The 67,253-nt window shown below is 49.7% G+C and overlaps 2 protein-coding genes across 3 annotated transcripts; both read right to left on the bottom strand.

The window, feature by feature from the left end:
• Window positions 1-6,562: 6,562 nt before the first annotated feature.
• On the bottom strand, window positions 6,563-19,618 carry E2f2 (E2F transcription factor 2). Of its 2 annotated transcripts, none has more exons than XM_036180063.1 (5): window positions 19,238-19,618; window positions 18,359-18,517; window positions 16,301-16,415; window positions 14,828-15,020; window positions 6,563-8,158 (listed from the first exon to the last, which is right to left on the bottom strand). In XM_036180063.1, exons 1-5 carry the CDS (start codon window positions 19,531-19,533, stop codon window positions 7,896-7,898), a joined length of 1,026 nt encoding a protein of 341 aa, XP_036035956.1. In that variant the 5' UTR covers window positions 19,534-19,618; the 3' UTR covers window positions 6,563-7,895. The 2 variants fall into 2 exon arrangements, with proteins under 2 accessions (XP_036035956.1, XP_036035957.1); XM_036180064.1 differs by having other exon boundaries at window positions 18,359-18,515; window positions 19,244-19,302.
• Window positions 19,619-52,908: 33,290 nt separating this feature from the next.
• Id3 (inhibitor of DNA binding 3, HLH protein) lies at window positions 52,909-54,490 on the bottom strand. The gene is made up of 3 exons (XM_036178829.1): window positions 54,116-54,490; window positions 53,910-53,992; window positions 52,909-53,415 (listed from the first exon to the last, which is right to left on the bottom strand). Exons 1-2 carry the CDS (start codon window positions 54,413-54,415, stop codon window positions 53,933-53,935), a joined length of 360 nt encoding a protein of 119 aa, XP_036034722.1. The 5' UTR covers window positions 54,416-54,490; the 3' UTR covers window positions 52,909-53,415; window positions 53,910-53,932.
• Window positions 54,491-67,253: the final 12,763 nt, after the last annotated feature.

Here is a 67,253-nt window from a genome sequence, read left to right as displayed (position 1 = left end):
GATGTTTCAGATGAGTTCGCTAACATGCACAGCGTGAGAACATGTGCTGTGCAAAGCACGAATGCTGTGTTCAGAACCAAGGCTGCCTTGGAGTCCCACAATGCATCCCTGGCAGCCTTGGCCAGAAACACCTCAGATTTTGGTATATTTGGTTTTAAATTCCCTTTTGGTCATTATGCATTCAGAAACCTCCTGCTGTTGCCCCACCCCCTCTTGTGTGACCCCTCCACTCAGTTATGGCATTCCATAGAGAGTCTGTCTACTGTGGTTTAAATGAACGTGCCAACCTATAAACTGTGTGGTTGAATTGGAACCAGCTGTAAGCAGCACAAACAGAAGCACTATGGCTTTCCTCAGCACCTAACGGATGCAGGCACACAGTAGGTATGCAGAAAATGTCTCTGGACTTGGTGTGATGGTACATACCTGGGATCCCAGCTATTCTGCAGCCTGAGGCAGGAGGATTACAAATTCAAAGCCAGCATGGGCAATTTTAGCAAGACTGAAAACAGTGTGGTAAAGGGGGGTGCCTGGGACTGTAGGCTAGTGCTCGAATGCTTGATTAGTGTGTGTGGGACCCTGGGTTTGAGCCTATATTCCGAAATTTAAAAAAAAAAAAAAAAGTCGCCGGACAGTGGTGGCACATGCCTTTAATCCCACCACTCAGGAGGATCTCTGTGAGTTCCAGGCCAGCCTGATCTACACAGAGAAACCCTGTCTTAAAAAAACAAAAGAAAGAAGAAACTAGCCTGTGAGATAAAGGAGTGGCTCTCCCTCCCTGTTTTCATTAGAGACTGGCCTGCAGAGCTTGAACTCACGACCCTCCTCCTCCACCTTCCCAGGGCTGGGATTATAGGCGTAAACCACCTCACCCAGCCTGGTGGGTTTTTTGTTTTTGTTTTTTGTTTTTTTTCTGGTTCAGTATCTTACATTTACATAGACAACCTTAACAAAAAAAGTCCTCCTGCTGAGCCCTGTGCACCCTCTCCTCTGGGGTCTTCCAGGCTTCATTGAACCCCAGCTTCAGGTACCTAAGGGCTCCACTGCTGACACGCCTGTCAGGCTGTGGCCACCCAGCAATCAGGAAGCAAAAACTGAAAGCAGGTGCACATTGTGGACCAGGAAGGAGACTTCTAACCCCACCCTGACACGGCCTAGATGCTGCATCCATAAATGTTCAATAAATGAACGACCCTTGCTCAAAAGAGCAAAAGGGCTAATTTCGCAGGTCTTGGCAAGCTTTTTTTTTTTTTCTTTTCTTTTGTCATGGGGGAAGGTGACTCAGTGGAACCCAGGGTCCTGTACTTGCACAGGCCCTACCACTGAACTATACCCCAGCCCAATTCATCCACTCATTTATTCATTCACTCCATGGGAAAGGCTTTGAATTTTCCAGTAAACGTGCTGATGAACTCATCTCCATCCCAACCCTACGGCTATGACGTCGTTTTCTTATTTTGCAAGGCTGTATTTAGTTGGTTAATTTTTATTTTATGATTTTGTCACAATGCTTAGAAGAACTGACCTGTAATTTGTGTCCTCCTTGATGGGCTGTACACCTTTTACACCTACTTAAGACATGCAGTTTGGGGGTTTTCAACATACTCAGAGTTCTAGGCATGAGCCGGGCAGTCGTGGCGCACACCTTTAATCCCAGCACTAGGGAGGTAGATGCAGGTGGATCTCTGTGAGTTTGAGACCAGCCTGAGTTCTGGGACAACCAAGGTTACACAGAGAAACCCTGGAGAGAAAGAGAGAGGGAGAGAGAGAGATGTCTCATCTCAGGTGATTCTAGCTTGTGTTGAGCTGGCAAAACTATCACAGAATTACAAAGCCATATCCACCAATCCAGGGCGCCTATATTACCCTCCCCCCTGTTCCCATGAGTTTTCTCTCTCTTCCAGTACTTAACCTTTAATCTGCTTTCTGTCTGTGTAGGCCTACCTGTTTCTGAATACTTTATATAAATGAGATTACATAACTTATGTCTGGCTTCTTTCTGTTATGTGGGCATAAATCTGTTCACCAGCTGTAATCACCTGAGCTGTTCCATTTTTGGGTTCTCACGACTGATAGTACCATGAACATTTATGCATTTGATCACACTTCCTTATTGTCTTGGGTCGCTATCCAGTTATTGGATTGCATAGTGATTCTGTGTTTAACTGTTGAGGAACTTTTTCCTAAAGTGGATGGCTGCTCTGTTTCATAACCCACTGGTGGCCTGGAGACTCCCAGCTCCTCCACTCCCTTCACAGCACGTGTTCTTTAGGTCATGGAGTTGTTTTTGTACGTGGGAGTGTTGAGACACCTTATAGATTTGATTTGCATTTCCCTGATGGCTAGTGACATTAAAAATCTTTTATTTACATATTGGCCTTTTAAAAAAATGTATACTGCCAGGCAGTGGTGGCTCATGCCTTCAATCCCAGCACTCAGGAGGCAGAGGCGGGTGGATCTCTGAGTTCAAGGCCAGCCTGGTCCACAGAGCAAGTTCCAGGACTACACAGAGAAATCCTGTCTTGAAAAACAAACAACAGAATCTATACCTTCCTTGAAAAATAGTTATTCAGATTCTTTGTGTTTATTTTATTTATTTGTGATTTTTTTTTTTTTTTTTTTTTTTTTTTTTTTTTTTTTTTGAGACAGGGTCTCACTGTGTAGCTTTGCTGGCCTGGAATTACTCAGGTAGATCAGGCTAGCCACGGACTCATTCACAGAGATCTGCTTGCCTCTGCTTCCCAAGTGATGGGACTAAAAGTGTGCACTACCAGGACTGGCTCTGAGTTGGCTTTTTATTAAAGGTATATGAATTCATTTTCTTAAGATTATGTGGTAACTAGAGAGATGACTTAGCAGTTAAGATCACTTGCTGCTCTTCCAGAGGACCCAGGCACAATTCCAAGCACCAACATGGCACCTCACAACTGTCTCTAACTCCAGTACCAGGGGATCCAATGACCTCAGTATATCCTGCCTGCATATGCTACACAGACAGACATACATGTAGGCAAAATACACACATATGTAAAAAAAAAAAATTTAAGATTATTTTATGTGTATGAGTGTTTTGCCTGCATGTATGGGCATCATATGTGTCCAGGGAGGTCAGAATAGGGCCATGTAGGTGCTAGGAATTGAACCTGGGTCCTCTGCAAGAGCAGCCAGGGCTCTTAACCTCTGAGCCATCTCTCCAGCCCCGAGTTCATTTTCTTTTCTGAATACAACTCCTTAGATATAAAATGTGTAAATAGTTTCTCCCATTTTACAAGATGTCTTTTCACAGCTGGGTGGTGGCACATGACTTTAATCCAACATTTGGGAGGCAGAGGCAGGTGTATCTTTGAGGCCAGCCTGGTCTACTAAGTGAGTTCCAGGACAGCCAGAGCTACACAGAGAAACTCTGCCTTGAAAAAACACATACAGAAACAAAAAGATGTCTTCTCACTTTACCAATGATGTCCTGGTTTGTTTGTTTAATTTTGGTTTAATTTTTCAACATCTTTCTTGTAACTCAGGCTGGCCTTAAGCTTGCTAGGTAGTTGAGGCTCGTCTTGAACCCCTGTCTTCTCTACCTCCCAAATGCTGGGATTCAGGTATACACTGTCACACCTGACTTTGATGATGCCCTTTCCAACACAATTTTAAAAATTCTTGGGGCTAGAGAGCTGGTTCAGTGGGTATGATTGCGTTAGGAGCAAGCACAAATATCTGTGTGGTGGACTGAATGAAAACAGCCCCCAGGAGTGGCACTATTGGGAGGCGTGGCCTTGTTGGAGGAAGTGTGTCACTGGGGGCGGGCTTTGAGGTTTCAGATGCTCAGGCCTGGCCCAGTGTCACTCTCTCTTCCTGTTGCCTGCCAACCCAGATGTGCAACTTTCAGCTACCTCTCTCTCCAGCACCAGGTTTGCCTGCATGCTGCCAAGCTTCCCACCATGATGATAATGGACTAAACCTCTGAACTGTAAGCCAGCGCCCACCAAAAATGTTTTCCTTTATAGAGTTGCTATGGTCATGGTGTCCCTTCACAGCAATGGAAACCCAAAGAACTGAGTCCATATTAAAACAAACAAACAAAAAACCAAGCATGGCAGTGAGCACCTGTAACCCCCGTGCTTGGACAGGTAGGTATAAGAGGTTGCTGAGGCTGGCTGGCCAGTCAACTCAGCTGTAAAATAGGCAGTTCTTGGCTCAGTGAGACCTTCTGCAGGGAATAAGGAGAGTGGCAGAGGAAGACGCCTGAAATTGCCCTTTGTGCCTGCACCCATGTATGATCTGAGGACCATGCTTTGAGATGTAGAGGATGTCATGGATGAGGTTATAAACAGGGAGGCACCACCCTGTGTGGGGTAGGGGAGGCAGGCAGGTCACACTGCAGAGGTTGGCACTGCCAACTCCAGGCATGGGAACAGCAATGCAGGGAAAGGACACTTGGGGGCAAGGCACATCAGCTGGGCAAAGGTAGTCCTCATCCCCAACCAAGGAACCAGATCCTCAGTCAGTAATAAGTGCCATTCAGGAAGCACAATGGGGCTGAGGTATAGCTCAATGGTTGGTATGTGCTTAACATGAATGAGGTCCTGGGTGGGATCCCCAAGTAGTTCAGTGGTTGGGTATGTGCTTAACATGTATGAGGTCCTGGGTGGGATCCCCAGGGCTGCAAAAAGAAAGACATCAGGACAAAGCTTTCCAGAGCGGTCACTGTTTAATGCCCAATTATCACAACAGAAAGAAACTCGCTGGTGTTGAAGGCAGGACTTTGGGTGAAACCAGGAGGTAGGTGACCCACATGGAGTCCCAGCTCAGGGACCCCAGACCCCCCCAGGCATCCTCAAAACAAACACCTGTAAGACTTCATCTCTCCCAGCAGCCAGAGGCTGGCCAGACTTGTGGCCACGATGGTCCCTACAGGGCCTTGTGGGAGAAGAGGGTACCTAGGTGAGGTGGGGCCTCTGGGCACAATGACAGAAACCAAGAAACTGATTCTAATCAAGCCCAAGGGCTTCCGATGCTCTAAAGCTACACAACACCCGATGACGGCCGGCTAAGCAAACTCTCTACCATGCTAACCTGTGCAGAAGGGAGGCTGAGAACACACAGGGAGGGAAACCAAGTCACACCCCCTCAAAGTTCATAAACTCCCACTCCTCATGGACATACCAGCTGGCTGTGTCTTCACAGAGGAGGGACTGACTCATCCTAACACCTTCATTGGTGCCTTTCCAACCCTATTTACAAGTTTAATTCTGCTAAGTGCTCTGGGGTCCCCACCATGCTTGATGTCGCTGGGGACACAAATGACTTGGGGGCGCTGGTGGGGCTGGGAAGCCTCCCTGAATAAAAGGATCCACCTCAGAAAGAGACTGGAATCCTTCCCACCATAGCATGATCATCCCCATGGGGCCTAAAAGAAATACCACTCAGGCCGGGCAGTGGTGGCACAAGCCTTTAATCCCAGCACTCGGGGGTCAGAGGCAAGTGAATCTCTGTGAGTTTGAGGCTAGCCTGGGCTACAGAGTGAGTACCAGGACAGCCAAGGCTACACAGAGAAACCCTGTCTCAAAAAAACAAAAACAACAAAACAAAACAAAAGCCCACTCAAACCAGTGTTCCAAATGGGGTACACCCCATTCTTTTAAAGCATTTTACGGAACTTGGGAGGCTCAAGTATCATTGGCAAGAAAGAGGCTTGAGCTTATTTCCCATGCCAGCCTGGGGCTTCTCCTAGGAGGTCTAGCCCCTTGACCAAGCAGGGTTGAAAAAGAGGCGGCCAGGGCAGCAAGAGGCAGCTGCTGGGAAGGCCTCCATCCATCCCTGGGCTGGGCCTTTGGCAAATGAACTTGAATTCTGGATTATTAACCTCACTCCAGACAGGAACTACAGCCCTCTTCCCCTAAACCTTAGCTCTCCATGCAGAGGCTAAGGCATGGGGGTCCGGCATCTCCGTTCTTGGAGTTGGCACATAGCTAAACGGCAGAGATTGGAGAACAGCGATGCTGCCTCCCGTCTCGGGAGCATCACACTAGAGTCCAGGTAGCGCCCTCATCACGCAAGGGTCACCTGTGGGTCTAGAGCATGGTGGGCTTCCATGTGGTCCGATAAGCCCCTATGTTTGGATGCGGGTGCGTCCATCCTGCAGCACAGGCCACAGATAGCTGCAGACACAGCCCAACACAAGCTTGTAAACGTCCTTAAAACATGAGTTGTTTGATTTTTTTTTTTTTTGGTAGCTTAACTGTGCAGTTCTTGAGGGTGAACTTTACAGATGACAATGTCACATCACAATGTCAAAACGTTAGACACTTGATGTAAAAGTATGCAAACTCCAAGTGGGGCAGCTGTGAGACACTGACCACTCCTCGGAGGGAACTAACTTGGGGGCCCAAGAAGTTGAGCTAAGAATAAGACAAAGTATCCCCAAATGGACATCAATTCATATTAGCCCAACATCTAAACTTCAAATGCCAGTCAGCCAGCTAGGAGCAACCTGGCATAGCCAACTTCATCTTTTAAATCAATTTAATGCTACAAACTTACAAAAAAAAAAAAAAAAAGTGCTGTCCTGCTGAGCTCCTGAGAAACTGGAGCTCCCTGAAGATGGGTGGAGGATCTCTTTCCCCGGGGTGTACCATATATTCTCCAGAACACATGGCCTTGGTTCAGCCCAGCATCCTCCATCCCAGGAAGGGCAAGGGAGACTAGGAGACTCCTGTCCCCATCAGGACCACAGGGACCCTGGATGGTCAGCCTATGGGGAAATAAGCCCAAGGCTCTTCCCAGATCCCCACACCATCTCCTCATGAGCTGCTGAGATCTACTCTGCAGTGAAGAGCATCCCACCCTCTGCCCCATCATCCCTTCAGCATTCCAGTGGGGAAAAGGTACAAACCTGTCCCCAAGCTCCTGTCACTTGGGACCTTGGAAGTGGAGGGAGGGCTTGGGAAGGCTGGTCCTTAAGGAATCCCCCCCCCCCCCCTTCAACAACTGTGACCAGGAAACCAAAAAAAGTCTCCCAGGGAAGCACAGGGTGCTTCTGGTCTTCTTCCTCATACTTGTCTCTCCTCCTCCACCTCCCAGGTCTCTGACCAGGACAAGGCAGAGGCTCTGATTTGGGTAATCTCCAGTATGCATGACACCTGCCTCCTGATTTTCCCAGGGGCTCTTCTGGCCTAATTCCTGAAGGCCTATGTTTACATTTTGAGGCTCAGGAGAGATAAGAGATCCAACAGGAAGGGAATCTTCTTGGCTGCCTGCTCCTGTACCTCAATGCTACCTCCCCCAACATAGCTCCTGGAACCTTCTCTGGGATGGAAGAGATGGAGAATCCTAAGCTGACGCCGTGGCTGGGCCCTGCACTTTACTAGAATTACAAGCCTAAGTGCAATTAACATTCAAGCAAACTGGATAGTCTCCTCGAGAGCCAGGTACCACTGTGGAAGGATGGCCAAGGAGTTGGCCCTGGGCCCCTGGAAATCCAGATGTTCCCTTAGACAGTGGGCATGGGAGGGCCTGTCTGAGGAGAAACTAGAACAAATCTCCCTGCTAAAACTCAGGGCGCACAAACAAACAAACAAACCTGAAATAAATACAAAAATAAGTGCTTCTTGAAAAAGCCAGGGTCCAACTGCCCCTCAGCAGGAGGCGGCAGACCCTCTCCCTGAACACGGCCACCTGCGCCTGTTGTCCTTCATGAAGGGGTCAGAGCTCAGAAGAGGAGGACCAGGGCCTAGCCCCTGACACACTCCTCACTCATGTCCTCCGAGTCTCCCTAGCTGGCCTCCACCGGAAGGAAGGCTGGAACAGCGCCACTTGCACACAAGGGATGACACCTAGTGGCCAGTGTCCCCCATAAGGGCAGAGAGCCTGTTAATCTGTCTGTGAGGAGGTAGGACTCTTCAATTACTCAACAGGTCCCCAAGGTCATAGGAGTCAAAGAGGTCGCTGATGCCCTCGCCCTCATCCATGCCCCACAGGTATTCGTCCTGGTCCAAGGGTGGGGAGAAGTTGATCAGAGGGGAGCTGGCGGCCAGGACTGGGGACAGGAACTGGTCCTCAGTCTGTTGCAGAAGTGGGAGCGACAGTTCCAGCATGTTGTCAGTGGTTTCCAAGGGGACGAGGGTTGCTGCTGGTGGTGGCGGGACCGGCTGGGGCATCAGCACTGGTTTTGGAGACAAACAGACAAGAGTCATGTCTGGCCCTGAGCACAGGAGTAGTCTTCCAGCTCTCTGGCTGGCCCCTCCTCCATCTCTCCACTCGATGGCATGGCGATGCCCTGTCTCTTCAGTCACTGAAGTCTCATTTTTCATTCTCTCCTCCCCTCCACTGCGTGCAGAGGTCTGCTCCCAAAACCTATCCTAGGCTTCTGTACCCAGCCTACCCTGCTACATTAAAGGGCTGCTGCTGAAGCCATTTGCTCGTTCCTGAATTTCCAGCTTCCCTGACCCTCTACATCATCACGGTACATGACACCCCAAGAACTCCAATCTTTAACAAGCATCCACTTGGCCAGGCAGTGGTGGTGCACACCTTTAATCTCAGCACTCAGGAGGCAGAGCCAGGTGGATCTCTGTTAGTTCGAGGCCAGCCTGGTCTACAGAGCGAGATCCAGGACAGGCACCAAAACTAACTACACAGAGAAACTCTGTCTTGAAAGAAAGAAAGAAAAAAAAAGCATCCTCCTGGGCCAGTCCTGGCTAAGGAAATGGCTCAGTGTGCTGTGTTTGCAGAGGACCTGAGTTTGGTTCTCAGTGTCTGCATCTGGTGGCTCATAAAGGGTAGCTCCAGATCCAGGAGATCCGATCCCTTCCTCTGACCTCTGTGGGCACTTGTAGTCATACACACATGCCCTCATACAAGTAATGAAAAATAAAATAGGGGCTGGAGAGATGGCTCAGAGGTTAAGAGCACTGGCTGCTCTTTCAGAGGTCCTGAGTTCAATTCCCATCAACCACATGGTGGCTCACAACCATCTGTAATGAGATCTGGTGCCCTCTTCTGGCCTGCAGGGATATATGTAGGCAGAACATTGTATACATAATAAATAAGAAAGAAAAAAAATAAAATAAATCTTTTTTTTAAGCATTGCCTCTCCCACCCCCAAGGGACAGAAAAAATGGGTCTGGGAGAGTGGGATGTCCGTGTGCAGAGGATGAAGTTGGACCCTTATATCATTTCCAAAAATTAGCTCAAAGTGGACTAAAGACCAAATGTAAAAATCTCTATTAAATTCTTTTTTAAATTTACTGGGGTTGGGGATTTAGCTAGGCAAGTGCAAGGCCCTGGGTTCGGTCCTCAGCTCTGAAAAAAAAATTTATTTATTTTTATTTTATGTGCATTGGTGTTTTGCCATGAGTGTTGGGTCCCCTGGAACTGGAATTACAGACAGTTGTGAGCTGCCATATGGTTGCTGGGAATTGAACCCGATCCTCCGGAAGAGCAGTCAGTGCTCTTAACCACTGAGCCATCTCTCCAGCCCCATCAATCTATTAAATTCTTACAGAAAAACCTAGAACAAAAGTTTCATACCAAGTATGGTGGCTTCTACATCTAATTCTAGCCCTTGAGAGGCAAGGGCAGAAGCATCATAAGTTTGAAACTTGTGTGAACTACACAGTGAGATCCTCAAACAAAACAACAAACAAGGGTTGAGGTGACCACTTAGTGGCTAAGACAGTTTGTACCGAAAGCAGGAGGACCGTAGTTCAAATCTCCAGCACCCCCGTAAAGGCTGGCATGGCTGTGAGTGCTCATAACCCCAGAACTAGAAGACAGAGACAAGTGGATCCTGAGAGCTCACGGGCCAGCCAGTCTAGCCAAATAATATCAAGCTTCAGATTCAGTGACTCAGTCTCAAATAAAGGATGTCCTGCTCTGGCCTCTGCGTGTGTATGCACAGTTACACATGCATGTGCATGGAACACACACACACATCAATTACAACTACCACCATCACCAAAGCTTGGGACTGGAGACATAGCTCAGCAATAGAGTATTTGTCTGGAGTGCATAGGACCCAGCTTCCATCCCCAGCACTTGGCAATCTTAACACACTGCTGAGATCACAGTAAGGAGCCTGGCGATGGAAGAAGAATGTGGCGGCAAACCCCAGCCTGCTTCTTATCAGCTGTGGACTCAGGGCCCCAGCTTTCCCAGGAGGCCTGTGGAAGCTGTGGGGTAGGGTGAGCCTTGCTCTCCTCCCTCTGCGGGTCATGGCAAGGCTGGAGCCATCCTTTGTAACATTGATTGCTCCATCTACTCTGAACAGCTCCAAACCACACCTGACCCTGCACAGGTGGGTGCTCTGTTCATATTAGCTGTGAATAAAAACCACAAACTGGGGGTGTCACCCCCTGGGAATGGGCCCTGCAACATTCATGAGAGTTTGTGTGTGTGTGTGTGTGTGTGTGTGTGTGTGAAAAGTAGTACTAGGAACAGAAGTCAGGCCCTTGCATGTGCGAGGAAAGCACTCTACCACTGAGCTACATCCTTACCCTTCTCTATACCGGTTATTTAGAGACAGGGTCTGAATAAGTTGCCTACGCTGTCCTTGAACTCACTGTAGTCCAGGCCAGCCTCCCAAGAAGTGGCGATTACAGGCTGTTGCCACTAGACCAGATATCTCTTGAGCCTGGTCTTACTAGATGCCAAGGTTGGCCCTGAATTTCTGGCTTCAAACCCTCCCCCTGCCTCACCCAGTCTCCCACACCTGGGACTATGGGCTCCAACCCAAGCCTCACAATTTCAGATCCTGTATCTCAGAATGCCAGAGCCTGGACAGGTAATAAAAGCAACTCTTAATTCAAGTTCCTTCTATCACGAGGAAAATGAGATCACAAAGGGTTAGCAATTCCTCTGGAGATGCCAGAACCTTAAATCCCAAGACTGTTACACTCTCCACTCTGGGCCTGGCCTCTGGCACTCACACCTCAGAAATGATTCTACTGTGGGGCTGGAGAGATGGCTCACCAGTTAAGAACACTTACTGCCCTTGAAGGTGACCCAAGTTTGGTTCCTGGCACCCACAAGAGGGCTCACGGCCGTCTATAATTCCAGTTCCAGGGATCTGGTGCCCTCTTCTGACCTCTGCCGAGCACTGCATATATGTGGTGATATGTATACACATCGAGGTAAACACACAATTAAAATAAAAATTTTAAAAAAATCTTTAAAAAGAACCACAAACAAAAACCTCTACTTCAAGCTGGAACATGGAGCCCATGTTCGCATCTTTGTGAGTGAGTGTGCATGTAAGTGTGTAATGTACACCTTCAGAACAACTTCCATTTCCTCCCTTCATTGGCCATCAAGTAGCAAGGAAACTGACTCCACCCTTGCCTGCCCTGGGTACTGGAGAGAGAACCCAGAGCCTCAGTGGCTAGGCCAGTACTCTATCCCTGAGCTCCACCCCAGCCTCAGGGCTTGAGGTCTTATACTAGAGAGCTGATGTGAAGCTTTTGCCACTGTCTCCATGAAAGGTCTCGGAGGATGGCTAATGCGCAGGTGTAACTTTGGAGAGCTGTGTACATGTTGACAGCTGAGCAAAGAGGGTAGAGTAACAGGAGGGATGACAGGGCGGGGCACAGGTCTGGCATGAAAGATAGGGGACTGGGGAGGTGCCCAAAGGGACAGATGGCTGGCACACAGAGAAGCTCTGATCCCTGAATGACACACACAGAAGGGAGCCCCAGAGAAGAGCTTGGAGTCTGGGCTCTTGTCCAGCTCTACCATTAACTTGCTGAGAGATCTGAAAGAAGCCACTTGGACTCTCTGACCATTAATCATGTAGAATGAGATCAATGTCAAGAAACTTCTACAAAGGGCTGGACAGTATTTTAGGTTTTGTGGGACACATGTGGCCTCTGTAACACAGTTGCCCTCTACCCAACACTTTCATTTATTTATTTGTTCATTCTTTTTATTTTATTTTATTTTATTTATTCTAGAGACAGGGTTTCTCTGTGTAGTTTTGGTGCTTGTCCTGGATCTTGCTCTGTAGACCAGGCTGGCCTCGAACTCACAGAGATCCGCCTGGCTCTGCCTCCCGAGTGCTGGGATTAAAGGCGTGCGCCACCACCGCCTGGCTCCTTCATTCATTTATTTTTTAGATTTACTCATTTTATGCGTAGGAGCTTTTTTCCTGCATGCATGTATGGCGCCATGTCACACAGTGCCAGCAGCAGTCAGAAGAGGGCGTCAAAGCACCTACAACTGGAGTTACAGAGTCACCACGTGGGTGCTGGGACTGGAACTCATGTCCTCTGTAAGAACAGCAAATGCTGCTAACAGCTGAGCCATCTCTCTAGTCCCCTCCCCAACTCTTGAAAAATGTAAAAACCAAGGCAGTGGGGTCCAACTTGTGATGGGGTGTTTGCCTAGCATGCAAAGTCCTGGGTTCAGTTCCCAGCGCAACCACTAAAGACAAAGAAAAACCGAAGTTCAAAGCCATGAGCTGGTTGGCCATAGGAAACCAAGCCAGTTTTGACCCATAAGGCTGGAGTGCGTCAACCTTTGTGTTAGAGAAACAGAAGCAGCCTATGTCCTGTAGAGAGAGCACCACACCTGGCCTTTCCCGCCAGGCCCATCCCTGCTCTGTCTTTCTTTAGACACTAGGGTTTCCAAGATGGCTCACTGAGACAAGGTGCTTACAGCAGAACCTAGTGACCTGAGTTCAATCCCAGGACCCACATAATGGAAGGAGAAAGACAATGCCTACAAGCTGTGAGTGGTGCATGCGCCACCACCAATAAACAAGTATAACAAAAATCCAACAAAAGCTGACTAGGGTTCTACTTAAGGAAATCCTGATCCAAAAACACAAAGGTGGAATGTGACCCTGATGAAATCTGTTCACGTGACCCAGGGCAGAATCCCAGTAGAAGGCAAGGCCATTCCGCAGAGGTGGCTTCTGGCTCCATGGACTCATCAGCTGCACCCACCACCCCCTCCCCCCCCCCCCCCCCCCCCCCCCCCCCGGCCAGGTGTGGGCCCTCCAGCCAGGAGCCCTTCCGGCTTGATCCTGTGCCTGAGGACACAGCACTGGGCCCTGTGGACCAAGGGTCGACAGAGCACTGTGCTGCCTCCCAGCTGTCTGTCCTAGGCCAAACTGCAGCATCTCTCCATCTTGGTTTTCTAGCACGAAACCAGGAGTAGTGAGATCTCCTCCAAGACATGCTATGGAATGGGAGGGCCCAATATGGAATCCCGGTGCAAACAAAACGGAACAAAACAAACAAACCCAAAAACAAAACAAAAAAACCCCACAATAAACCTAGCTACTGTCACCAGACAAAGTTCTGAGCCCTCCTCTGGAAATCCAGAGTTAACCAGGTGTGGTGGCACACACTTGGTAATCCCATCACCAGGGAGGCGAAGACAGAGGACCTCAACTTCCAGGTCAGCTTAGGCTAGAGACCGTGTCTCAAACAATTAAAAAGACCTGGGGCCAGTGATATGGCTTTGCAGGTAAAGGCGCTTGCTACTAAGTCTGACAATCTGAGTTCGATCCCTGGGACCCACATGGTAGGAAACAATTCCTGAAAGTTGTCTTCTGACCTCCACACCCGCGTCACAGCATGCGCGTGCATACATACCCACGAGTCCACATATAACAATAAATACATGTAAAATAAATATATAAATAAATCATTTGTAAAGTGGTAACAAAGACTCAGGTTAGGGTCAGTTGGTAGTGTGCGTGCAGACTGTGCACAAAACCTTCTGGCATGCCTACTTGCCAGAAAAGGGCACCAGATCTCATTACAGATGGTTGTGAGCCACCATGTGGTTGCTGGGAATTGAACTCAGGACCTTTGGAAGAGCAGCCGGTGCTCTTAACCTCTGAGCCATCTCTCCAGGCCCGTATATGAATATTTTGCCTGCGTGGACGTACATGTAGCACATGGGGAGTGTGTTCACATGCGCTTGAGCTCACAGTGCTTGGGGGTGCCCCAGAAAAGCCTTGGCTCCTCTGAACTGCAGCTATGGATGGTTGTGAGCCACCACATGGGTGCCGGGAACTGAACCCGGGCCCTTTTGTTCTCTTAGCCATGGAACCATCTCTTCCGCCTTGGCTATTTTTTTTTTTTTCTGTTTTTTTGAAACAGGGTTTCTCTGCGTAGCCCTGGCTGTCCTGGATCTCACTCTGTAGCCCAGGCTGGCCTTGAACTCACAGAGATCCGCCGGGCTCTGCCTCCCCTGTGCTGGGATTAGAGGCGTGCGCCGCCACCACCACCACCCGGCGGCCTTAGCTAATCTAACAGTATAAGAATACATTGAGACTGTAGACTTTGGATCTGGTAATCTGGTTGCTTTCAGTGTAATTTTTCTTAAATTAACAAACTCTTTATAATAAGGTTTTAATTAAAAACTGAAAATGTCAAATAAATAAATAAACAAAAATAAATAGGCTGAGGATGTGGCTCGGTGGTGAAGTGCTCGCTTGCCTAGGAAGCATAGTGTCCTGGGTTCAACTCCCACCCCACAAACATGCCCCACTTACTGCGGCTTACTGAGTGCCACGTGCTTGGCTGTGAGCCAGCCTCACAGCGATTTCGGCAGTAGAAATGACACTTGCCAGTTACTGCCAGGTCAGACACTTGGCTCACATTAGCTCACTAATCCTTTTAATAACCTGAGAGTTAAATATTAACTGCTCTTGTCCAACCTACAGACGCGGAAGCCGAAATCACCGAAGGACACACAAAGTGTGGTGATCAGATGTGGGGACACCGGGCTTATCTGCCGGGAATGCTGGGCATCCAACAAATGCGGACAGGGAAGAACAGCCCCTGCTCTGCCCACCTCCCCTCCCAAGGAGCACAGTGCCTACCTGAAGACGTTACGGCCTCTGTGATCCCAGGGTCTGGGCTGCAGCTGGGCTCGGCGAAGTCAGGGATGGGGCTGAGGGTAGAGGTGGAGGGGAGGGCCTCCTTGGCAGGACTGTCTGGCTCCTGCACCTCCTCCGGGCACAGGTAGACTTCAATGGGCCCTTGGGTACTCTTTAGATAAATCTGCAGGTTGTCCTGTAGGAGGGAGAGACCATCTCACAATACTGGACACAGACCCCCAAGTCGGCTGGTATGAACGGACACAGGTGGGACTACCCGTGGGAACAAGCTCAGCTCCCGAGCCTGGCACTGTCCTCCCTACCCAGCTGGGGTAACTTACAAGTCCCCTTGGAGGGAGGACACCTTGATTTTCCCTTGGGGAATAAGCCTCTGCTGGGTCCTGCCATGAAGTTTGTGGAAGCGGCCTTCCAACTCCTGGGGCCCCACTTGTGGTGCAGCTAGGAGAGTTCAGGGGCATGTGGCTCCCTCAGGGTGTCACATGGCTGAGGTCAAGCCAACCAGCATTAGGCCCCTTCCTAAGGGCGCATGTGCAGCAGCTAAGCTGCTAACACATGCGCTCTACCACAGGTGAGGAGCCCACTTAAGAACAGCACAGAGAAGTGGGCAGGGGTAGAGAGCCCTGGACAGATGGGAACCGTGATTTCAGCCCCCGAATCAAACTTTGTCTCCAATCTCCAAAATCCTGGGCTTGTCACTCGGTCTTTTCACCACAGGCTTAAACAAGTTCTACTTGGTTTCTCCACCCCGTCCCATATCCCTACATAGGCCACAGTGACCACACACACACACACACACACACACACACACACACACACACACAAGTTCAGGTCTCCATGGATCACTTCATCTGGCAAGAACTCTTGTAGTCTCTGAGACTCAGTTTACCCGTCACCCCAAGGATGCTTCCTCTGTTACTGCCTGGGTCCTGAGCCGAGGGGCGGGACTTCCGTCCCCTCTGTAGTATGCTTCCTTCAAACACATCATCTCTGGACTCCTCAATATGTGCCACACCCTGAGCTGTGCAACACATTCTTTTGTAAAGATTAAAACCCTCACAGGGGCTGGCATCTAGCTCAGCTGGTAGAATGGTCGCTAGCAGGTATAAGGCCCCGGGTTCCACTCTAGCATCACCTAAACTAGTGATGTCATGCATGCCTATAGACCCAGTATTCTGGAGGTAGAGTCAAGATGATAAGAGTTTCAAGGTCATCTCTGGTTACATAGTAAGTTTGCAAGGAATCGTGTCAAAGATGGGCCAGAGAGCTGAGATTTGGTACGCTTTTTTAAAAAAAGGGGAAGATCTAGTCTGGGGTTGATGAGGAAGGAAGTGACTCAGTCTCAAGCTGAAACCTGAGGATGGCTAGCAGTCCACCAGGCAGGGAGAAGGAAATACCTTTCAGAGGAGCCAGCATGTGCAAAGGTCCTGCACTGAGGCCTAATGTCTCCCAACTCACCTCCGCCCTGTCCGGCACTTCCAATCTTGTCTGTGGAGGGGCCTTGACAGCAATCACTGTCTGCTCCTTGAAGTTGCCCACAGCACGGATGTCCTGGTAAGTCACATAGGCCAGTGTAGGGGCAGGGAAGTTAAGAAGAACATCTGCCCTGTCAAAATGCACACCCCCACCCTGCCCTGTCAAAATGCACACCCCCAGCCTGCCCTGTCAAAATGCACACCCCCAGCCTGCCAAGGGGCTTTTATCTCCTCTCCTAAGCCTCCAAATATCACATCCTCACACGTGATACAGGTCAGAAAAAACTGCAAATACTGGGCGGTGGTGGCGCACGCCTGTAATCCCAGCACTTGGGAGGCAGAGCCAGGTGGATCTCTGTGAGTTCGAGGCCAGCCTGGTCTACAAAGCGAGTTCCAGGACAGCCTCCAAAGCTACAGAGAAACCCTGTCTCGAAAGAAAACCAAAAAAGAAAAAAAGGAAAAGAAAAACTGCAAACAGCCATAACCTGTTCTTTGAATAGCACACACCATCTTTCATCCCGATGGAAAGCAAACAGATTGCATACCCATGTGTAGTGTGGCTGTTTGTAGCCACAAGGAAATTGGATCGGCCTAGATGCCCATCAACAGAAGGATGCTGAAAATATGGTACAGACTCAACAAAAATGATTCAGCATAAAGGGACAGGAAGATAGGAAACATGCAGGAAAATATTACATGAAACTAGGTAACCCAGGCTTGGAAAGATAAACACTGGCCAGACAGTGGTGATGCATGCCTTTAATACCAGCACTTGTAAGGCAGAGGCAGGCAGATCTCTGAGTTCAAGGCCAGCACAGTCTACAGAACAAATTTCAAGACAGCCAGGGCTATACAGAGAAACCCTGTCTCCAACAATAACAACTATACATGTGTACACACACACACACACACACACACACCTATATAGATAGATATATAGATGTACATATATACACACACATATATATAGGTAGATATATAGATACACACACACACACATACTGAGCCAGGCATTGCAGTTCACAGCTGGAATCCAAACACTTTCCTAAGGAGGCTGAGTCAGGAGGATTGTCATGAGTTCAAGGCCAGTCGAGGCTAGAGTATAAGACAAAAAATGGAACTCTAGGGCTGGGGATGCAGCTCAGTTTGTAGACTGCTTGCTTAGCATGCATGAAGCCATGGGTTCAAACCCCAGGACCACATAAACTGGGCATGGTGGTGTACACCTATAACTCCAGCACTCAGGAAGTAGAAGCAGGGACTGTGTTGGCAGAGGAGTGGGGTCAGAGAGGGAAACTGGAAGTAGATATGGTCAATGTATACATGCATGAAATTGTCAAAGACTAAATAAAAAGAGAAGAGAAATACAAAACAAAATCTATGGGTTGGTGAGATGCCTCAGAATAAAGACACTTGCCCTCAGGCATGACAATTTGATCTTTGGGACCTCCATGGAAGAAAGAAAGAACCGACTTCCACTTGTCCTGACCTTCATACATGTGCCACAGCACAATGTGCCCCCCCCATAAATACATGTAATTAAAAAAAAAGTTAAAACTAAACAATAAATTAAGACTGGAAATCTCAACTGACTCCAACACCCATTCTAGCCCTTTTCAACACAACAGAGTGGGTACCAGGCATGGCACCTAAAACTTTGGGCATGATCTCACAAAAGAAAAAAACAAAAAGGGGCTGGAGAGATGGTTAAGAGTACTGGCTGCTCTTCCAGAGGACCTGAGTTCAATTCCCAGCAACCACATAGTGGCTCACAACCATCTGTAATGAGATCTGATGCCCGCTTCTGGTATAAAGTTGCACAGGCAGATAGAGCACATATATATATAAAATAAACAAATAAATCTTTGGAAAGGAAGAAAGGAAGGAAGAAACACCCAAATTTCCCTAAGCTTGAGAGGAAGATACAGATACGACAGCCTCCTAGAGGAGGGATAAGAAAGGAGGTAAGAAATCAACTGAGTATAGATTTCAACAGCCAGCAGCCCCACTCCCCTTTCCCAGCTCCCTGCAGAAAGGATATTTCTTGTTGGCGTTATCTTCCGTCAGGTGCTTGAAGGTCTGTGAGCAGCTCTGGATGAGCTGGTCCAAGGCCTGCTCTGCATTCATCAGCTCCTTCAGCTCCTGGCCCAGCTGCTGCTGCTTCGCAGGTCGGGTGGGGTCTTCAAATATTCCCCTGCCTCTGGGCACAGAGCAACCCCCAATGTCAGTGCGCGTCCATATTCACCGTCCCTACCCTCAGGGTTGCCCTGCACAACTGCATGAAGGAGCTAGTGAAACTCCACACCAGGGTGAGTCTCCAGTGGTGTCGTGCAAGTTGGTGGTGGTGCCTAGCTCCCTGGGAACTGTCATGGATCAGCGCTTGAAGTTTGGGGATAGGATAGAGATAAGAAGCCTGAGCCCCTGGGTCTAGCCTTATGCCCCAGCCTCCACCAGATGGAAGGGAACTATTGACTTTAGCCCTGGCTCTGCTTCTGAGTTTCCTTTAGGGTTCATGCCAGGGTTCTTTCAGACCTTGTAGCTGTAGGGAGCAGTCTGCACACCTGTGCAGCTCCCAAGAGGCTTTCCTAAGAGGGGGAGATCCTAGGGACCCAGACACATGGAACCGGGGTCCTCTCAGGCCTTTGCAACCCTAGAACTCCCCCACTAGGACCCTTTGCTCTGGCTATTACTTCAGCATTTAACACCTGTCCCGTCCCACTAACACACTGGCTATGCCCCTCCCCAAAGACCCATTGGTTGGCTTTGGCCACCCACCACCACCCCACCCCCTCTACTTGTTGCAGACTGCTTGTTGCTGGGGAGGGCACTCCAAAACTCACACTCATTGGCTACTGTTCCTGGCCCCGCCCCCGACACGTGCACCCATTGGACGGTGCCATGGCCTGGCCCAGGCACTCACACCCACTGGATGTTGTTCTTGGACTTCTTGCGGATGAGCTGGATGCCCTCCAGCACGTTGGTGATGTCATAGATGCGTCGCTTCTGCACATCCAGCACTTCGGCTGCCCAGTTCAGGTCCAGGACCCCGTCCTCCGACTCGCTCAGGAGGTAAATGAATTTCTTGGTGAGCAGCCCCAGCGACGTGTCATAGCGTGTCTTCTCCCCAGGAGACTTGGGGGCTGAGGAAGCAAAGGTCCCACTCACACACCGCTCTGGGGGAGCCAGCGTGGATTCTCTCCAGGAGTTCAGCTCCATTAAGCAACACCTTCTACTACCCTTCACCGAGAACTGTCCAGCGTGCCGAGCACCCAGGCGGGGGGTTCTCCACTGCCGCCCAGACCCGGAACCTGGAACCTCGGAGGAAAGAGACTTGCTCCAGGTCTCACCGCCAGGGGGCGCTGCAGAGACCGGAAGCGAAGTGTCGCCACTCCGGGTTCAGAGTACCTTTCCACCATAGCTCGGAGAAGACACGGCCACAGCTCCAACAACTGTTGGGAGGGGTCACTGTTCTGGGCATTCTCCTTAAGCGAGTACCCTACAAGGTTGTACGGAAGCACATATTGGCTAAGTAATTTGTTCGTTTCACCCAGCCAGTGGCAAACCAGGGTTCAAATGCAGGCAGTTTGGCTCCAGCCTTCCCCTTAAACCATTATCCTCTCCTACCAATTATACCAGGAATTAGGAATTGTGGTTGGGAGGGAAGGACAAGCCTGGATGTGAGAACATTTTTATAGATCCACACTTGCCTTTTCTTTCCAGGTGTAGCCCAATAATTATCTGAGGGGAATCATCTAACATCAAACAGCAAATGGACCAGGTTCGTGGAAAAGGTCCCTTTCTCAATAAGGCTGAGGTTGCAACACCACATCTCAGCTGCGGCGAATTAAACCACAAGGGAACTTTTGCAATCAAATGACTTTAAGTCACATAGAAGCTGGTAGCCAAACTAATCATGGGAACTAAGTTTTAGTCTCAGATCCCTCAAGAGGGGGACTTGAGAATCTCTGAACACACAGAGGCCAAGCATTTGGCACACATGCTGCTTAGTGCGGTTTTTGTGTCCATGGCAGACATTAATAGTTGATCAGTGTATTACGTTCTGTAGTCCTACCGAGCTTTGGAATCCTGTGCCTCATCTACATAAGATAACGAGGGTTCACAGAAAAGGGTGAACCAGTGGGATCCCTTACCTGGACCCCAATTCCTGACCTTCATGCATTCTACCTAGTGGTATGTGCTTATTAGACCTCTGGGGAAATTCATATAGCTCCTGGACACACTGGCTTTAATTCCCAGTTTAACCAGAATATTGACTGGAAATCTCAACAGTAGGAATTCCTTCTGACTCAGCTTTAGGAAGGTACTAGCCAGACAGCCCCGATACCTTCAGGCGGCATAGGTTGGATTAGGCCAAGCTTCAGTTCCCTTTGAATCAATTAGCACTGTCTGCAAGTGAGCTGCTGATCCTCCCAGAGCTCTCTTTAAGAAAAGGTCAGGGGCTGGAGAGATGGCTCAGCGGTTAAGAGCACTGGCTGCTCTTCCAGAGGTCCTGAGTTCAATTCCCAGCAACCACATGGTGGCTCACAACCATCTGTAATGAGATCTGGCGCCCTCTTCTTTATACATAATAAATAAATAAAATCTTAAAAAAAAAGAAAAGGTCAGATTAACCCAACTATGAAAACTTAAAAAAAATTAAGTTCCCAGATCAACACTGGTGATGTTGTGGTTAGCTCTGGGGAGCAGGTACCTAGTGTACAAGCCCTTTGGGATGTTAGTCCTGATTCCACTGACTAGCTGTGTGACCCGGGCCAAGTTCCGAGTTCTTCCAAGTTGCCTCATCAGTAAATGGGACACAGTCCTACCTACTGACAGAATCAAGTGTGAGATCACCCCAGAAACCTTGGGAAAGGAAACAGTCTGAAACAGACTTCTGTGCTGGTGACTTGGGTACAGCCTCCTGCCCCATGCCACCCTGCTGTAGGTGCCCTTCCGAAAACTCTTACTTTTGGGGCTTGGCAAACCATCCACTCGGATGCACTTCCCCTTGGGAGTCCGGAACTCAGGGATCGCAGGCCTCCCAATGCCCTCCAGGTCCAGCTTCCTCTTGGCCTTTGACAGACAGGAAAGAGGGGAAGAGGGAGAATTAGAGAATTGGGTCTTCCTTATCCTCTTCCCTGAACTGCAGCCACCTTCTCTGTGTTTGCCCTCAGCCCTGGTACAGCGTGGCTGGCTGAACTTGGTGAGGAAATGTCAATACCCAGCGAAGTGAGTGCCATATTTTCTGAGTGGCAAATAAAATAAAATCCCCATCTCTTGTGTCCCAGCCCCTCGAGGCATCTACCAATGAAACACACTTGAAGGAAGAAGTGGGCGGGACCTAAACCACATCAGGCTAGCTTTCCGAAGCAGCTGGCTCAGACAGACCTGGTGCCCATCACAGCCCCACAGCTGGCCCTTATCAGGGTGGGACCAGCATCCGCCCAGGGGACTTCCTGGCTCAGTGCCACACCCCGGGGAGGTGCCCACATTGAGAAACAGTGCAAACACTCCCCTTCCCCATTTGGGCTCCAGCTTGAGGGTCCAGGGCCTCCTGAATGGGCGGCTTGTCATTCTCTTTGCTGAGACACAATGAGTCCTCCCCCAACCCCGTGTCTTAAGGACAAGCAGCTGAGGCCCTGCTGCCCCTCCCCATTCCCGCCAAGCTTGGGAAACACCTGCTGGGGAAACCAAACCACAGCCCATCTGCTCCTTTCTACCCAGACACCACCCACTACCACCACCACCACAGAGCCACAATGAGGCTTCTAGCTGCATTGCCCGGAAAGGGCCTCCCTGATGGTTAGGGCTGGGCAGGGGTGGGGCAGAGGCACTGGGGCACTGGGGCACTGGGCAAAGAGCCAGCTGGACTCTCCAGCACCTTTGAAGGCTCACTGTATGACCTAGGGACATGTCCCACCATAGCTAAGAGCCTCAGTTTCCTGCTCCGTAAAATGGGCAGAACATCATGACCTGGAAGGCTATGGCAAGGACTCGGGAGTAACTTCTATGGAGTTCTTAGGAGTAGATACAGTAGGGGCTCAGGAAATGCACAGCAGTCTATTCCCCAAACACGATCTCAACATCTTCCTGGACACACCCTCTGGGGCCATTGAGCCTGTTTCCTTCCTTCCCTGTCCCCCAGACACCCCCACCCACTTGAGAGGTCTGTTTTAACACTTAGTGGTGAGGTCACGCTCCGCAGGGCTGAGCCTTCTAACTGCTGCTGAGCACAGCTGGCTTGACAGGTGTCGGCTCCCCCTCCCCGACTCCTGCCCCCTCCAGGAAGTCTCCCTGGACTGGTGCAAGAGTTATGTTCACGGCTCCCAGGAGCCTGAGCGTCTCTCTCCTCCACCCCATACCAAGGCTCAGACAGAGCCCAAATCCCTGCTTGTCTCTCCGCAAGTGTCCCTGAGTATTCTTCACCTACCGGTCAACTGACCAACAATCCTAAACTCCAGGGAGGCTAGCCCCATCTTGGCACCAGAGAAAGGCCCTGTCAGTCACCCCCTGAGACCTGCTACAGTCTAAGCTAAGTTCCAGCACTTGGGCTCTAACTGAGCCTCCAGCACCGCCAGTACCCACTGCATAGCTGTTGTAATCAAGGCTAGGTGGGCGCCACAGACTTTGTCTTGATCAAAATGGGTCACTCCAACCCCCTCCCGCCATACAGGGACAGGGAGACAAGGGGACTGGTCAAGCCAAGTTCCAGCTCATCCCACACTCCCAAGCCCCCATCAGGTCACTTGCCTCCTGCAAGGCAGGTGGCAGGAGGGAACCCTGAGCAGCCTAGCACATCTCTCAGTCCTGAAGTGGATCTGCACTGGCAATCTGTCTTGGTAGACAAGGGGATACAGGTTAAGTTACAAGGCAGGCCTAAAGTCACACAGGCAAAAGCGGAGTCTGGGTTCGAACCCAGGTCTGTCCAACTCCAGCGCCATGTGCCAGGCTCCAAGAGCCATCCATATCTATGCCCTCAGGAATTGCTAGAAAGTGGGCCAAGGTCTGGCTGTGTCATCTGTTCCCATCACTTCAGACTGTTTCCCCTTCTGTCCCCCCCCCACTGTGTCCTATGTCACTGCACTCCCAGGGTCCCTAAGTAGCAAAGTGTCCCCACCTAAGGACACCACCCAAAGAAAAGTCTCCGTGTGGCTGGGTTGAGCCTGCAGAAGCCTGTTGGCAGAAGACAAGCTGCAGGAGAGGCTGAGACGGCAGGCCTTGGGGTCAGACGGGGTCAAAGCTAGACTTCCCCCTCCTTAGCTCGGTGAGCTGGGAGGTCAGGTGACCTTGACCCACCTATAGAGTTGGGCCAGTCTGCTCCTGCTGAGAGTCAGTCAGTGTACTCTGCCCAGGGCCAGTGCGGGGCCTCCCGCCACTCAGGCAGGGGTATCACCATGAGTGAAGTTCAAGGGTGAACAAATGCGAGGCAGCAGGGGCTAAAGATCTGTGACCACACCCAGAGGCCAGCGTGGCTCTAATCTGGACCCTCTGAAACAGCCCCTTTGTCCTGGTTAGGATTTAACCCCACTCGCCAAGCCCTTAAGGGTAGGCAGCCCCAGAGGAACAGAGGAGCTGGCAGGCCAAGCAAGTGAGCAATCGGGTCAGAGAGGGAAGGGACTTGCCCAAGGTCACACAGCAGGGACCTGGGTCTCCTTTCCAACCTGGTCAGGCACTGGGGTGAGAGCAAATTTAAGGAACACTTTGCTGTTGGCTCCAAGTTCCACAACAGCAGGACAGCATGGGGCTTGTCACCCTACCCCTAGGCCTATTCGTCATCTAGCCTGGTGTCAGTAGAGTTAAAAATTGTGTGTGTGTGTGTGTGTGTGTGTGTGTGTGTGTGTGTGTGTGTGTGTGTTTTCAGCTTACAGTCTAAGCCATTGGAAAGGCTAAGGCAGGATCTTTTTTGTTTATCTTGAGACAAGGTCTCATTATGCAGCCCTGGCTGCCCTAGAACTCTGTGTAGACCAGGCTAACCTCAAACTCACAGAGATCCCATTCTGCCTCCGGAGTACTGGAATTAAAGACCCGAGCCACCATGACCTGCTGGATCTGTAACTTTCAACAATCTTCCTGCCTCAGTTTCTCCAGTGCTAGGACTCCAGGAGTGTATGTGTGCCCAACTTAGCTGGGTCATTTGAGGCTAGGCATTCAAGACCAGTCTAGCAATAGTGAGACCCCATCTCAACAACAACAACAAAAGCCAGGCGTGGTGGCACACACCTTTAATCCCAGCATCCAGGAGGCAGAAGCAGACAGATCTCCGAGGCCAGCCTGGTCTACATAGTGAATTCCAGGACAGCAATGTGGACAGTACAGACAAATTAAGAGGCAAAGAAAAACACCAAAGAGCCCCATTGTCCTCCCAGAAACCAGCTTGTAGGGCTGATAGAAAGATGCCATGAACCCGGCCAGAGGTGAGACTCCACAGGAGTGGTCCTCAGCCTTTTCTAGAGGACGGCAAGAACGATGGGTAGGAAGCAAGGAGACCGAGTCCTGGCCTTACTTCTGCAACTCAACTTGGTTACCATCCCTTTAAAGGCCAGCTCCCCAACAAATCTTGCTCACCCCACACTTTGCAGCCACAAAGCAGAAGGCCACACCCAAGGTTGGGTTGGAGCAGCTCCAGGTCACACCCTTGTAAAATGAGTAAGCAGGGGGTTAGGCCTGCCCATGGGGCACTGGGGCCCCAGCATCTGGAGATGGCCCAGAGATGGGCTCTGGGCCTGGCAGGCCTTTAGGGAGTCTGACGCAAGGACACCCCCAGTTCTTGGCTTGTGACTTGGGCAAGTGACCTCACCTCTGCTCAGTTTCCTCACCTGCAGAGCGCCCCATCCTGAGCATCTTAACTGAGATAACTGCCAAGGAGTGCCAAGCAGTGCCTGGCAGGCAAGAGCAGCTCTGGCTAAGATCCCTGAGCCCGCCCTGGGAGGGCAGAACAGACAGATGCAGGATTGGTGGGGAAGGTCCAAAGCAGTTCAGAACCCCAGCTGTTACTGACACTCTACATCCAAAAGCAGGTGGCCAAAGGAGAGATTAGCCTGCCACAGAGTCCCCTTTCCTGGGGCCACCTAGCTCCAAGGCTGCATGGGGAGAGCTGACTCATAGGTCAGGTCACTGGACCCATCTCCCTGTATGACCTGTGGCGCTCAGTTTTCCCACCTCTATGACAGAAAACTTCTGTCCAATCTGCTTCACAAGCTACACAAATGCAATTGGCTGGAAAATGCCCCACACCAGACAAGGCATGGTTACTCCCGTCATCTTGACCTGTAAAACAGGGATGACATACAGCCGAGACACTTCTGCCCTTCCAGGAAAGGATCTGGGAAGGTAAAACACAGCTTGAGTCCAAAGGCAGAAAGTGAGGTTCTGCCTGCAGCCAGAGAGTTGATCCACCCATGTAGCCCCCAAGATCACTGAGCCCTGAGCTCGCCCTGGGAGGGTAGAGCAGACAGATGCCCAGGCCATCCAGAATGCCCAGGGGACATGGGATGCTCCTATCCCTGCCCCTAGACTTACCACACACCGCACATACCCTCTCCCTTCCCAGGCACCCGCTTCCAAAACCTGAGCTGGAAGTGACAGAGGAGATAAGCCAAGGAAGGTGCATTTTCTAGAAGAGGAACTGGGGCTGTCAAGATGGCTCAGTGGGTAGAGGAGCCACCAAGTTGGACACCTTGAGTTGGATCCCCAGGACCCACTCGGAAGAAAATAACCGGCTCTGAAAGTCGTCTCCGACCTCCACACAATGTGGCACAAACAGTCCCCTCCCTCACATAAATGTAATTTTAAAACTTTTTAAAAGAGGAAACAGAGGCCCTGACTAATCCTAATATACAGTAATGATCGGGAGCTGAAGTGAAGCTCCCTGACCTCACTTCAACTCCCCAGGCCTTTTCTGGGTCCACCTCCACTCTCAGCTTGCTGCTACTCCCGCTGCGTTACGGCCCAAAGCCACCACACCAGGCCTTCCTTCACAACAACAGATCTGCAGGACCCAGGAGGACACAGTCCAACTGAACAGGAACTCCAAGAGACTAACTACATTTGCATCTGCTGCTGGCTATTTCGGAGGATGACCAGGCTGTGCAGAGGGTCTGGGGACAACACTTGAGAAGGAGCTGGCTAGACCACTTTGTCCATACCAGGCTGGACCAGAGACCTATCCTCCTGTCACCAGGAAATCCCACAGGCCAAGCCCCTGGCCTGAAATTGCAGGTGCTGGTTTCTGGTGTAAACAATGAAGGAATGAATGAACTGTAGCAACGTCTATGCCGTGTGGACTCTGTCAAGGTCACACTGGCTCTCTGAGCGTTGGTCTGGGTCTCCAGGCTCCCAGTCCAGTGCTCATCCTACTCCCCAACAGCAGGTGAGATGATTATTTCATGCAGTAGGAAAACGAAGGGGTTCTCCTCCACACTACCAGTCCCACTTGCCCACCTCAGCCAGCTGTACTCAAACTGAACCCCAGGCGGCCGCCTTCCTTTTTCCCCACCCAGACACGCATATGGGAAGCACCAGGGGTCCCCAGCATTACCGGCAGCCGGCCTGCGGGCACACATCGCACAATCTGGCCCTCGGGTCCGTGGGGAGTGGCGTCGAGGCAGGTGCCCAGCGCCGCCGCGGAAGGCACCGTCTGCGTGTAAAGCGAAGTGTAGTAGGTGGTGGTGCTGGTGGTGGCGGTGGCCGGACAGAGCTGGGGGCTGCTGAGACCCGCAGGCCACAGTGGCTCGGTGGGGTTCAACGCGGGCGAGCTCTTTGTGGGTTGCGCTGTGGCCGGAGCCAGGGTCCGCGGCGCGCGCAGCATGGCGAGTGCGGCGCCCCCTACCCACCCGCGTCTGGCGCGCGCGCGCGGGGCACCTGCGGGCTTTGCAGCCGGCTGCGCCGCGGACGCCGGGAGCAGCCGCCAATGGACGCCCGCGGGGCAAGGCCGGACCCTCCCCTCCTGGCCCGCCGCCCAGAGCTGCCGAGCTCGGAGATCACCGCTCGGAGATCGCGAGGCGCGGGTGCCACTGCCAGGGGCTGGCCCGGCCGGGCCTGCGCCCGGAATGTCTGGGCGCCCGGGATCGCGCCGGCGCGGGAGAGCGTCCCCGGATGCCCACGGACCCCGCGGACACGCGTGTGCGCTGACCCGCGAGGGGTGTCTTGCACGCCCCGCTGAGCTCTCTGCTTGCCCTCTAGTCCCCAGCCCTTGCTCGGTCTCCTTTTTCTTTTCTTTCTTTTTTTTTTTTCTTTCTTCTCTTTCTTTTTTTTTTCTTTTAGCGCCAAACTACGTGCCGCCAAATTCGGATCTCCCGCGGAAAATGCCGCGCTTCGATTGGCTTCTACAACATATACAGGCTCCACCCTCCCACCCGCCCCCGGAAAAGCTTAGTCTAAGAAACAACGATTACAACAGGAGCTTCGTGGCTTAAAGGGGCCGCGACATCTGCTGACTTCAGCGTCCTTTTGGCTCTAACAGCCAGCAAAATTGAGGCAGGAGGTGCATCTGGGGTTCCCAGTATCGCGACCGACAGAACAGCGAATAGCGCTGAGGAATGGGCCCCGGTTCTTTGAAGGTGGGGGCCAAACCCTTGAGGAAAATCAGAGTCTGGATCTGAGCCTTGACCCTCAGTGTATTTCCCAGGCCACAAGAGCTTTTGTTCATTTGCGTTGTTGCTTAGGTAGATTATATCCATTTAGTAACATTTAATTAATATAACCAATATATCCCCCTTTCTCTTCAAATGAAAGCCAGACACCTGTTCCTTTAATTGGCAGAGGGTCAGGAAAGGGTGGAGCCTCCCATTTACATTTCTTCTTCTTGGGAAGAACTAATTAACATCTATTAAGAGCCTACTGTATCCCAGTACAGTACACCAAGATCAGACCTTAACATGTGTTATGTTGTTTAATTTACCCCATCAATCCTGAGAAGCGGGATGGGTAAAGCTAGGGAGTCGGAGGGGTGGGGTAATTCGCCCAGGGTCATTCACAGATTTGCTGATCTGAGAGTTGGCAGTCAAATCTAGGACAGTCCAGCTCGGTGTCCTTGTTTGTTCTAGTAAAGGCTCCTCCCGGACTCTCCCAAGCTCTGTCCTGCCCTCGGCTGGCACAGGAGGGATGGGGTCCAGGGTCTGTCAGGGACAGTCTTTTTCCCAGGACCCAGCACTCTCACTGAGTTAAACACCTCCAGGTTTCTCCTAAGCAATTACTTCACCTCAAACGTCTTCCTTATTCATAAACTTCCCCTGCTGCTCATCCACGTACAGTTCACATGTCCCAAGTTTAAAGAGGCCGGAAGAGTGGTGACGAGTGACCGGGACATCGGCAGGTGCTGGCCTGCACAAGGTCAGCTGGGTGTTTTGAGATTTTTGTTTTTCTTTTCAAGTTTGGGCCTTGGCACTCAAAGCCCTCCAGAGTGAGTCTCCAGCTTAAAACCTCCTTAGGTCGTAAGGAATCAGGCAGCCCAGGCTCTGTTCCCCAGCATTCCTAATATCATACCTTAAGCCTTTTACCAAAGCCGTTTGACCAGATTTCTCCAATCTCTGGGTCTTCTTTTTTTTTTTTTTTTTCTCATCGCTAATAACACCCCATAGGATCACAGAGAAATCTCATGAGAGAATGCATGCAAACTTTTCTGTACAGAGCCTCGAGATTGGCAGCTGTGGCTACATCAGACATTGTCTCTGGAACACAGATGTCTTTCGTCTACGGTATCTCACCAGACAGTGGTGGCCCATGTCTTTAATCCCAGCAGAGGCAGAGGCAGGCAGATCTCTGAGTTCAAGGCCAGCGTGGTCTACAGAGTGAGTTCCAGGACAGCCAGGGCTACACAGAGAAAAACCAATAATAATAATAATAGCAATAAAATAGTTTACTGGTCCTTCAAGCCCAGTTTAGACCTCCCCTCCCCCAGGAAGCCTTCCTTGTCTACTTCCCCTCTCTCTTCCTGAAGGCCTTTTACTCTCTTTGAATCTTTATTGTGTTCTGCCTCAAGCAAGACTTGGCTTTCTTGCCTTGTAAATCACTGCATTCTAAGCTCCTTCAGTGATCCCTGTCAAATCTCTCCTTGAATGGGGCTTGGCTTGGCATGCAGAAAGTGGCTAATAAATATTGATTATGACTTGTTTATGTGTCCAGCAAAGAGAGGCAGTAATGAGGGAGATTTGAAATCAGAAAGTCTGTGGGGGGGGTCCCTCACAAAGTCCTGCCCCCTACTTTCTAGCTGAACAACCTTGGGCAACTGTTGCCCGACCTCTTGGAACCTCCATTTCCCCAACCACCCCATACAGATAAAGCTGCCACTTAGCTTGTGACCAAGATCTTCCAAGGCATCATTCCTATGACAGTGGGAATGATGGCCACTAGTCTGTATCGAGAGTCCACTTCATGTACTGCACCTCCAGTCTCTCCTCTGATCCTCACAACACACCGCACTGTTATTATCCCCATTCTACAGATGAGGGAACCTGGAAGGAATTGTGGCTGAGCAGGTTTGAAGCAGAAGCAGGGGCCCCAGGGCCAGGGAGGGAAATGGAGGTGGCAGGGTGGGGCTGGGAGAGAAGAAGGGAGCCAGCAGCCAGCGAGGGGGCCCAGAGCCAGTTCTCTGTGGTTGAGTTTCGGGTAGTTGGGGCTGGCTTTGGAGTTTCACTGCCTGGGAACGGATGGATTCCTGCGGGAGGTGTGGCCTCCCTCAGCTTGAATTCTTGCCCTATCCATGCTTCAGGTTGGGATCGAAGCGTTGGTTCTTACACCTTTGAAGTTGGACCACAAAGTGGCCCCTTCCATTCAGTATCTGGGACGTACCGTGTGTTGTGTGTTGAATAAGTAATCCACAGAAGGGTGCACGGCACATAGTAGGTACTTGAGGTAAACACCCAACTGTGCGCTTACATGCTTATTTTGTTGTTTGGTTGTGGTGGTGCTTTTGAGATAAGGTCTTGCTATGTAGCCCTGGCTAGCCTCTAACTCGCTAGATAGACCAGGCTGGCCTTCCACTCACACAGATCTGCCTGCCTCTGCCTCCCAAGTCCTGGGATTAAAAGCATGTGCCATCAGCCAGGCAGAGTGGCCCACGCCTTTAACCTCAGCAGTTGGCAGGCAGAGGCAGGTGGATCTCAGTGAGTTTGAGGCCAGCTTCGTCTATCTAGTGAGTTCTAGGACAGCCAGGGCTATATAGTGAGATCTGGTTTCAAAAAACAAACAAAAAAGCATATGCTACCATGCTTATTCTGTTGAAGCCTTCCAATTACCTCATAACAGGTACAATATGAGCACATGAATCTGAGGGTGACCCATGTAAACCAGTGGTTCTCAACCTCCCTAATGCTGCGACCCTTTAATATGGTTCCTCGTGTTGCAGTGACTCCCAACCATAAAATTATTTTCATTGTTACTTCAAAACTGTAATTTTGTTATTGTTATGAGTCATAATGTAAATATCTGTGTCTTTCAATGGTCTTAGGCAACCCTTGTGAAGGGGTTGTTTGACTCCCCCAAAGGGGTTGCAACTCAAAGGTTGAGAACCGCTAATATAAAAAGAATTGACAAAAGGTTGCTTAGAGATGAAATCAGAACCAAACTTGGATCTCCGTCTCCCAAGGCACTAAGATATATTTTTTAAAAGATACATTTATTTTATATGTATGATTGCTTTGCTTGCATATATGTTTGTGTGCCACAAGCATGCTTGGTGCCCAAGGAGGTCAGAAGAGGGCATCTGGTGCCCTGCAACCAGAGTTATTGATGGTTATGAGCCTCCATGAGGGTGCTGGGAATCGAACCTTGGGTCCTTTTCAAGAACAAGTGCTCTTAACCACTGAGCCATCTCTCCAGAGCCATACACTAAGGACACTGAATGAAGGACCAGTCTCAGAAATCCTTGTCTTGCCAATGAGCCAGGGGTCCCTGGGCTGCAGACATTGCTGACAGTGGAAAGAGTATGCACAGGCTGGAAGTGGTGTTTCATACCTGCAGTCCCAGCACTTGGAAGGTGGAAGCAAGAGCAGTGGTTCCGGGTTAGCCTCAACTACATAGTTTTAGGCCAGCCTGGACTATATGAGACCCTGTCTAAAAACAAACAAATAAATAAAAATATATACTCACAACTGAGTGAGTTAGGGATGCTTCCGAACATTTTCCAGATGATGAATGGGTGCATTAAGGAACTGCTTGGGGCACACGGCTGATAACAAAGGCCTTGTCCCAGCCAGGCACAGAGAGCCTTGGGAAGTTCCCCAAGCCAAAGCAAACTTCCATTCTCCATGTCTGTCATCCCTATGTATCTTCTGACCAATATCTCCAACAGATGCCTCTGCTCAAAACATTGTTTATCAAAGCCTAAAATATTTGGTACAGGTTTCCCAGAGAGCCAGATGTGGTGATTCACGATTCACACCTGTAATCCTGGCATCAAGCAGGCTAAAACAGGAGGATTGTCTTGAGTCAAGGTCACCCTGGGCTACACAGCAAATACCAAGCCAGGCTGCAGGCAGGGCTACAGAACAAGTCTCTCTCTCTCTCTCTCTCTCTCTCTCTCTCTCTCTCTCTCTCTCTCACACACACACACACACACACACACACACACACACACACACAGAGAGAGAGAGAAATGATAGGACTGGAGAGGTGGCTCAGCAGTTAAGAACACTTAGTGTTCTTGCAGAGGACAGAGCCCAGACTTGGTTCCCAGCATCTACATGGTGGCTCACAACTGTCTGTAACTCCAGCTCCAGGAGATCCTGCATGCACATGGCACTAAAAAATCATACAGGCACACACACACACACACACACACACACACACACACACACACACACACACGCAAATAAAAATAAACTCGGGAGGCAGAAGCAGGTGGATCTCTGTGTGTTTGAGGCCAGCCTGGTCTACAGAGTGAGTTCTAGAACAGCCATGGCTACACAGAGAAACCCTGTCTCAAAAAAAAAAAAATTGTTAGTCACTTGGGAGACAGCAAAACCACTGTGAGAATCTGCTTCCCACTGGCACAGCCATCTTGAGAGAGATAGACACTAGCAAGTGTTGGCCAGGATGTGGAGAAATCCGAGCCTCCTGTGTTGCTGGAAGAAATGAGTTAGTACAGCTGCGTTACAAACTATTTGGCGGTTTTTCAAAAAGCCACACACAAATAAAGAGGGCCTGTAATCTCAGGACTCAAGCTACACAGTGTGGCCATGCCTCAACAGACCCCTTCTTCCACTAAATCAATACACAGATAAATAAAACAAAGTCTAGGCCTGGTGGCATAGCTCTCCACGTGTTCAAGGTCATCCTTGTCTACATAGTGAGAATCAGGCCAGTCCAGGCTACATGATGAGTCCTTGTCTCAAAAACAAAAACAAAAAAACTAATAAGTACATACATAAAGACAAACAACCTATAGTATGACCTAGTAATAGTAATCCTGGCTATAAACTTAAGAAACTGACAACCCAGTTAAGATTGTCATGTGCACTAGGCAATGGCGACAAACACCTTTAATCCCAGCACTCAGGAGGCAGAGGCAGGCGGATCTCCAAGTTCAAGGCCAGCCTGGTCTATAGAGTGAGTTCCAGGGCTACACAGAGAAACCCTGTCTCAGAAATAAAGACCTTGAGACAATGGTGAGGGGCCAGACTTTGTTGACTACCATGGGAGGCCTTACCCACTCTGAGGAGCAGATGGGGGTAGAGTGGGAGGGAGGTGAGGAGGCGGGAGAAGGGGAGGGAGGGGGAACTGGGGTTGGTGTGTAAAATGGAAAAAAATTTAATAAATAAATATATTTTTAAAAAAAAAGAAATAAAGGAAGGAAGGAAGCCAACCCTTTTCTACATAAAAGTATGTACACAAACTAGGCATTGTGGCACATGCCTTTGATTCTAGCACTCAGGGAGCAGAGGCAGGCAGGTCTCTATAAGTTCCAAGCCAGCCGTGGCTATATAAGTGAGACCCTGTCAAACAAACAAACGTGTGTACATATGTTTATAGCCACGATGTTTTTAATGGCTCCAGAGTAAAAATAACCCAGGTGTCATAAACTGATAAATGGATAAATAAACTGTAGCCATACAGTTGGAGCATATGGTGGGGTTTTTTGTATTTGTTTTTGTTTTTGTTTTTTTTGTCAAGACAGGGTCTCTCTACCTCCCTGGCTCCCTGGCTATCCTGGAACTCACTCTGTAGACCAGGCAGGGCTTGAACTCACAGAGATCGCCTGCCCCTGGATCTGCCTCCCAGGGCTAGGATTATGGGCGTGGATCCCCATGTCCAGCCTATATTTTTTGCCATAAAAAGAAAAGAACCAATTATACCCCAACATGGATGAGCCTTGAAAACATTTCGCCAAGTGGAAGAAACTTGACACTAAAGGCCATATATTATAAAATCCAGTTTTTATGAAATGCCCAGAAAGTCCAGGAATGGGCAAGTCTAGCTGCAGGAAACAACCTAGCGTTGGCTGGGGATGGATCAGTCTCCATTACAGATGAGGGAAGTGGAGCGCATAGAAGGCAACTACCCCTGTGCCCACCTTCCTGTGTGATTTTAAGTCTTTGTTTTCTCAGGTGCAAAGGCAATGCTCCGCTGAGGACGCAGCTGTGGTGCTGGTGAACTTGCTCACACTCAGTGGGCGATACAAGCCCTCTGGCCAGCCGGGTTCCCTTCTCTCGGTCTTCGAAAGGCTGCCGGGGAGAAAGGGAAAGGGTGCCATCTAGAGGCCGACAGGCGCACCTGCCGCGGAGCATCCCGCCGATCCTCTTGGCGCGTCCGTGCTAAGGGAGAAAAGGATGCAGTCCTGGTGGGAAAGCCCAGGCTACCAGTTCGGCCAGATTCTTTCCAGATGTTTCCAGACACTGAAGATGTTTTTCACAGATGTTGGGACCTGTGAAGGTGACCTCACATGAAACGGGGGCCATCCATCTGCGGAAATAGCTCAGTCATAGAGGACTTGATGAGGCCTTTGTTGGCTACAATCTCCAAAATCGAGGTGGCGGGGGATGCTGTTGTGAGGGGCAGGGGCAGGAGTGGAAGGCAAATAAAGGATGGGAGTAGGAGTAATCAGAATACATTACATTACATACATAAAATTGTCAACGAATAAATTTAATTTAAACATTAGCTTTAAAAAAAAAAAAAAGCCACCGGGCATTGGTGGCGCACACCTTTAATTCCAGCACTTGGGAGGCAGAGCCAGGCGGATCTCTGTAAGTTCAAGGCCAGCCTGGTCTACAGAGCGAGGTCTGGGGGAAAAAAGCCTGGCTGTGGTGGCGCACACCTGTAATCTCACCACTTGGGAGGCAGAGGCAAGTAGATCTCTGTGAGTTTGAGGACAGCCTTGGTCTATGAAGCAAGTTTCAGGACAGTCAGAGCTGTTACACAGAGAAACTCTGTCCTGGACTTAGTGGCTCATGCCCATAATCCAGCACTTGGGAGGATGAGGCAGGAGGATTGCCAGTAGCTCTAGACCAGCCAAGAGGAAGACAGAGAAACACTGGAGGTGTTTAGAGCAGTTTGGGGGAGCACCACCCACAATCAACTTTTCCCTCCTCTCCCCAAGGGTGCCCCAAGTTGTCACTCTCTGGCTTAAGGTCTCATGAGTAGTAAGTACCCCATCATGGCCGGGCCATGCTTACCGCACCTCTGATCTCCAGCCCCTTCACCTGTGGGCCTTGAGTTCTGATCAACATGCCTCTCCCAACTGCCTGACACCTCTGCTCCCCAAGGTCCCGAAGTGTTCTGCTGGAGATGTCTTTCCTCACTTCCTTCCCAGGGAACACACCCTGCTTGTTCCCCCTCATCCCAACACCCTGTCTCTCTATCTCTGTCCCTCTGTCTCTGTCTTTGTCTTTCTCTCATTTTGAGATAGGGTCTCAAGTAGCCCAGGCTGGCTTCCAACTTTCTATGTAGCCAAGAATAGCTTTGAGCTCTTAATCCTCTGCCTCGACATCCAGGCAGAATTTCAAAGGTGTTTATCACCAGGTTCTGTTTCTTGACTTTTGCATAAGGCCTCACTGTATAGCCCAGGCTGGCCTCAAACTCAATCTCCCACTTCCTTGAGCCCTAGGATATTGGGATTTCAGTGTGCTTCACCCAGCTCCTTCCCTTAACAAGTTAAGTCACTGAGAATGTCATGCATTCTATATTCATTCCTGATTCAAAGAGTTCCCGATTTAAAAAAGCCTTAATGCTTCAGATAATAGAAGTGAAACTATTATTCCTGAGCAAGGTCAGTGGTAGAGCGGAAGGCTAAGGCAGCAGGAGGATACTTTGGTGGGCGTGGGAAGAGAGTACTCCATGAAACAGAGCAGAAAGAGGTTTCATGGGGGAGGGAGGAAACCAAAAGGTCATCTCAGAGTGGGGACATGAGAGAGACCAGGAAACAGAGAGTAAGGGAGAGAGGGAAAGAGAGTCAGAAACAGAGACGGGGTGGTCTTTTAAAGGAGGCACGTGACCTGCTGGAGGCCCAAGATGACCATCGAGTGCGACACCTAATTTCTTTTCTTTCTTTCTTTATTATGTATACAGTATTTTGCCTGCATTATGTCTGTACACCAGAAGAGGGCACCAGATCTCATTACAGATGGTTGTGAGCCACCCTGTGGTTGCTGGGAATTGAACTCAGGACCTCTGGAAGAGCAGCCAGTGCTCTTACCTCTGAGCCATCTCTCCAGCCCAAACCTTATACTGTCACCTAGTGTTGTCTTGCTTGCTGAGTTCTCTCTCTCTCTCTCTCTCTCTCTCTCTCTCTCTCTCTCTCTCTCTCTCTCTGGTTTTTCCAGATATGGTTTCTCTGTGTAGCTCTGACTGTCCTGAACTTCTGTAGCACAGGCTGGCCTCGAATTCACAGAGATCCGCCTGCCTCTGCCTCCCAAGTGCTGGGATTAAAGGCACGACACCTAATTTACAGCACCATCCTGCACAGTGCCCTGGGATATCAGCTTGTCTAGGCAGATCTTTGAGTTCAATCTCCAGCACAAAACCAAAGGGGACCTCAGTTGCACTTGATCTTAGGCAAAGGGATCAGAAGGGTTGGGTTGGGGATTTAGCTCAGTGGTAGAGCGCTTGCCTAGCAAGCACAAGGCCTTGGGTTCGATTCTCAGCTCAAAAAAAAAGGGGCTCAGAAGGGATCAGATCAATTGTTTAAATGGGAAAATAAGACCAAACGCTTTAGAATTAAGACAGCCAGTCTTAAACCAGGCATAGTGCCTCACATTTTTTGATAAGCAGAAGAGGAGAAACCACATAGGTCTATGGTCCGGACCTTAAATACCCTGTAGGTTAGATCTTGAGGAGCTCCAGGGGAGGAACTGTGCTTGGTGAGGTTTCTGAGGGCAGGGTTTGGAATGGGAGGAGTGAGACCAAGTTCCCAGCCAAACATCTGGGCGGGGTTTGGAATGGAGCCCCGAGTTGGAGATTCCCAACATCTTTAATCCCAGCCCTTGAAGGGGGAGGCAGAGGCAGGCAGATCTCCGAGACTTTGAGGCCAGCCTGGTCTAGAGTGAGTTCCAGGACAGCCAGTCTTGGGAATCTTGCTGGTGTTGGGTGATGGCTGAGTGTCCATCCTCAGCTGCCAACTATGACCCCAGTTCCCACCATCCTGTTAATATTTCAGTCCAACACCAACTCCATGGTAATTATGGCTGTTTTCATGCTCTGCCTGCTCCTTGTCCAGCCCAGTGGCCCCTGACAGGCTTAGCCTCCACAAGAAGTATGTGAAGTAGTTGATAGGTCACTCAGCCCCTTCCCAGGAACAGTCTCAGGCCACTGACACAGTCTCTGGAACTTTGTATCTGGGGAAATACTCTCAGGACCCTGGGAGGTCAGAGAGGACACGGGTCACCTCAGAGGCTAAACATTTCCCTCGTTCCCTTTCTCCAGGCCCTCAGAGAAAGAAGCATTAGCTTCTCTCTCCTACCCACTTCCCCTGGTACCCCCTTACCCAGCAGATCAGAAACTTTTATTTTTAATCAGTATGAGAGATGGAAGTGGGAGCCTCAGGCATGCTGGGTAACTGCTTTTTAAACATTGACATGTTCCATTACCCCAGTGTTTCTCAACCTTCCTAACCCTTTAATACATTTTCTCATGTTGTGATGACCCCCCCAGCTATAAAATTATTTTCATTGCTACTTCATAACTGTAATTTCGTTACTGTTATGAATCATAACATGAATATCTTTGCAGGATATCTGATATGCAACCCCTGTGAAAGGGTTTAACCCATAAAGGGGTCGTGACCTACAGGTTGAGAACCAGGAACCTTAACACCTGACTCCATGCGATAAGGTGCAAAGTGAAGGTCCAAGCGCTGGGCTGGGGAAAGGGAGACTAGTTCAGTGACACCTCACTTGCCTAACAGGTAAGTCCTGTTATACCAAAGAACTTTGTGTTTTAGACTTGGCTCCCACCGGCATGATATCTCATTATGCATATGCAAATATGCTGACTTATGTGTGCTATCCAAAACACATCTGGGGACAAGCATTTTGGATAAGGGATGCTATTTGTTTTGTTACTCCTTTGTTCTTTGGGGGGCTACCACCCAGCTCTCAAACAAATTCACACACAGAGGCTTATTATTACTATATTATTACTACTTATGAATGCCCGGCCTTAGCTTGGCTTGTTTCTAGCCAGCTTTTCTTAACTTAAATTACCTCATTTACCTTTTGCCTCTGGGCTTTTCCTGTTCTCTTACTTCTGTATATCTTACTCTTTCTCCATAGTTTGCTGTGTAGCTGGGTGGCTGGCCCCTGATGTCCTCTTCCTTCTCTCGCTCCTAGATCTCTCTCCTCTCTCAGATTTCTCCTTCTATATATTCTCTCTGCCTGTCAGCCCCATCTATCCTTTCTCCTGCCTTGCTATTGACTGTTCAGCTCTTTATTAGACCATCAGGTGTTTTAGACAGGCACAGTAACACAGCTTCACAGAGTTAAACAAATGCAACATAAACAGAAGTAACACACCTTAAAAGAATATTTCCCAACAGGATGCTCTACCTAAGACCCACCACAGAAGCTTCCCATTATCAAAGCACTCCTGTGACTCAAGGCAGAAACCGAGGTCAGGGAAAGTCCAACAACGTACCTGGAATTCTGTGTATCCTCTATATGTGGATCACCTTTCTGAAGGCTTAGAAATGTTATACCTGCGATCTTCCTGATCCTTATAATACCATCACTTTGCAAATGGAGAAACAGACTCAGAGGGTGTGCTGGCTGGCTTTAACTGACAACTTGACTCAACCTACCATCACTTGGGAAGAGAGTATTAATGAGGAATTGTCTAGATCAGGTTGCCTGTGGCACGTCTGTCAGGGATTGTCTTGCTTGCAGGGAGACCCAGCCTACTGTGGGCAGCACCATTGGGGGGGGGGGCAGTCCTCGGTGTTCTAAGGGGAGAAAGCAAGCAAAGAACCATGCATTTATTCTCTCTCTGCTCTTGACTGTGGGTATGATGCTCCAAGTTCCTGCCTTGACTTCCCCAAAGTAACGGTCTAACCTGGAGTTGTAAGCTGAAAAAATTTCCTTGAGGCAGGTAACGGCAGTGGCAGGTATTTGAGTTAGTGCTGCCATGTTGGCCCTCCTAACCGCCTGCTTTTTACCTTTCCATGTTCTCTGGGAGCCTAGGCTTAAGCATGCGTAAGTTGGTTAAGAACGCCCACCCCACAGGGTGAGGAGTAGATCTAATATGCGTGGGCATTGGGAACACAGTAGTTATGTAGCCCAGAAGACATTTCTCTCCTCCAGTGCAGCAGCTGACAGTTGCAGCAACTGGCCACCAGAGGACAGTCACATGCTGAAAATGTGCGATGTCAAAGTTTCCACGGTAGCAGATTTTAATTGAGCCTTTTCTCAGTTTGATCTTGGGATCAAGGGCATTTCTCATCACCGTGGGACCTTAAACTGACCTACAAAGTTTAGACCTTAAAGCCTAAGGACCCTTTAGCAGTATCAGTTCTGCTGGAGGAGGGGGTTTAAGAGTGATCCAGCTGTGTCCCATTTGGAGGTGGCAGTAGCTGGGGTGGTGGTGGTGGCAATTACCAGCAGTCCCCCCATCCCCCGCTCCCCCCCACCGCCGGGGGCTGGGACACAGCTGCAGGGTGTGTGTGGGGGGTGGGGAATGACAGGGAGGGCTCTGGAATTGTCTCCCTAGGGGTTTCCATGACTACAGATTGATGCAAGCAGCCCACTAGGCTGGGTCCTTTATCTATATTGTCTCCGGGGTAGACAATGGGCCTTGGGGGTTGCTTTGCTGTATGTATAGATCATGGCTGCAGCAGGGCCTTCTGCGCCCTCTCTGTGAGCCCCCTGACCCCAGATGCTGAGGCTGAGGGAGGTGGGTGAGGGGGGCAGTCTTGGTAGTCAGCCTTGCTTTGCGGTTAACCACACTGAGGCTCCCTAACAGCAAAGTCCAGAGGCCTCCAGGCACATACTGGAGGGGACAAGCTTTGATAAAGTTGTGATATTATCCCTTCCTATCTGTTTGACTTGGGCAAGTTCTTCTATTTACCTTAGTCTCACTATCCTTAACATATGAAGACAACATCCGTTTTATTAAGTTGCTGAGAAAGATGTCAGGCCAAAAGCCTATATACCAGAAGGTACTCAGGGTGCATGAGTTCAGAGGTTGAGGCATGCCTTGGGACATAGCATTGGTCAAGAACCCTCCTTCTGGGTCTCAGGTACCCATTTATGACTTGCAGACTTGGAAAGGTTTAAAGGGTGAAATGCAATGATGAACTTATAAAACATTCCTAGGAGGTTGAGGGCGTAGTTAAGTCTTAGAGAGACTGCCTAGCAAGCACAAGGTCTGTCTTCCTTCCTTTAAAGATTTGTTTATTTATTAGGTATACAGGGTTCTGCCTGCATGTGTGCCTGTAGGCCAGAAGAAGGCACCAGATCTCATTACAAAGGTTGTGAGCCACCATCTGGGTGCTGGGAATTGAACTCAGAACCTCTGGAAGAGCAGTCTGTGTTATTAATCACTGAGCCATCTCTCCAGCCCCAAGTACAAGGTCTTACTTTGATATCCAGCAACAATATTTGTTTTCTTTGAGACAGAATTTCTGTGTAGCCTTGTCTGTCCTGGAACTCACTCTGTAGACCAGGCTGGCCTCAAACTCAGAGATCAATCTGCCTCTGCCTCTGCCTCCTGAGTGCTGGGGTTAAAGACACCACCAGTTAATTCTCCCCTGATGGACCCCCCCTCCCGTGTGTGTGTGTGTGTGTGTGTGTGTGTGTGTGTGTGTGTGTGTGTGTAGGCCAGTGGTTGACATTGACATTGGGTGCTTTTCTCGGTCACCATTAACATTTTTTTAAGTTTTAGATTTTGAAATGTATTTGATGTGTTTTGCCTTTATGAATGTATGCGACTACATGAATGCCTGCAGAGGTCAGAAGAGAGCATAAAATCCCCTCAACAGTTGTGAGCTCCCATCTAGGTACCAGAAATAGAACCAGGTCCTTTGCAAGAGCAGCAAGCACTCTTAACCACTGAGCTATTTGTCCACTCACCGAACCCCCCCACATTATTATTATTATTATTATTATTATTATTATTATTATTGTTATTATTATTTTCAAAGTGAGTCTCTCATTGGACCTGGAGCTCGCTGACTCGGCCAGACTAGGTGGCCAACCAGCTCCAGGGATCTTCCTATCTCCAGGTCCCCAGTGCTGGGACAAGGGTGCTGCCCTGGCCTTTAACATGGTGCTATGGATTGAACTCCATCCTCATGCTCTCCCAGCAGGTGCTTTCCCAAGTGAGCCATCTTGTCATCCGAGTCTGTTTGCTTTCATTTCTTCTCCTCCTCCAACAGGGTATCACTATGTAGCCTGGCTGGCTTGAAACTCACTTGTAGACCAGATTGGCTTCACACTCACCGACATCCATCCTCCTCTGCTTCCTGAGTGCTGGGATTAAAGGCGAGAACCACCACACTCTTTTCTCTTAAAGTGTGTGTGTGTGTGTGTGTGTGTGTGTGTGTGTGTGTGTGTTGTTTTAAATCACGTGTATGTGTCTATGTGTGCCCACAGAGGCTAGAGGTTGTCTGCTGAGTTACAGGCAGTTGTGAATTGCCTGTGAATACTGGGAGCTGAACCCAAGTCCTCTGCAAGAGCAGGATGGTGCTCTTGACCACTGAGTGATCTCTCCACATTTCTGTCTGTCTCTGTCTCTCTCCTGCTTGCTACTATAAGCTTTAGGCGGCATTGGGAGACGCAACACATGGTCAGGGCACCAACAGGCATTTGTAGTGGTCAAATCTTCGGTGACATGGAAGTTATGGGGCCTTTTTCTAAAGAAGGTGGGACTTGAGCAGCCAGGCTGAGGGTCTCAGATGGGGATTGTTCCAGAAGGAGCTGTAACTCTGTGGGAGGGGTGAACAGCAGCTCAAGGGCTATGTCACCTAGCTGACTAGATTTCTAGTCACTGCTGCCCTCTCCAATGGAGGGTGGGCAGAGGAGGAGAGAAGGAAGGCATGCAGGAAGCTATTCTCACAATGTCCCGTTTCTGGGACTCCTTTACACGAGGCCAGTTGATCATCGATCCATGTATAGTAAGGATGCATAGATATATCCCTGGGAGAGCTGGAGCCCAAGGCCTCTTACAAGCTGAGCAAACACCACTCTTACTATACCCTCAACCCAGGACTGCCATCCATGCTCTCCTACTGATTTGGCCCCAGATGCATAAGGCTCAAAATTAAAATTACCTCCTCTGCATGTGGGAAACACATAGGGAAAAAGTAAAACAGTTTCTTTGTACTTAAAAAACCAATACAGGGGCTGGAGAGATGGTTCAGTGGCTAAGAGCACTGACTGCTCTTCTAGAGGACCCAGGGTCAGTTCTCAGCATCCACATGGCAGCTCACAACTATCTGTAACTCCGAGATCTAAGACCCTCACACAGACATACTTGCAGGCAAAATACCAATGCACATAAAATAAAAATATATTTTTTTTTCCTGGATCTCACTCTGTAGACCAGGCTGGCCTTGAACTCACAGAGATCCACTTGGCTCTGCCCCCCAAGTGCTGGGATTAAAGACGTGTGCCACCACTACCCGGCAATTTTTTTAAAACCGACAATATAAATGGGCTACAAATGGAGCTCCATTAGTAGAGTCTGTCTTAGGCAGCATGGATGAAGTCCTAAGTTCGATCCCCAGCACTTCATAAACCCTGTAGTGTTACACCCCTCTAATCCCAGCACTCCAGAGAAACTGGCGGGAGGGTTGGGAGTTCAAGGTCATCCTTGACTACATGTTGAATGCTAGGATAGACCAGGCTATGTGAGACTCTGGAGAAAATAACAAGCAAGCAAAACCACTGCAGAAGGTGGGACTCAGTGATGGCTCAGACCTCCGATCTGAGGTCGGCATTTGAGAGTCGGCAGAGCATGAGGCCACACTGGGCCATGTAATAAGTTCCAGGCTAGCTCAGATAAGAGTGAGAACCAAAACCAAAACAGCCCAGGGTAGTGGTACATACCTGTAATCCCAGCACTTGGGAGGCAGAAGTAGGCAGGGGGCCAGCCTGGTCTACAAAGTGAGTTCCAGGACAGCCGGGACTATTACACAGAGAAACCCTGTCTCAAAAAACAAAAACAAAAAATACACAAAAACATTTTAGATATGGAATCAACAAAAAATATCTAAATGCTTCCAATTAAAGATCAAAAACTTTTGCCAGGCGGTAGTGGCACATGTCTTTAATCCCAGGTGGATCTCTGTGAGTTTGAGGCCAGCCTGGTCTACAGAGCCAGATCCAGGACAGGCACCAAAGCTACAGAGAGAAACCCTGTCTTGAAAAACAAAATAAAACAAGATAAAAAAAACTTTCAGGAAAATGTATCCTTATTTTATGATGTTTGTGGGCTGTCATGCCAAAGCACACATGCAGGTCAGAGGTTGAATTGTAGGAGTCACTTCTGTCCTTTCATGAGGGCTCCAGGGACCCAACTCAGGTAGTCAGGCTGGCACAGGAGGCACCTTTATAATGAACCAAGTCACCAACCCGTGTGTGTGAGCACAGAGCCTGGCATACACCAAGTGTTCAATAATGAACGGAACTGCCATTAGCGTTACTGGGTTTATTACTACATCAGCAGTGCTGAGGCTCCTACCTCTGAGAACTTCGATGTGTGTGTGTGTGTGTGTGTGTGTGTGTGTGTGTGTGTGTGTGTGTAGGGGGTGCAAAACCTGATCTCTGGCTTGTCTCACAGCTTTACATACACCACCTCAGTGAGTTCCCAAAATAATCTTGGTTTTGCTTTGCCCTGATTGGTTGAGACAGACTCTTGCGATGTAGCTCAGGCTAAACCTTTTACTGATCTTCCTGCCTCAGACTCCTGAGTGATAGGATTACAGGAGTGCACATCTGTGCCTGGGTTCAGAATTACTGGATGTGGGGGGCACAGGGGAGATAGCCTAGTGGTAGAGGACTTGCCAGCATATCAGAGTCTCTAGGTTCATGTCCCAGTATCATAGACAACGAAACAAAAAAACCAGTGAATAGATTTAAACACACACACACACACACACATACACACACACACACACACACACACCAGGCCTCAGGAGAAATGTCCTTTTTTTTCCTGTCCCATTTTAGAGTAAAACCTGGCCTTATTGGTGTTCATCCTTCAGTCTCTTGCCTAAACATATTTAATCTCTTATTCATATTTGAGGATGAAATAAAATACGTTTATGGGGAAAACCTTTCATTGGCTTAACTGGGGTGTTAAAAGGTAGTAAGTAAATATATTTATGTAAGGCACATAGACCTTAGCCCCGTTTTCTCAAAATGATTTTTACTTGAAGCTGGGGGGCAGTGGTGGCGCACGCCTGTAATCCCAGCACTCGGGAGACAGAGCCAGGCGGATCTCTGAGTTTGAGGCCAGCCTGAACTATAGAGTGAGTTCCAGGAAAGGCGCAAAGCTACACAGAGAAACCCTGTCTCGAAAAACAAAACAAAACAAAACAAACAAACAAACAAACAAAAAAGATTTTTACTCATCTGAAAGCCAGCCAGGTGTCTAAGAACTCTCATTCCTGGACAGTTGGCAATAACTCTCTTCAGGAACTTTCTACACTTTCTGTAGACCTTGCAAGAGCCCGGAAAGGACTGGAGATGTGGCTGAGTGGAAGAACACTTGCTTAACATGCATGAGACTGTGGGTTCAATCCCCAACACTACACAAAAGAACCCCAAAATGTAGAGATGATGAACCCCCTTTCATAGGAGAGATGAGAAAGCTGAGTCTGAGGGAGATGAAGCTCTCTGCAGAGTTGCAGGGCAAGAAGGGGCCAGAGCCAGGGCTGGGTGCGGCCTTGCCTCACTCAGAGCCTGCTGGGTAGAGCTGAGGGCAGCCTTCAGCTCTCCATGGCCCTTCCCAGCCCATTTGGAAAGGAGTACCGTGTGGCTGGGGCTTCTCAGAGCGCGTGTGTGTGCGCAGGCTTGTGTGCTCATGTAGGCACATGTGTGGCTGTGTGAAGCTGGCCCGGTGCCTGGTCTCACAAAACCATGTGATAAAAATCTGGTACATCTTCCTGAGATGTCAATTTCACTTAAATAACAAAGTAGAACAGAGATGGCACATTTTTACATGAAGGCACAGATGGCTGCAGAATGTATGAGAACAGGGACTTCTCATGGCATGGTGAGTTGATGAGTGACAGCTAGGTGGAGGAAAGACAGTTCTTAGGTACCCATGCTACCTGGTTCTCCCCACGGTCAGTGAGAGAGACTACTATTGCTCCCATTGCACAGATGTAGATGCTGGGGACAGAAACAGTTAAGTCCTATGTCCAAATCCACACAGCCAGTAAGTGGGAAAGCCTACAAGTCACTAGGCACTTAATATGCAAATATTAGAATATCTGGATTAGCCAACACTGTTCAAACAGAAGTTTCACCAGAATCATGTGTGAGGGTGATCATCTAAAGCAGACAGGGATGGAACTCAGTTGATAGATTGCTTGCCTAGCAAAACCCAACATTGCATACCAGGCATTGGCCAGTAAGATGATGGCTCACTAGGTAAAGGTGCCTGCCACCAAGACCAAGTCTTGAGTCCATCCCTAGGACTCACTTGTGGGAGATAACTGACTTCTGCAAGTTGTTCTCTAATGATCATCCACAGGCTGTGGCCTACATGTGCCCAAACACACAAAATTTTGACTGATGATGATGATGATGATGATAATGAAATTAAAACCGGGTGGTACATGGGCTGTGATTCCAGCACTTAGGAGGTAGAGGTGGGAGGGTCAGAAGTTAAAGGTCAGGCTAGAAAGCTGGTTCAGCCCTTAAGAGCACTGGCTGCTCCTCCAAAGCACTCAGGCTCGATTTCCAGCATGTGACAGCTTAAAACCATCTGGAACACCAGTTCTAAGGGATCTGACGCCCTCTTCTGGCCTCCTCAGACACTGCATGAATGTGTTGCACAGACTTACATGTGGCAAAACAGTCATACACGTGAAGTAAAAATAAATAAATCTTTTCTAAAAAGTTCAAGGTCACCGGGAGGTAGTGATGCATGCCCTTAATCCCAGTACTAGGGAGACAGAAACAGGCGGATCTCTGTGAGTTTGAGGCCAGCCTGGTTTACAGAATGAATTCCAGGACAGCCAGGACTATTAGACAGAGAAACCCTGTCTTGGAAAACAAAAACAAAACAAAATGAAAAGTTCAAGGTCACTTTTGGCTATATAGAAAGTTGGAGAGCAGCCTAGAAAGAAAAAAGGGGCAGGTAGGAAGGCCAGGAGGGAGCAGGGAGCAAGGCAGAGAGCGGGGACAAGTGTCTTCTCCTGGCCTCCCTTTGGTTAGATGAATAATGGCTGTCCACAGTGAACAGCTCACCTAGACCAGGCACCCTATCTCTGCCTGACCCCTAGAGTCTGGTTTTTTATTGCTAGGTCGGTGAGTATTTCTGGTCCATATGACCTTGTGTGAGTCACTTCTCTGCCTGGGGACTCAGTTTCTTCTTGCAGGATGGGGGAGAGGAATCTTGGACACAGAGAGGTTAAGTTATTTCCAAGGTGGCAGAGCTCAGGAGTAGAGTCCAGCCTGTGGCTTCCCTGCACTGCTCATTCCTTAAGTGTCAGAATGCTCTCCTGGATAGGCTGCGGGCTGGGAAGAATACAAACACCAGGTAGGTGGTCCTGAGGTGCTGTGTGCTGCCAACTGCAATGCCTAAGAACAGGGAAGGACCCCGGGTAAGGAATGTGATACTGCACCCAGCAGACTCCCTGGTGGGGGTCACCCAGGACTGACCGAGTGCCAGGAACTTCACACGTGTCATCAAATATAATCATGGCATTAATCCAGCGAGGCTCCCAGAGGATAAATGGCTTACCTGTGGTGGCATAGCTGACAAATGACAAAGCTGTATCTGCTTCCCAGACTCACAGCTCCAGGAGACTGCTGTGCCTGGGACGGTCTGTAGGCTGGGTGAGAGTGGAACCAAGTTTGAGGGGTTTTATGTCTGTATGTGTGTGTGCACAGGTGTGCATGTATTCCAAGAAGCTGGAGGTTGATGGCGGGTGTCTTCTATGATTGTTCTCCTTATATTTTGAGACGGGGTTTCTCACTGAACCTGGAGCTCATGGATTCCGCTATAATGACTTGCCAGTAATACCCAGGGATCCTCCTGTCTCCCCCCACCCCCAGAACTGGGATTACAGACATGTGCTCCTGCACCCAGCTTTTCTCAGGTCCTCACATTTGTATGACAGGCTCTTTCCTAACTGAGCTACCGTCCTAGTCTCAAAGTCTTAAGCAAAAAATTCTTTTTCTTTTTGCTTGAAGATTCTGGGCATGGTGTTCAGGGCCTCACAGGCTAGTGCTCAGCTGTGTCCCCAAGCTGTGCAAAAGTTCCAAATCAGGGCAGATGGCAAACACACCAGTCACTCCAAGTTAACTTTTGTCAGGACCCCTAACAGCTTAGGGTCACAGGACTGAGAGAGAGGACAGAGAGAGAGGATACCCCGCTTTTCCAGACTGTGTCACTGTGTAGGTGCTGGGCACTCCTAACAGCCTCTTCTGAAACAGATCTTTCTGCTTTTGTCAATGCAGATGGATCTGCAATGGAAGAGGTGATTGACAGGTTGCAGGACCCCCCACCAGGATAAGTCTTGGGAGAATACCAAGAGACTGTGAATAGCGCAGCTTGTCACACATCTGGACCCACTGGCAGACCTACAGGACCTCTGGCCCCATGAGGGTGGGGGGCAAGTTGGGGAGAATGCGGTTGTCTGTATTGATGAATCCCGAAAAACATACAGGGGCTCAGGACAGGGTACAGGAGCCTGTATCTTAAAACTGTTTGTTTGGATGCTAGAAAGGGCAGAGACTGAAAACTAAACAAGGCTGGAGCCAGGGTCATGGAGTGGGAGACTTATCCTGGGGAGTCAGCTGGGCCTTAAGCACCTCCTGCCACAGAACACACACTTTTAGCCCCAAACCCATCCACTGCCAGCTGGCCAGCGACCACCTTGATGTAGCATAATGAGTTCCGTATGTGTCTGTAAGAAGCCAGCTAAGCTGCCCCGGCCGTTCTCACAGCCTTCTCTCCCTCCCAGCTTTCAGCTCATGTGGGTCACCCTTCCTCCGTTTGTTCCTGGCAAGGGTGGCAGAGAAGGGGCTGGGCAGGGACAAGACAAGGCTTCCGGGAGGTGCTATCCCATCGCCCTTTCCAGAGTCTCTGGGTAGGGCTGTGCAGCAGCTCTTGGCAGTCTCTCTGCAAGAGCAGTGGGTGAGGTCCGTGGATTGGCAAGACTCCAGCCCACCGCATCCCCAAAGCAGGAATAATAACCCCTGTTGGCTTAGGGAGAGCTCAGTGGGTGAAGAGAGAACTGGATGGGAATCCAGGAGGTTTAGGCTCAAACTTAGTCTTTTATGTTGAGATATTTCAGTTTTTCTGTTTGTTTATCCACTGTTCTTTTCTTAATTTTTGAGATGGAGTCTTATGTTGCTCGGATTGGCCTCTGACTTTGTAAAGTTTATCGTGTGTGTGTGTGTGTGTGTGTGTGTGTGTGTGTGTGTGTGTGTGTATGGGGGTGGGGTGCGTGCAGGCTGTGCATGTAAGGGCAACTGTGGAAGTCCATTCTCTCCACTATGTAGGCTCTGAGGATTGAACTCAGATCATTAGGCTTGGCAGCTAGCTCTGTTAACCTGCTGACCCTGGTCCCCAATTCTCAGTGTAGTAGAACATGGCCTTTGAATTCTTGATCTTTCTGTTTCTACCTTCCAAGTACAGGGATTACAGGTATTTGCCACCACACCTGACTCCATTACTTATTTATTTATATTTTTTGGAAACAGGGTTTCTCTGTGTAGTCCTAGAACTTGCTCTGTAGACCAGGCTGGTCTCAAAACTCACAGAGATCCCCCTGCCTCTGCCTCCTGAGTGCTGGGGTTACAGACGTTTGCCACTACTACCTGGCCCATTCATTTCTCTTTCTTTCTTTCTTTCTTTCTTTCTTTTTTTTTTTTTTTTAAGATTTATTTATTTATTATGTATACAGAAGAGGGCACCAGATCTCATTACAGATGGTTGTGAGCCACCATGTGGGTGCTGGGAATTGAACTCAGGACCTCTGGAAGGACAGTCAGTGCTCTTAACCTCTAAGCCATCTCTCCAGCCCCCCATTCATTTCTTTTAGATTTATTTTCATTATTTTTATTAGTGTGTGTGTGTGTGTGTGTGTGTGTGTGTGTGTGTGTGTGTGCCACGTGTGTGCCCATGCCCATGGAGGCCAGAAGAGGGCACTGGATGCCCTGGATCTGGAGTGGGTGCTGGGAACCAAACCCTGGTCCTCTGGAAGAGCCACAGGTGCTTTTAACCTCTGAGCCACCTCTTCAACCCCTTATCTATTTTAAGACTGGTTCTTGCTATGCATCCTAGGCTGGCCTCAAACCCAGAATCCTCCTGCCTCAACCTCCTGAGTACAAGCATATGCCACCACATCCTACCTACGAGTCTTAACCGCTAACTTGAAAGATGTCTCTGAACAGGCCACCTGTGTGAGCTCTGAGGGTCCTCCCATTCCTGACAGGCCTTGGATTTGTGAACAAATGGGAAAAGGTGCTGTGAGGAGCAACAGCTTGGTTCCTGGGTGCTGCCCCTCCCTCCCTGGCCAACAGGGCTTTCCATTCACAATAGGGCTTCAGGCCCAATGAGGCTGCTGGCTTTGACATCTGGCTCAGAGAAGCAGTGATGGTGAGGAGAGCGGGTGTCTCCAGCAGGAAGGCTAAGGTGATGGTGAGCCCTCCACCGCGGAGGGATGCAAATGTGAGCTGGGGGAGGGGCTTACAGAGAGCTGGTCAAAGACAGCCCCCCAATCTTGGCCTCTACGTTCCCTTATCCCCACACCTAGCCTATAAGGCCAAGCCACAAACTGTTACCAAAGCTCCTTGGAACCCTAGTTCCGGCCACTCTCTGACCCATCAGTGGGCTTGCAGGTCGACCCCATCGTAATTACCCAGCGCCCCCCCAACCTTGCCGGGGACTGAACCCTAACCGGAGGGAGAATAATCAGAGAACTCTGGATGAAGTAGGGCGTCACCGCCCGCTTCGGGCGGGGTGGGGAGGGAGGGCAGGGAAGCCTAGTGACCCGAGGCCACTCTCGGAAGGTCGGCAAGGCCTTGTGCAGGGCACGTCGCAGGCGCCCGAGGAATGCGCGTTGCCTGAAAGAATGAAGGAAGGAAGGAGCGGGGTGCGATGCAGGCGGCCGCCGGGCCGAGTCAGGAAGCGGGCTGGGGGCGCGGCTAGGCTGCAGCGGCCCGAGCGCCGATGGGGGCAGCGCGAGAGCAGTGGGGTCAGCGACTCGGCCGGGCAGGGGGGGCTCACCCAGGCCGGGAGGTTGGGAGCTGCAGGCCTTGCTGCTGGCAGAAGCGGCGGGGGCGCCGCGAGGCTCCGGATGGGCTGGGAGCCCCGCCCGCAGGCTGCGGAGGGAGCCGGAGCCAGAGTGGAGCCAGAGCTCAGACATCCGGGCGCCAGCGAACACCTGCGAGCGGCCCCCAGGGCCCGCGGGGGGCGGGAGAGCGCGGGCGCCCGGCCGGGGGTGGGGCCGAGCTAGGGGCGGGGCCCGGAGCCCCGCCCTCCCAGGCCCTGGGCCACGTGGGCCGAGACTCTTGCCCTGCCCAGGCGCCGCCGAGCCGCTTCTCGCCTGGAGGCCGGCAATGGGGTAGTGGCAGTTTTGCGGGAATGCGGGGGTGGGGAGGGAAGGCGGGGTGGATAGAAGTTTTAAGGGTGCAGTCTGCGGACCTGGGGAAAAATGGCGGCCAGGGGCAGCTGCAACGATTCGGAAGTCTTAAAATTGAAGAGTGTCCCACGCTGTGTGCTGGAGTGGTTGTTCTTGGAAGGCCACCAAGTGTCACGGACATGAGTTTGAATCCCTGCTTTGTCACTTAGGAACCGTGTGGCCACGAGCTAATAGAGCATTTCGAATATGTATTTATATACATTCAGCCCAAATGTCGGTGCTTCAGAGCTGAGACATTCGAGATCGGCTCAAGATCCTCAATTGTATAGCTCAAGGAGCCAGGGAGATGGTTTATGTGTGGTCTTTTATATGAACCATAAAACTTCCAGGGAGGTACCATCATCCCATTTCATACAGAACTACGGGTAACCTTCATGTTTTGTTTGTTGCTTTTCCAACAAGCTCTTACTGGGCTCCTAATTTGTGCCCCACTCACGGAGTGGCAGGGGAAAAAGCTGTCTGAAGTAGAAATGAGAACACAGGCTTTAAAGCTAGAGGAAGCTGGCCTTCTTGAATACCATCTCCCACTTCCATGCTGTGACCTTGATAAACCTATTCAAGATACCCACCTTGCTGATTAGAAAAAAGATTAAGATGAAATGGACTCAGCGCACCTGGTAGGCACTCCCCTTAACGATTACAACAGAAGACTATCTCAGAGGTTTCTGACCTAGGGCTAAATTGCTTTCACTCTCTAATGACTAATGGATTGGCGGGATGGTCCCAGCTTTTGTCCTGGCCACCTGAACTGCTCAGCCCTGGGAGTCTTGACAAGCAATTTCCTTGGAATTAGCTTAATAATGCCTCGTAGGTGTGTGATGCATTTCAAAGAACTTTCCCATCATTATCTTCCGTCCTAGGAGGCAGCTGGGCTCAGAAAGAAGTGGCTTGCTCCAGGTCACATGAGCCTGCACTTCCCCTGGTCTTAGCTTCTAAGGGAACAGAAGACAAGCTGCTGTGCTAGAGAGTAAAGGCCCCTCAGAACCGTTGCCTGGTACAAATGTGGAAACTGAGGCCCACAGGAGGCACACTCGGTAGCCTGCAGTATTCAGCAAATTCAGGATTTTCATCCTCGATGGGCCATATCGAGAACACAGCACAGCCTAGCACAGGATCAAAGATGGATGTCTTAGGTTTATTTAGGGCAAGGGTTTCTCTCATGGGAACTGAGGACCTCCAGAAGGGTGGAGGTCTGATATTACTCTGCAAAAATGTATGTGTGCTTTCTAAAGGATGCGCCTATCTTCCATCAACTTATCAGAGGAAACCAGGACCCAGAAGAGGTTAAAAACTATTCATCAGGCTGTAGAATGACTGGCAAAGACAGAGGTTGCACCCGCCCTGCCCCCCTTGACCCTGGTTCACCTCAAAAAGCTTACTAGGGTCAAAGCACCAAGGGTAATGCCGTGACCTGTTATGAATAGAAGAAACACATGCCCAGGCCCAGCACACAGATGCGATCACATAAACAGGAATTCAGTGAAGCCTGCTGTATCCCACCTAGGGAGGCACCATGTTGGGGCTGGATGGGACATGAGTTGATATCTTGCCTTTCGCTCTACTCCCAGGCCTGACCCCAGAGAACCCCAGTCTAAGGTCCTGATCAATCGTGCCCACCAAAATACTAGTCACTCTTGTCAAACTCCCAGGCCAACATTAAAGCTTACTGGGCATTAAGGGAACTTGAGCATTGCTTTACAGCTAGGCTGCATCCCTGAGTGCTGCAGATTGAGCAAAGGCCCTGGTTTTAGATTTAGTTTCCTATACAGTCTTACTATGTAGCTCTGGCTTTCCCGGAACTTACTACCTACGTAGGCTGGCTCCAAACTCAGAAATGCCTGCCTCTGCTTCTCAAGTGGTTGAATTAGAGGTGTGCATCACTATGCCCAGCAACCCTGAGGTTTCCTTTTTTCAAGTTTAGAAGTCTGGGAGGAAGCCAGACCAGAAAGCATGAGGGAAATGAGATCAGGCCTGGCGGTCAGTTTATTCATCCCTGAAATGGGCTCACTCTTACTATATCCCCTGCTAGGAGCCAGGAAGGTATCACCAATAGTTTGTAGCATTGAATAGCCACTGCAAAGTTCCAAAGGACTGAAAGAAACTCATCGTCCAGCTTGCTGAGTAGCTTGCAGCAGCTTTCTGTAATTGATAGGGGAGGGTTGCAGACTCTTGCTCTCAACCCCCAATGGATTTGGGGATTCCCATTCTTAGCCCTTTCCACCCTACCTCTCAGCTTCAGCTGGCAACTTTCTCAATCCTTAGAGGGCATGCCAATTTGTTCCTCCCAAGATCCTAAAGACAGCCACATAAGACTTAAGAAATGGGGAGACGGGAGCAAGATGTCATACACAAAGTGTTCAAAAATTGTTTATTATGCAAAATGTTAACTTTTATAAAAAGTTTAATACACATCACATGATTACAGAAAGTCACCTTCCTGTAAAAAAAGGTACAAAAGCTATATACTCTATTATAGAGTTCATAATCAGGGCAGCAGAGCCATTCTCCAAGGTCAGAAAACCAGCTCTTAGGCTGCCTTGGCAGTCGCAGGGCGGCCACTTGCCCCCCTTCTCAACACCCCCATTCTCGGAAAAGCCAGTCTTTTAAGACTTCGGAGTCAGGGTGGGGACAGGGTGACGTTGCCCAGCTGCTGACCAGCGCTAGCTCTTCAGGCCACCCAAGTTCAGTCCTTCGCTCTCGGGCTCCCGGTCCAGCCTCGAGGCAGGGGTTTAGGGGAAGTGAAGAAGGCTGGGCGAGATCGAGGCTCATCCATGCCCTCGGGCTTCCGGCCGGAGAGAGGGTCCCAGAGTCCCAGGGTCCCAAGCGGAACGGGCGCCAGCACCTGCATTCTGGGCGGGGGAGAAGAGAAGAGTGAGGGAGCCGCCAGTTTCCGCCGAGCGCGCCCAGGCGGAGGCCGGCGCAGACTGGCCGGCGCCAGGGAGGAAACTCGGTCTCTACCTCCAGCTGATAACTCCGCGCCGCACACAGCCTCCACCCAGTTGGCGCCAAAGGACCACAGGCGGAGCCGCCACTCCCCCTCCCGCTTGGAAATGACACTAGTGGAGAGGGGCTCCCCTCTACTGAGAAACTATTTGGTGGGATCCGCGCGCCCACTTGCCCAGGGCTTTGGCCACCCGGGGTGAGCAGAGGCAGCGCGCTTTAGGAATGCACGTGATATTGACATTGGTACTGTCCTTTACTCTAACTGACCACGGGTAAGCCTCTTGCCTCTCTCTGGTTTGGATTTCCCTAAACCGAGGAAACCCTAAGCCTAGCAATGTTCTGTCAACCGCGGGATTTCCCAAGCAAGCCTCCCTCTTGCCCCGGTCAGAAGGAAACTTACCGGGAGGTGACAGGACCGCCGGGTCAGTGGCAAAAGCTCCTGTTGTCGTTGGAGATCACAAGTTCCGGAGTGAGCTCAGAGGTCTGTCAAAGGAGGATAAGAGACGAGTTAGCCAGGGCATTCGGGGACTCGGTGGGAGAGACCTGCAGCATCCCCCAGCCCGCACGATCAGCTCTGTTCAGCCCCCGCCTGGCTCCCTCGCGCACCTGGATCGGGAGATGCGGACCGTCCGGGGGTCCAGGCGCCGGCTCTGCCAGGACCACCTGCAGGTCGAGGATGTAGTCTATGACACGCTGCAGGATTTCCACCTGGCTAAGCTGGGTGCCTCGCGGGACTCCCGGCACCAGTTCCCGCAGGCGCGAGTAGCAGTGGTTCATGTCGTCCAGGAGGCTAAGCGGCTCCTCGGCCGCCGGGGTCTTGCCGCGGCCCCGCGCGATGGCCAGGCTGCGTTCCGACAGACAGCACACCGCCTCGTAGCAGCCGCGCACCGGGCTCAGCGCCTTCATGTTGGAGAGTGAAGCTAGAGGTGAGGAGGGGTTCACCAAAGCAGCAAACAGTCCGCGCACGCCGGCTGCAGCGGGCTCTTATAGAGCCAGCGCCAGGACACACCCCCTTATTCAAAACAGCCCGCCCAGGCTCCACCCCCGCCCGCCCTGGGCACCGCCTCCCCGGCCCTGGGCGTTCACAGTGGGTTTAAATTGCTAACAGGCTTCCTCGGGCTGGTCTGACGCCGAGGACCGCTGAGCCGCGGGTGCGAAGAATGAGGAAGCGCTGATACTGAGGAGAGGCGGGGCTTTTCAGGCAGTAGAGATTTGAAAAATCACTTAAAACCATTAACTTTAAGAATTTGCCTTTTCTGGCGGCGAACAAGATCTTTGAGCTCCCCTGCCCTCTGCCCAACACTGGTTCGAACCCACAGCTCCGAGGTCATCATAAATCCCTGAAGGACTCTCTCTCTCTCTCTCTCTCTCTCTCTCTCTCTCTCTCTCTCTCTCTCGCCCCCCCCCCCTCTCTGTCCTCTCTCTCTCTCGAATTTTCAAGGGAAACTTGTAAGGAATTAGTGCCGCCTTGTTCCCCAATTTGCTGCTCGCCTGACCTCCAGACTCACTGGCGTCGGGAATTATCTTGTGACCAGAGGGAGAAAAAATTAATTGCGGTGAAGCTGAGGTTACAATGAAGAAAACAGATTTGGGCTAGGCACTGAGATTGCAGAAGGAGGAGGGGAGGTTTGAGCGTGGAACGCTATTTATTTGAGCAACAGGGGAAAGGAGGGTGAGAGAGAGAGAGAGAGAGAGAGAGAGAGAGAGAGAGAGAGAGAGAGAGAAGCAGCCTAAACCCAAACCTTTCCATGGAGAAAGGAAAGCATGGGCCGTTGTCCCATGGACCCCTTCAGGAACTGAATATACGCCCAGTTGTGCTTTGGGAGTGAATTTGATTATAATTTTGGACAAGGTTTCAGCTATGGAGGACTAGAAGCAATGATTTCTATATGAACCCCTTTAGAACTCCCCTCCACACACACGTACACCAGTGGGTCAGCAAATCTCTTCTCACTCTTGCTTTCTCATTTTGCACAGCCTCCCTCCCTCCCCACTTTCCACATTCTGTGCAGAAAACAATAGCAATTCCATCGCTCTGTTGTCTTCCCCTTCTGCGGTGGAGGGCAGCCACCTGGACATGATTATTCCTTGTCCTGCTGAAGTAGCTCCATCACCGCCTGAGAGACCAGGAAGGGCCAGCAGGCAGGCAAAAGGACGTACTACACTCCCATATTGCAAAAGGACAGTGAACTCCTCCGTATTCCTTGCCTGTCTTCTCTCCACTTCCCAGGCTCTGAAAACCCTGTAGTTCCAAATTCTGGTTTCCATCCCGGAAAAGAGCAGGTGAGGTTCTCCCACCCATGATCGCTTTCTTAATCAGCCTACTGAATATTTACAGAGTTGCTTCACATGAAACAGGTTCGTGCTCTCAAGAATCTCACAGTGTCCAAGGACAAGATTAACACAGGAAACAATTAAGTGTTCAGTAGAGTGTGGCACTGATCAACAACACAATGGGACCTCTGAGCTGGGACAGTTCCAATAGTGGGAAGGACACTAGGAAGCCAGAACCCTGGGTTCAATCAGCCATCTCTGCTAGCCATTGGTCATCCACGTAGAATCTTGAGTAAACCCAGATACCCTGGCTTTGATTGTCTTGTGAGAGGGGGAAAAAGAGATGGCACTTCAGGATTGTTATAAATACTTCCTGACTTGAGACCTCTATGCTTGGGTGACAGTTGGACAGGGTGTGTGGGATGGCCAAAAGGTTGAGGGAGGGCATAGAAAACATGTCCAATATCACATCACAGGTAAAGCCTTTTCCATCACGCTACCGGGCCCAGTGTCCCAATAAAAGCCTCTGAAAGTTTTCTCCCGAGAACATTAAAGTTCTCAAGGACAGCTCTTGCAGTCTCAGAAAAAGGGAATCTAACCTGTAAAACACAAATCTGTCTCTATATGCAAATGGCAGCTATTTTGACGGGAAGGGAAATCTCCGTCGCTGTGAAGACTCCCGAATAACTAAACAGAGACCCTTTCTTTAGCTGTCCTGAAGACTTCTGGGTATTTGTTCAAAACAGTCGAGCCAAGAGCTTCTGGAAAAACCATGGCTTCAGAACCTGGCAGACCTATGTTCAAACACTTTCATAGTATGAACTTAGAGCAAATTATTCTTTGTGCCTCAATTTTCCTGCCTGTTAAGTAGAGCTCATGAAACTGACCTTGTTTGCTTGTTTGTATGTTTGTTTATTTGTTTATTTTCCCCCCTTTTTTTTTTTAGACAGTTCTCTGTGTTGCCTTATTTGTCCTGGAACTCACTCTGTAGTTCAGGCTGGTCTCAAAAGCAGAGATTCTTTGCCTCCCTAGTGCTGGGATTAAAGGGATATGTCATTACACCCAGCTCTGACCTTGTTTATTTAAAAAAAAAAAAAAAAGCCTTTAATCTCAGCACTCAGGAGGCAGAAGCAGGCAGATCTCTGCGAGTTCAAGGCCAACCTGGTCTACATAGTGTTTCAGGACAGCCAGCGACTAAACAGTGAGACCTTATTTCAATAAAGAAAAGACTATGAAACACCTTTTATCTAAGACTCATACTCATCTGGCATGCTCTCTCCAACAGCGTTAGTTCTGCATGGGGCCTAGCGTGTGGGCTTAAGCTTAGCCCACAAGTGTCTGCTCCTCCAGCTCTACCTCTGTTGCCTCGGGCTTGGATAGCGGGTTTTCTGGGTTTACGGTTTGCAAAGTACCTTCAAAGCTTTTATTATTTCCTCTGAGGCTCCCAGGCTGAAATGGCCATAGGCTGTGTGGGATAGGGCAGAAGGGTGCAGTGGGGTTATCTAGGCGCATTCTGTCCTTTTCATGCCAAGAATTTACCTTTGGACACAAATCCTTTCTTCCCGGACCTTACTTTGGGGGAGGGGAAGAGAAGGGGGGGATGACCTTTAAGGATCTTTTCTGACCTAAGTCTGAAAGGAGTGAGTGGTTTTCGATTGGGTTGGGAACACTGAATAGAGTTTAAACCCCAAAGACTACTCTCTTCCCTGCACAGCAGACTGGCCGGCTCGCCCCGGCCTTCTGCAACTTGTTTAGCGGTGGCGGGGCCTCAGCCTCTTACTCCAAACGCCTCTGAACTTTCTGTTCCCAGTTCTGCTCCTTTTACCAGCTTTTCCCCCTCTTGCATTTTTTATTTTTATGAAAGGATGTCATTAAGGCTTTTGTCTGCGCTGTTTTTGTTTCAGAACTTTTCCCACAATCCTATTTTTTGTTGAGGAATCCGCTCCTTTGCCCAGCTGTGGGTCCGGGTCCCACAGCTGTGTTGATCTAAGACTCAGCCCCAGACAGCCTGGCGCCAGGGTGGGACGTCATGCGTTCACACAGGGATGCGTGTCCCAGGCAACCTTTCCTCGGGCAGTCACCGGCCGGCGACTGCCTCTCCCACCAATCAACGCCCGACACCCGAGATAGGGGCGGGGCCTGCGCCACCCCAGCCGGCGAGCGGCTTGTAAATCGCAGATTCCGAGACCTTGATAACGTCTCTTGAATTGGGGCCCTTTAAAGTCCCCCTTTCTCTTTTGGTTCTTTTGTTTACCCCCTTTCTTTCCACCTTCCTCCTCTCTATCTGTATGTAGATAAATTTTCTTTTTCGTTTTCCTCTTAACGCTCTCCTAGTGTCAGGAATCATTTTGTAAGCATTTCCAGGAACTGCATCTTCTTCTGCCAAAATTATAAAAAGAAGAAAAAAAAAATCAATGCTGTGCTCTCTGATTTTTTTTTTCTTTTTGAGGAGCTGGCAGAACTGTAAGCTATTACTGTTTCGTCTTTAGAAATTTAAGACGTGGTGGCAGTGGGGTCTCTCGGCTGTGAATTTCAAAGTCAATGTCATGATGATGAGGATTGCAGATGTCTTGCTGAAACTGGGCTTCTGTCAAGCTTGCTAGCTATCTTTTCTCCGTGTGTAGACACGGGGATCCAGGGACCTTAAAACCTTGTCCAAGGTTATGGCGAATGTCCGTGACTGACCTGTGGCCAAGATCCAACCCTTCTGCTCCCCGACTCCCTGACCGCTCTGGCCCTAGTTCTCATAATTCTCTATGTCAGTTTAAGGTTCCCAGAAGTTGTATTTAAACTTTGTGTGTGTGTGTGTGTGTGTAAGTGATGTATGTATATGTGAGTATGGTCATGTGCCACGATGTCTGCATGCCACAACATATTCGAGGAAGTCAGAATACAACTTTGGGAATCCAGTTCTTTTCTTCTACAGTGGGTTCAGGGACCAAACTCCAACTGTCATTTAGGCTTGCAGGACAAGCACATTTATCCACAGGATCATCTTGCCAGTCCATGCATTTTCTGGTGTCTACATATTTGTTCAGAAAGTAGCCATAAAGATGTGCTGAGTGCTTTCCAGCCATACACTGAGAGCCTATCTCTGCTCCCCTCAACCCCAGATCCAGAGGATACAAGGAAGGTATATTCTAGTTACTGCCTAGGCTGTCCACCTTCACTCCTCCCTTACCACCTCTATAAAATTGGGGAGAAAATAATATTTACCCACCTGACAGCTGGGAGGCCATAGGGGACAGAGGATGATATGATGTGTTGCTGGGGATCCAAGGTGTCCCTTGAAGTTAGTACTTCCCCTAGGGTCAGTTCCCAGAAGTGTGGGCAATACTAAGAAGGCAGTACAGGGACATGGGGACCTAAGTCCTTAAAAAGGCAGAGATTTTAAGGGGTTTTGAGATGGGCTTCTCTACACTTCAGCAACACTCAGCTGTCACTGCCACCTTCATCATGGTTTGTTGAGTCCTGTTCGCCAAGAACTGTTTACCTAACCTTTGTTGGTTTGGTTTGGTTTTTACAGTGCTGGGGATGGAACTTGGGGCCTTTTTAATGCTAGGTGAGCAGTCTACTCTGAGCCTCAAGCCTGGCCCTGCATTTTCTCATTGACTTTTTGTTCTGAGATTGTCTCACCATGTAGCCTGAGCTGTCTGTCCTCAAGCTTAAAATTCTCTCCCCTCAGCCTTCCGAGGACTGGGACAAATATGCTCCCCCATGCCTGGCTTCACTGACCCATTTTGTGGATGCATAGAAAGAGGCTCAGAGAGGTGAATGTGCTTTCTACCAGGTCACATAGCCATTCCCTGGTAAACCCAAGATTTTCATCCTGTCTCCAAAGCTTTTACCCTTCCAAAGGACCTTTCGGGAATTATCATTATTACATTTATTCATATATTTGTGTGTGTGCATGTCATGGTGAATGTGTGGTGGCTGGAGGACAGTTTAGAAAAGTTGCTTCTCTCTCTCCACTATGTGACTCCAGTGGATGAAACTCGGGTCCTCAGACTTTGTGACAAGTGACTTTCCTATATGAGCCATGTCACCAGCCCCTGAGAAGGCTGTGTTCCACCAGATAGAGAAAAGTAAATTGGACCCATTGGGTAGGGTAACAAATAGTAAGGTGTGTTCATTTCAATGCCAGGGATAGAACTTAAGAGTCTTGCAATGGTAAGCACCCTCTATCACCGTTCAGCTGTCCTTGCAGTGTGACACTTCCTCTGAAGTCACTCAGTGACTACTGCTAAATTTAGGGGTCAACTTTGGAGCTCACGGCCTTCTTCTCCATCTTTCAGCCAGGCTTAGTCCAACCACACCATCCTAAAGCTAACTAACCCCTTCTTTTACCAAATGATCATTGACCATGCAGTGTCCCAAGGCTGGCTCTGCCCCAGGCATAGAGTAAGCCAGAAGGGAGGTATTTTCTGACACCTACCCTGTGTGAGATACTGTACTGAGACACTTCATTTAGGGGAAGCTGTAGGGTTTTTTGGAGACAGAGTCTAACTATGTGGCCCAAGAAGACCTTGATTTCATCTGTGTCCCTTGTAAGTACTGGTATAGATAACTTTAAATCCTGCAGGCCAGAGCCTGGTGGTATGGTATATACTTATAATTTCAGCACTCAGGGAGCAGAGGCAGGAGGATCTTCACAAGTTAGTGTAGTGAAATGCCTCAATGGATAAAGGGACTTGCTGAGCAAACCTAATTAACTGAGTTCAATCTAGAGTCCATGCAAAGGTGGACTGAGAAAATCAATTCCACAAAGTTGTCCTCTGACCTCCACACTGGTGCTGTGACATGCAGAACCTTACACACATTGTATATACCCACACACTTTAATAATAAAAAGAATTTTTGTTCGTTTTTTGAGACAGGGTTTCTCTCTGTACCCCTGGCTCTCCTGGAACTCTTATCTGTAGAACAAACTGGTCTTGAATTTAGAGATCTGCCCGCCTCTGCCTCCCAAGTGCTGGGATTAAAGGCATGCATGTGCTACCACCACCAGACCCCCCAAAAAAACCATTTTTTTTTTTTGAGACAAGGTTTCTTTGTATAGCCCTGGCTGTCCTGGAACTCACTGTGCAGACCAGGCTGGACTTGAACTCAGAGATCTGACTGCCTCTGCCTCCCAAGTGCTGGAATTAAAGGCATGCACCACCACCACCACCACCACCACCACCACCACCACCCAGCTGCAGCAAGAATTTTTAACACAGCATGCTTCACTAATCTTCGGGTCTTGCTCAGAGGCCGAGGGTCATGCTAATTTTCTCTGTATTATTCCAAATATGTGTGAAGTGAGCACACATACACATTAAAAAAATAATAATGATGACAACTAAGTTCAGTTCTACCCCAGTAGTCATTAACACTTTTGGGATATCACCACTTAAAGATAACATTTATATTTGTTTTCATTTTTATTTATTTATTTATTGGTTTTTCGAGACAGAGTTTCTCTGTGAAACAGTTCTGGCTGTCCTAGAACTCACTCTGTAGACCAGGATGACTTCGAACTCACAGAGGTCTTCCTGGCTCTGCCTCTCAGAGTGCTGGATTAAAAGTGTGCACCACCACTGCCCGGCTTTGGTGGTGTTCTTTTGAGTCAGGTCTTTGTACCCCTGGCTGGCCTGGAACTCATAGGTAGACCAGCCTAACCTGTAACTTGTGAAGATCCTCCTGCCTCTGCCTCCTGAGTGCTGAGAGCATAAGTCACATACCACCAGGCCCTGGTCTGCAGGATTTAAATTAGGAACGCTGAGCCTGGGAGGTGGGGGTGTAGTGTAGAGGTGAAGTGGCCCTCAGGTTTGATGTCCAGCATTGCAAACAAAATAAAAATGTAAAAGTTCAAATTCAGGTTGTCCTTTGGTCCTGTGACTCCCAGGGTGTAATTCTCTCTTTCTCTACAGCAGATAGTTGAGTTTTGGGCTTCCGGAAAGGGCCCGGAAGGATGGTGAGGTCCAGAGTCCATTGCAAGGAAAGATGAAGACAAAAAAGACCTTGAAGAACAGTGTCCACCCTGCCCAGACATTGTCCTGCTTTGGCCTGGGGCCCAGCAGCAGTTCAAAAGCTGCCAGGGGAAGACGATGGGAGGGGAGGGAGGAATGGGCCTGGCCACAGGGTTGACCCTGCCAGAGAGGAAAGGGATTTCCCACCCCTAACTGGGCCACAGCTCTGCAGAGAGCTGGAAAGGCTGGGATGCCAGAGGCAGAAGCTGGACAGTCGCTCATAGAGAGCCTCCTGCAGGCCACACAGAGTGTGAAATCCTGAATCACCAAGCCCACTGCGTAGCAGCGACAGCGTTTGCTGAGTGTCAACCACAAGTTTGACATTTCATTTGCTTCTTTATGCCTTATGGGACAGTGTCTTGCTATGTAGCGCAGGCTGTCCTTAAATTCTCCATCCTCCTGCTCCACCCAGCCTTCCACGTGCTCTGATTATAGGCTGTGTCCGGCCAAACCTAACTGAGTAGGCATTATACATGCGTCATCGCCTTCAATCCTCACACTGACTGAGGCGCAAAGAGGGGAGGTCATCTGACCAAGGTCTCACAGCTAGCTGTTGGGAGCCAGAAAAGAGATGGTTGCAAACTTAGGCTTTGGGCACAACACCTTTGAAGCCCACAGAACTTTTGGGGTCAGGCAGCGTGTGTGTGTGTGTGTGTGTGTGTGTGTGTGTGTGTGTGTGTGTGTGTGTCTTTGAATATGAGCGTGTGTTGTTCCACTCTCAGGAGTGAGACCTCCTGGGTGTTAGTTGTGTGTGTCTGGGCCCCAGGTGAGGATTGTATACAGCCAGATTTAAATGCAAGCTGTCTGGCTGAGGATGTAGCTCGTTGGTAGAGTGCTTGTCTAGCATACGAGAGACTCTGGGCTCTTTCCCCAGCCCATAAAACCCAAACATTCATCTCGCTCAGGCTGCAGCCCCAGCCTGGGCAAACTTCTATGTGCCCAGCCCAGTATGAGTCCTTCTTCCTGCAATCTCCTGGCCAAGAGAACCATGTGGCGAGGACTCTGGTGGCTTTTTTCTCCATTTCCTCTCCATTGCCATCCTCCCTGCCCGCACTCCGCACCCTGGCTGTCCCTACACCCTATAACTCCAACCCACCTTCATGGGAAGCCCCAGCTTGGCCTGCACCCCGCGATCAGGCTGTCCCTACCGCCCTGGCCCACCTTCCCGGGCAGCCTCAGCTCGGCCTGCACCCCGGCAGCCCCCACCCCAGCGCTGGCGCGCAGCTGCGGGACACACAATCGCCCGCGCCTCCTCCCCGCCCCCCGCGCAGCCCCTCGTTCAACAAAAGCCGCTTTCTTTTCCCACAACAGATTAAAGACCAGGAGGGGGTGAAAAATAGCTTCTCCAGCCAGTGGCGGGGGAGGGGCGCGGGAAAAGCTGGGGCTTTGGGGACGCTTTGATGGCGAATGTGTGGGAAACCCGGAGGAATGTGGCTGCTCCGACGGCCGCAGCGGGGCCAGGCGCCGCCAGCAGGGTCCGCCCCCGGGGACCTGGGACCCGCGCCCGGCCCCGCGCGCCCGAGTCTCCTGCCAGCGCTGTCTCCATCCTCCGCCCCCTCTTCGCTCTCTCTCTTCTAGTTCTCCCGTCTCTTCCCCTCATTTCTGGCCCCTTCCTCTCTCTCCCGAGGCCTTTTTCCGAGTCGCCCTCTTTGTCCAGGGCATTCTTTCTGGGCCTTTGTTTCATGAAGTGGCGCCTTCTCAGCCTCTGCCTGTGGCTTCCTGGGATCCGGGGTTTGATGGGTTCAGCGTTGCCTCTGTCCCCGTTTTTGGGACAGGGCTGGGAAGAGAGCACAGGGGAGGTGGGTGGTTTCAACACCTCCCCACCACGTGTGAGAGCAGATGGGGGCCTAGCAGGGAGATCCTAGAGTCAGCTAAGTCGGGAGGGAAATGGAGCAGAGGGCCATCCAAAGGGTCACAATTATTTTCGCCTCGGTTTGAGTCTCTGAAAGGAGTTCCAGGCTCAGGACCGGATAGTGGTCCTGGGGGGTGGGAAGTGGGTTGTCTCCATCCTCGCTCCAGTCTTTTGGACAGCCATGGGGCAGCAAGGAGACTGGCTCAAGACAAGGGCTTCCAGGTGGAAAGAACCCTTCCTAGTCAAGACCGAAGTCCCCAAGGAATCTCACCCCCGCATTCCTGCAAACACAAGTCCAAGATTGCCAGCACAGAGGAGTCCTTGACAAATCCACCTTCCTCCCTGAGCCTCAGCTTCCACACTTGTAAAATGAGAAGCTCGATCAGATCAGGGGTCCTCAGCCTTTATTTCACCCACATATCCCAAGAGTCAACAGATAGCAATGTGTTGCTTATGTTAATCTGTTTCCTCGTTTCGTCCTTATGAAAGACAAGCTTTCAGTTTGGGTTCTGATTAGAATGGTTCATTATCACTCGTAGCCCGTCTAATCAAGTACACTCCAGCTCTAGACACCCTGGACAGTAACCTGGGCAGCAAGGTCCCACAGAAGATAGACTTTGGGTCAGATAATTTTGGTTGGAAACTGGAATCTGTGAGTGCCCAGCTATGACCTTGGGCGGGTCACTCTCTCCCTTGGATTTACTTCTTTGTAAAGAAAAGATAGTCACAACATCCACCCCACAAGAGTGTAGTGAGCCTTGTAATCAGATCCAAGCATGTAAGACAACAGACACTAAAATGTAAGAAAAAGGGCTGGTGAGATGGCCAAGTGGGTGGATTCCATTTTCTGGACCCACATGGTGGAAAAAGAGAACTGATTCCCAAAAGTCGTCCTCTGACCTCCACAACGGCACAGTAAAAATTTCTGTCCACATATGAACAAGAAATGTGAGCCACATATATAACGCTACACATTGTTCACTAGCTACATAGAAAGCAATTGGGAGGGCTGAGGGAGGTGTCCCTCAGTATAGAGTACTTGCAGAAGGTCCTGTGTTCCATTCTCAGCAAATCGAAGATTAAAAAAGGAATTTTGGTTGTCTTTTAAAAAGGAAGGGGGCCTGGAAAGATGGCTCAGTAGTTAAGAGCACTGACTGTGCTTGCTCTTTAAGAGGACCTGGGTTCAGTTCCCAACACCCACAGGGCAGCTCACAACTGTCTGTAACTCCAGGATTCAATATCCTGACACAGACATACATGAAGGCAAAAAATCAATGCATATGAAATAAAAATAAATATATTTTTAAAAAAGGACACCTTAGTATGGTGGTACATGCCTATAAATCCCAGCATGTGGGATGCAGAGGCAGGAGGATCAGGAATTCAGGGTCATTCTTGGCTACTGGTGTTCAAGGTCAGCCTGGGTTACATGTGACTGTTTCAAGAAAACAAAATAAATAAATAAATGAATAAGTAAATGAATAAATAATTTCAGAAAGACAGTGGAATTGGTTTCAATAATATAATCATTGGACCTTATTATCCCAAAATGTAATTGGTATTTTTAAAAAAAATCTATTCTTTTAAAACTATTTTTCACAGTAAATCATTAAGACGTGGTAAATATTTTACAGTTCAGCCTGTCTCAGTTTGGGTCAACCACATTTCAGGGGCTGAACGGCCACCTAAGACTATGGCTACTGAATGAACATGGCTGATGTAAGAAAGTCCGAGTGGGCATTAAAAGTCACTGAGCCTTGAGGCTGCCTGGCATTTTGGCTCAAGAAGAGAAGGAAGGTGGGCACAGAATGCTGTGAGGGAAAGTTCATCAGAGAGAAAGGGCAGAGGTCAAGGGGAGGAGCAGACTAGCCATGATTGGGTAAGTAGACAGAGGTGGGGTATCTGGAGAACTCTGGGATCCCTGCTAAGGGGCATGCAAACAGATAAAGAGAAGGGGTCCCAGCAGGTCAGAGTGAATGTCTGGATGGGCTCCACTTTGTTGGACTGGGTGTAGCTCAGTGGTAGAGTTCTTGTCCAGAGTGTACAAGACCTTAGATTCCATCTTCGACAATGGAAAAAAGAAACCGAGAGAGTGAGGTAGAGGAGAGGTGAAGAGAGGAGTCGGAGAGGAGAGGGGAGAGGAGGGGAGGGCAGGGGAGGAGAGGAGAAGAGAAGGAGGGGAGGGGAGGGCTTTATTCAGGGAAGAAAGCAATAGTATTCTGGGTACCCTGTCTAATTCTGTGAGACCCCCTCCTAGGGATGGAGCAGAAGCTCACCTAGGCCCTGCTGGAATTCCTGTTTTTATCCTGGGGTGGTGGAGGGGAAACAGAAAGAAGAGAAATGAGAGGAAACGCCTATTAATGTTAGCCGCCCTGAAAAAAGAAAAAAGAAAAAAAACAACTACTTTCATTTATGTACTTTATGTATACGGGTGTTTCCTTTGAGGGCATCATATCTCATGGGACTACAGTTACATGTGGTTGTGAGCCACCTTGTGGTTGCTGGAACTTGAACTCAGGTCCTCTGGAAGAACAGCCAGTGCCCTTAACTGCTGAGACATCTCTCCTGCTCTAGCTGCCCATTTTTTAAGATCTCCCATAACCAGATGCCATCCTAAACTCTTTGTACTAATTTTCTCAACAAACTTCATACATTGCTGAACAGAATATAAAACCATGGCAAGGGGCTAGAGAGATGGCTCAGTGGCTAAGGGTGCTCACTACTCTCCTAGAGGACTGGGTTCTATTCCCAGCACCCATATCAGGAAGCTCACAACCACCTATATAGCTCCAGTTCCTGCATACATATGGTACATGTAAACTTGTGTATGTGCATGCTTGAACTTGAGCGTGGCTACACACACACACACACACACACACACACACACACACACACTTTCTGAAAAGATAGACAGTTCTTTTTTTAAAGTTAGACCCAAGTTTACTATATATGACCCAGCAATTTCCTCCCAGATATCTGATACCCAAGAGAAATGGAGACTTGTAAGAGATGCTCACAGCCACGTTTTCCATAATCACCAATAAGCAATAATGACTCAACTGTTCATAATGGATGACAACATCACCAAAGTATGAGACAGTCACGCATGGAATATTATTCAACCATAAAAAAAAAAAAAACTACTGAAACATGTAGCATCATGGACAGACCTCCAAAACTGTGCTAAGAAAAAGAGACAAATACTCACAGGGCCACATAATATATGATTCCATTTATGTGAAATTTCCATAAAAGGCAAATCTAGAGAGACAAGTAGATTAGTGGTTGCCTGGGGCTGGGGAAGGAAGGGGAGTGATTGCTAATGGGAACCAAGTTCATGGGGAACGATGAAACAATTACCAAATTGCTGTAGTGATGGTCGCATAGCTCTGTAAATACGCAAAAAAAAAAAAAAAATCACTATATACTTGAAGCAGATGAATTTTATGGTATGTATATTACAGCTCAATAAAGGTCTTAGGAAAAGAAAAAGCTGTTCATAGTAATTCAGACCTATCATCCAAAAAGAGGCTGAGGCAGGAGGATCATCTGTGTTCACAAGTTCACATCCAACCTGGCCAAGATCTTGACTCTGAGAAAAAAGAAG

The sequence above is a fragment of the Onychomys torridus genome, chromosome 2 (assembly GCF_903995425.1).
Source record: "Onychomys torridus chromosome 2, mOncTor1.1, whole genome shotgun sequence".
NCBI lineage: Eukaryota > Metazoa > Chordata > Mammalia > Rodentia > Cricetidae > Onychomys > Onychomys torridus.
This window is presented reverse-complemented; position numbering and strand designations above follow the sequence as displayed.

Bases quoted from the DNA above. Each gene is read 5' to 3' on its own strand.
- Id3 (XM_036178829.1), bottom strand. From the start codon at position 54,415: ATGAAGGCGCTGAGCCCGGTGCGCGGCTGCTACGAGGCGGTGTGCTGT. The intron at 53,993-54,115 runs GTGCGCGAGGGA...CTCCTTTGACAG, and splicing joins GTCCGCATCTCCCGATCCAG to ACCTCTGAGCTCACTCCGGA.
- E2f2 (XM_036180063.1), bottom strand. From the start codon at position 19,533: ATGGAGCTGAACTCCTGGAGAGAATCCACGCTGGCTCCCCCAGAGCGG. The intron at 18,518-19,237 runs GTGAGTGCCTGG...CTCTGTGCCCAG, and splicing joins AAGAACAACATCCAGTGGGT to AGGCAGGGGAATATTTGAAG. The intron at 8,159-14,827 runs GTAGGCACTGTG...CTCCAAAACCAG, and splicing joins AGAGGCCGTAACGTCTTCAG to TGCTGATGCCCCAGCCGGTC.